General features: G+C 31.1%; 2 protein-coding genes across 3 annotated transcripts in view; one reads left to right on the top strand and one right to left on the bottom strand.

The window, feature by feature from the left end:
* LOC111707487 (tubulin beta chain) overlaps positions 1-5,985 on the top strand; it is a gene marked incomplete in the record, with an annotated part of 26,286 nt that extends 20,301 nt beyond the window's left edge. The window contains 5 exon segments of the mRNA XM_023480596.1: positions 3,814-3,888; positions 3,983-4,055; positions 4,487-4,543; positions 4,948-5,009; positions 5,784-5,985. Coding sequence (XP_023336364.1) covers positions 3,814-3,888; positions 3,983-4,055; positions 4,487-4,543; positions 4,948-5,009; positions 5,784-5,813 — 297 coding nt within the window.
* A 16,018-nt stretch (positions 5,986-22,003) lies between these two features.
* On the bottom strand, positions 22,004-52,807 carry LOC111707482 (tereporin-Ts1). 2 transcript variants are annotated; one of them, XM_023480589.1, is made up of 13 exons: positions 52,768-52,807; positions 51,284-51,394; positions 42,957-43,044; positions 41,328-41,376; positions 40,493-40,565; positions 37,371-37,408; positions 33,917-33,942; positions 33,114-33,211; positions 29,285-29,369; positions 26,314-26,359; positions 23,245-23,335; positions 22,593-22,641; positions 22,004-22,141 (listed from the first exon to the last, which is right to left on the bottom strand). In XM_023480589.1, the coding sequence occupies exons 2-13, from the start codon at positions 51,376-51,378 to the stop codon at positions 22,073-22,075; spliced, it is 807 nt and encodes a 268-aa protein (XP_023336357.1). In that variant the 5' UTR covers positions 51,379-51,394; positions 52,768-52,807; the 3' UTR covers positions 22,004-22,072. The 2 variants fall into 2 exon arrangements, with proteins under 2 accessions (XP_023336357.1, XP_023336358.1); XM_023480590.1 differs by lacking the exons at positions 51,284-51,394; positions 52,768-52,807 and adding an exon at positions 45,037-45,385.
* Positions 52,808-54,311: the final 1,504 nt, after the last annotated feature.

The following is a 54,311-nucleotide window of genomic DNA, read 5'->3' on the forward strand; positions in this document are numbered from 1 at the left end:
AGGTATAGAGTATATTCCTGATAATGTCAAGGTATAGGGTATATTCCTAATAATGTCAAGATATAGAGTATATTCCTAATAATGTCAAGGTATAGAGTATATTCCTGATAATGTCAAGGTATAGAGTGGATTCCTAATAATGTCAAGATATAGAGTATATTCCTGATAATGTCAAGGTATAGAGTATATTCCTGATGATGTCAAGGTATAGAGTATATTCCTAAGAATATCAAGGCATAGAGTGTATTCTTAATAATGTCAAGGTATAGAATGTATTACTAATAATATCAAGGTATTTATTGTATTTATAATAATGTCAAGATATAAAGTGTATTACTAATAGTGTCAAGGTATAGAATACATTCCTGATAGTGTCAAGGTATAGAGTATATACCTAATACTGTCAAGGTATAGAGTGTATTCTTAATTATGTCAAGGTATAGAATGTATTCCTAATAATGTCAAGGTATAGAGTATATACCTAATAGTGTCAAGGTTTAGATTATATACCTAATAGTGCCAAGGTATAGAGTATATACCTAATAGTGTCAAGGTATAGATTATATACCTAATAGTGTCAAGGTTTAGATTATATACCTAATAGTGGCAAGGTATAGAGTATATGCCTAATAGTGTCAAGGTATAGATTATATACCTAATAGTGGCAAGGTATAGAGTATATACCTAATAGTGTCAAGGTTTAGATTATATACCTAATACTGTATAGGTAAAGAGTATATTCCAATTTGGAAAAAAATGGTGCGTATTGGTCTGAAACAAATTTTTTTGATTGCTAAATGTCTTGAAATATTCATCCAAGGCGATACCCCATTAAATGCATAAACAACAGTTATAACCCCTAAATATCATTTTCCTAACCCAACCCTTAAATATCTTTTTCTTAACCCAACCCCTAAATATCATTTTCCTAACCCAACCCCTTAATATCTTTTCCTAACCCAACCCCTTAATATCTTTTCCTAACCCAACCCCTAAATATCATTTCCCAAACCCAACCCCTAAATATCATTTTCCAAACCCAACCCCTAAATATCTTTTTCAAATCATTTTTGTCTAGAAAGAGTCTAGAATAGAAATAAATAATACTTTGGAGTAAAGTTAAATAAAAAATCTTTATCCTAAATCTTTCCGATTATTTATCAATTCTCTACAGAAGTTCTAAAATGTTTCCGAAACGGCATAAAAAGGCGATTTTTTTATAAAAGAAACTCTGTAATTTTAGATTCTAAAAACTTTCTAAACTAAGAGAACAGATAGGATTAGAAATAATTGCTGAAGGATTAATTATTAGATCTTAAAATAACGTATAATACGATTATCAAAACGTCGAATAATACAAAACGCCTAAAAACAAAACAAGAAATTGTTTTTACCTAACCAAACCCAACATTGTGAAATAATTTGTAACGTTTTGCAGTATTTGACGTTTTCTTATTCGATGTTTTGTTGTAGTCAACTTTATGTATTATCGTCGTTTTCTTATTCGACATTTTAATAATCGACGTTTTGATCATCGATGTTTCGATATTCGACGTTTTAATGACCGATGTTTTGATAATCGACGTTTTAATCATCGATGTTTTGATAATCGACGTTTTAATAACCGATGTTTTGATAATCGACGTTTTTTACCCACTCCAAATACACGAAACAGTTTTTGATAAACATGTTCAAGATCCTATCCTATCTCCGCCCGTCTTAAAGGGTTTAAAAATAAAAACGGTTTAAAAATTGATTTTTTTACTACATATTGTGATTTAGCGGTTCGGCAGTGGTACAATATTCGAGCTATAGCATATACTAACTTGTAACATACATACATCCATATAAAAATATCACATCTCTTCATATATTAGCCCTATCCCTGCTGGGGTACTTGAAAAGCAGGATATGCTGGGGGGGGGGTCAATTTGACCCCCCTCCCCTCTAAATCCCATGTTTTATGTCCAAATATGACAAATGATACATCATTAGAAAGCTCTTGTGCTCTACTTTTAGAATCTGCAAAAAAATTTGCAAATTTGCAAAAATTAAATTTTTTATCGCAAAAATTATCCAAAAAATGAAAAATTATACGTTTTTGAAAAGCCCTTGACCATGCCATTTCAAATATGCAAAAATTTTTGCAAAATTTTAAATAACCTGATTTTTAATGAAGAAAAACTAAAAATGTGCAAATTTCCTTTGACAGGTTGTTTGCAAAAAATTTGCCATATTTTTCGCAAAACTTGTGCTATCCGTTTCCTTATGTCATAGGCTTTCCAAAAAGCTAAATTTTATCAAAATCTGACAAGTGAAAGTGGGTCAAAACAAAGATTTAGTTTGTTACAGGCAAAAGCAGTCATTCAGGCAGTGTACCTGAGGACTCAGGCAGTTAGTATTAAAGCCCGGTTTTAGGCCTAAAGGGAGGGCTTTGGGTATGTAAGAAAAGTCAGAAAATTTCAACATCCTCAGACCAATACTTTTTGAGTTATGTAAAAAAAAACTACAGGGGGGGGGTCAAATTGACCCCCCCCCCCCCAGCAGGAATAGGGTTAAGATAGAATTAAAACAGATGTATCCTCGTATTCAGAAATGTTGTAAAGAACGAAAACACAATGGAAAGAAATGTCGAGGTTTTTGTTGCAAAAACTTTCTTATATTCAGAGATTTGCATCAAACTTTTCCTAACTTTTCGTTGATCAATTTCTAACTAAACATTGGAATTCCTGACAAGTTAGAAAATTATTTGTTTTGAAAAGTGTTGATTAGATCAAATCATGTAGCTCCTTAAACAAATTACAATAAATAGCTATATGTGATGTAGCTCTTAAAGGATTACTAATGTAAAGGTAGCTGGATGTAATGTAGCTCTTAAAGGATTACTAATGTAAAGGTAGCTGTATGTAATGTAGCTCCTAGAGAATTAACAATGTATATGTAGCTGTATGTGTAGCTCCTAGAGGGTTACCAATGTAAAGGTAGCTGTATGTGTAGCTCCTAGAGGGTTACCAATGTAAAGGTAGCTGTATGTGATGAAGCTCCTAAAGGATTACCAATGTAAAGGTAGCTGTATGTGATGTAGCACCTAGAGGATTACCAATGTATATGTAGCTGTATGTGATGTAGCTCCTAAAGTATTACCAATGTATTGTAGCTGTATGTGTAGCTCCTAAAGGATTACCAATGTATATATAGCTGTATGTGTAGCTCCTAAAGTATTACCAATATGTAGGTAGGTGTTTGTATAGCTTCTGAAGGATTACCGATGTAAAGGTAGCTGTATGTGCATTGTGCAGCTCCTGAAGGATTACCAATGCATTGTATAAGTAGCTGTATGTGATGTAGCTCCAAGAGGATTACCAATGTATTGTATAGGTAGCTGTATGTGATGTATCTCCTAGAGGATTACCAATGTATTGTATAGGTAGCTGTATGTGCAGCTCCTGAACGATTACCAATGTATTGTATAGGTAGCTGTATGTGATGTAGCTCCTGAAGGATTACCAATGTAGTGTATAGGTAGCTGTATGCGATGTTGCTCCTAGAGGATTACCAATGTATTGTATAGGTTGCTGTATGTGCAGTTACTGAAGGATTACCAATGTATAGTATAGGTAGCTGTATGTGATGTAGCTCCTAGAGGATTATCAATGTATTGTATAGGTAGCTGTATGTGATGTAGCTCCTGAAGGATTACCAATGTATTGCATAGGTAGCTGTATGCGATGTAGCTCCTAGAGGATTACCAATGTATTGTATAGGTAGCTGTATGCGATGTAGCTCCTAGAGGATTACCAATGTATTGTATAGGTAGCTGTATGTGATGTAGCTCCTAGAGGATTACCAATGGCAGCAACATTTATCGGAAATTCGACTGCGATTCAGGTATAAATATGTTAAATCAGCAGTTTTTATTGAAAAATATACTTTTCAAAATTTAATTTTAAAAAAATTTAGAATTTAATTAAATCTCTTTAAGGAGATTTTTAAAAGAATATCCGAGCAGTTTACTGCTATGTTCAGGAGGAAAGCTTTCTTGCATTGGTATACAGGTAAGGTTAAGACGTCAACACGACAATCACCAACAGTCAGGGGCAGAAGGGCAGAAATGTCGTCATTATTGATTATTTTTTTGTCAAAAACCTTGAATATAAAAGGGTGTTATAAAATATAAAAAAAATCGCAACATTTTATCTTAGGCTTTTTTATATAAATTGGGTTAACAAAATCGCATTTTTTGTTGTTAGAAACTCCCCACAAAAATAATCAAAATAGTCAAATTACGTCATGAAAATAGTTATCAAAATTTCCGCCAAACAATTCCTAATTAAATCTTTTATAAAAATGAAAAACATTGGTTTTATTTCAAAAACTTTTTTTAGATTTTTCAGCTGATTCGAAATGTTTGATTTTTAGAGATAATAATCATATTATTTGTTGATTATTGTTTAATGTTTATGAATTTACATATTGACCATTTAAGGTGAAGGTATGGATGAGATGGAGTTTACTGAAGCTGAATCCAATATGAATGATTTAGGTAATTAAATCTTATTTTTTATATGGATAGCCTCGATGAATTTTTTAAACAGTTTAAATTTCTGGATTCTAATTAGTTGGCTCAATCTAAAAGTCACTGATTAGTTCCTTGTTTAATTGATCTGATTGGTAAATGAACTGATTGATTGATTTATTATTTGTCTGGGGTTGCTAAAAAGTTGATAGAGTGATTAATGGCTTAAATAAGATTTGATGGATCTGTTGTGGAATTGATTTTTGATTGATTAATTAATGTTTTGTGATAAATAAATAAATTGGTTTATTTATTTAGTGAATTTTCTGGATATTTTAGTTTTTAATCGATAATTGATTATTTGATAGATCGACTAATTAAGTAATTGATTAACTAATTGACTGATTAATCACTTGATTGATTGATTATAGTATCTGAGTACCAGCAGTACCAGGAGGCAGGTGCTGAAGATGAGTTCTACGATGAAGATCAGGTATTTGCTCAAAACTTTAGAATTGTGAATATCGAGATCAATGCTTTTTATTAATCTTCAGATTGATACAATCTTTATTTTGAAATCCACTCTTCTAAACGCTACTATATCCCCGGTCAGTGTACTGCAGCTAACGACAGTACTCACCGAAAGGCTGAAAGCTTAGTTGAGTGTGTCCAGGAAAGTGTCTTTAATTCTACCAATCAGAGTGTCTTGTACATAAACCAAACAGCCAATCAGAAACCGCAGGGATATCCAAAAGAGAGGATTTACTAGAAAATTACAAGTATCCACTTCTAAAGTTTTTAGCCCTAATCAAACAAGTCTAAACATTTAGAATTAAAAATGTTATAAAAAGATATTAATAAAATCAGTGTTTAGATGTACAATTTTTTTATTTTTGTATTAAAGGGACTTTAAGACGGAACCCAATTAAAAGAGTGGCATGTCCGATTCACAATGGTTCCCTTTCCATCTTTATCTACCATTGTGAATCGGACCTGTCACTCTATGAAAGGGGGGTCACTTTGAATAACGGCTAGAGTCCCTTTAAACTGTGAATTTATTTCTATTTGTTTGTCCAGCGTAAAGTCCTGATAATGAAAACGAATTATGAAAGGTTGTAATTTTTCCTCCAATCTACAAAATAACTTAAATTGTTATCTTTAATCGACGAATATAAAAAAATCATATATATATATATATATATTTATATAAAATATTATCTTTGTTTGTCCTTTATATAATTTCTAATTAATAACTTGCTAATTTTAGACTGGAGAGGAGGAACAAGATCCGGAGTAGACCGGAAGCAAGATCCGGAGTAAACCAAAAGCAAAGTTGTCTGGGAGGACAGACTAAAACTTGTATTTCACTTTAAAGAGATTGTGGGCATAATTTCAAGTGGGACATGCTCGATTCACAACTGTACTCTGTAAACCTTAGTCTTAGCAAATATATTCTCTAAAATTTGTAATTTTTATTTGATAATTTCCAATTCTAGTTTCTTTATTAAAGTTAATAGCGGATTGTGCAGCAGAGACAAATAACAAATTCAAACGTTTTAAAATTGAAAAACGATAATTTCCTAATTGAATCTAATTGAATTGTGCATACAACTCATAAATTGAAGGATCACATGAAATTACTTGACGTACAGTCCCTTTAATTCATTTATTGTGTTTTTATAATTGAATAGTTATAAGAATTAAATAAACATTTTGTTGTATATATTTACGGGTATTGAGCTAATAATTATAATTAATTAAATTTTTAGATTTGGAGGAGACGTTTCTTATAGAGAATAGACAACTCAGACAACTAGAATTTTAATATTTATTCATTATTTTCAAATTTTTCTCAAATATATTTTATGAAAATCTATTTTACAATATATTACATGTATTTTATTTATATATCTGAAGCAGTAATCCTTGTTTTTGTCTGTTTGTTTTAATGTCCGATCATAAATCTTGAACCCCTGGACCGATTTGCCTCTAATTTTGATTGGGAACTGGGTGGAACCACGGGAATGCTCGTAGTTTATACAAAAATTCTAAATGGATTTCCATTTTCAGCTTTACATTTTTATTTGACAAAGAAATCAACTATATATACATATATTCAAAGAAATCAACTATATATACATATATTCAAAGAAATCAACTGTATATACATATATTCAAAGAAATCAACTGTATATACATATATTCAAAGAAATCAACTGTATATACATATATTCAAAGAAACCAACTATATATACATATATTCAAAGAAATCAAATGTATATACATATATTCAAAGAAATCAACTTTCAAAGAAATCAACTGTATATATACATATATTCAACGAATTTTAACTACAGAGGATCGTCATGAGACGTGAAACATTATGTTTAGTATAATTCTTTTTTTATTACAAACCAAAACATTAGTATTAATTTTTTCAACAACTTTTTTTTAATTAAACCATTTCTCGATTAGGAGGCACACTGTCAATTTCAGTCTAAATTTAGATGAATGGATGCATGGATGAATGGATGAACAACCCAATGTATGATCACCTGAATATTCGTGGGCCCTGGAATTACTTTACTAAAATTATGAATATTCGTGGGCCCTGGAATTACTTTACTAAACCCCCCCCCACCCACCAGGGTAAATAGGGTTAAAATTTACTTACTGATTTATGAAGTTAAATGTCGAAAAAACTTTAGAAAACATTACATTCTTTTCTCTCGATAACAAAAATTTAAAAATTGAAATATAATATGTAAAAAACTTATCGTTTTGTTTTTGGTTTTTTAAAATTTTTTTCATTTTTTACATAAGAAAATTACAAGAAAGGACATTTCATATTTTGTACAATCAGAAATATAATTTGTTTTAAAGAAATAATATTTTAGTTAAAAGTTTAAAGCTAATATATTTAAAATATAAAACATTCAAAAATAGGGTTGTTAAAGAAATGACATTTCTTACAGATTGGACTTTTATAAGATATGGACATTTTTTCAGGAGACATTTTATAGAGAGGGCATTTCATAGATAGATATAACTTTTTATTTAGAACATTTCATAGAGAGGACATGTGCACAAATTTCATAGAGAGGACATGTGCACGAATTTCATTAAAATTTCTATCTTAAAATTTTCATGAAAATGTTTTTAATTTGTAGGATGTAAGGGCAATATTTAGATACAAAAAAAAAACATAATTTCATGTTGATATTTCAAAGTACTGGCATTTACTCATTTACAGGATAGTGGAATGTCAATGTAAACTTAAAAAGCCCCTTAAATTTAAAACTTTAAAACAAAAATACAATGTATTCCCCCTTTTGGTGGGGGGGGGGGGATTTAAATACCTGCCTTTCTACCAAAAAAAATAAAGAGTTCTATATTCTTTTCAAGAAAATCAATCCTGCATTTTATGCGATTGTAAAACAAAACTTATTAAACTAATACTTGCTGCAAGGCTATTGAATATTTCTATAATATCAAAATAAATATCAAACCAGAAAATCAATATTTCAATTTTGATTATTTATTTCTATCCCTTTATAAAGTTAATTCATAAAATCTTATTTCCACCCGGCAGTAGTTCAAATTTATTATTATCGGAACTTAAGTAGTTTAGTAGTGGTGGAGGGATTGTATCGGATGTGGGAGGGGTCGAGGGCCTCATATATTCCCGGGTTCACCGGGTCGTATTCAGGGAGTAAGGAATAGAAGGGATAACTGACGCGGTTCACCCTACCATAAGATTATACATGCTTTGCAGACGGTACTTCATTTGTATATGAAATATTTGTCTGATGTACATTTACCGCGTATACAATGACCTATTCTGAATTGTGAAGATTAGTTTTTTAAAGTTTTGAATCTTTCACTCTCGGACAGTGAAATTTTTTTCAAAATATGCTTTTCAAAATAATGAAACATCTATCAGTTTTGTTTCATAAAGTAATTGCTAAATTATCTAAACGTAAGTTCACAAAAAGTGAATATTATCAAAAATAATGAGTAATAATCAATCAAATATAAGTTAAATATTCCACATTTCTATCAATTTCAAAGATATACTCTATATTATTTGACTGATCATAAATCTCTCAGATTTTTGTTTGTTCACTTTAATATCCATCTGTTTATGACAGTTTAGGGAGGGGGGAAGGTCAACCACAACAATTTCTCGTTCGAGCCACTTTCTCCTCATTTTCTCGTCCGAGCCATCTCGAAATCCTCATCCTTTCAATCCTCCCAGATAAAATCATTTTTAAAGAATCGGCCCACGTTAGGGCATAAATGAAATAACAAATTAGTGTAAATCAAAAAGAAAAGTTTCAATTGAATTAAAGTTTTCTAGTTATTGTCTTTAAAAATGATTACCTTTTTCAAGCGCATTTTCAGATATTTCTGGTGTGGAATGCCGCAAATAATTCCGAGTTTATATAACTTCAATCTTTTTTGTTGACTAAAGTGAAAAACATTTTTCCGGGTGGTTCAATGGGGAAAATGATAGGAAGAGGTTTGCCAAATTATTTTGCTATTCATTTTATATGGCGAAGGTTAGCCATTACAGAGACAGAAGTCCATCCATATTTTATGCTTTTAAACTTTTAAACACAAAATAATCGAAGGACGAGGATTCCGAGGTGGCTCGGACGAGAAATTGTTGTGACTGGCCTTCCTCCCCTCGTGGAGGAGATCTAATTTACATTAACAGAAGCCAAATACATTAGAATAACTAATCATACAAACTTTAGTGAATTTACAACAGAATTCTGTGTACAGTGTTCAATGTTATGTTTCAGTGTTCAGTGTTCAGTGTTCAGTGTTCAGTGTTCAGTTTTCAGTCTGCAATTCAGTGTTCAAAGTTCAGTGTTCAGTGTTCGGTTTTCAGTGTTCAGTGTTCAGTGCTCAATGCTCAATATTCAGTGTTCAGAGTTCAGTGTTCAGTGTTCAGTCTTCAGTGTTTAGTATTCAGTGTTCAGTTTTCAGTGTTCAGTGTTCAGTATTCAATGTTCAGTGTTCAGTGTTCAGTGTTCAGTGTTCAGTGTTATTACCATTAAGTTTTTTATATATTTCACTTAAAGAAACAAAAATTTACCTTTGAATAAAAAGTGTTCTATACAATTCATAGCAGTTCCCTTTTAGCTTATAGCACCCTGACTCACAATGGGGAAGATATCTTCGGTTTTCAAAGCATTAAATAAGGCAAATTTATTTTACTGAAGAAATTTACAAAGGTCACTCATATCATGTTCACAGTCCTTATTTGGCAATTTTTAAATTTAAGATTTAAATATGTTACAGTTTAAGCATTTGTTCCAGAGCTCTCTGATTTTTTCTTATCTGAAATGTTCAAACATAAAAAGTAGTTTGTAAGTACTTAAAGTATAAGTGTTATAAGTTGAAGTAGAACAAACTTTTTATGGAAGACTTGATAATATAGAGAGAAACTATTTAAAGGTACTGTAGTCGTAATATAGAGAGAAACTATTTAAAGGGACTGTAGTCGTAATATAGAGAGAAACTATTTAAAGGGACTGTAGTCGTAATATAGAGAGAAACTATTTAAAGGGACTGTAGTCGTAATATAGAGAGAAACTATTTAAAAGGACTGTAGTCGTAATATAGAGAGAAACTATTTAAAGGGACTGTAGTCGTAATATAGAGAGAAACTATTTAAAGGGACTGTAGTCGTAATATAGAGCGAAACTATTTAAAGGGACTGTAGTCGTAATTTCAAATGACTCTCAATCTTTACAATAGCATTTCAAATATAACATTTTCCACTTATTTCTATCTATTTATCTATATATTTACAATTCAAATCCAATCTCTATATTTTCCCCATATCTTTCTATCTATTCTTATATTTTGCATCATATCTTTATCTATCTATTTCTATATCTACCATGATATCTCTACCTATCTATCTTTGTATTTTGCATCATATCTCTATCTATCTATTTCTGTATTTTGAATCATATCTCTATCTATCTATTTCTATATTTTCCATGATTTCTATATCTATCTATCTATGTATTTTCCATCATATCTCTATCCATATATTTTTATATTTTGCATCATATCTCTATCTATCTATCTCTGTATTTTGCATCACATCTCTACCTATATCTATCTATCTATATCCCGTATCCTCTATATTACCCAGTTTTTACCCTTGATGATAAATGTTAGTGCGGACACCTGAAAGATCGGATATATGTCACCCAGCCAACTAAGCAGACAACTAGACAACTAGACAACTAGACAACTAGACAAAGCGACAACTAGACACTTAAACCACTAGACAACTAGACAAAGCGACAACTAGACACTTAAACCACTAGACAACTAAACAATGAACAAGACAATTTGACAACAAAACCATTATACCACTAGACAACTAGGCAGCTAGACAACTAGACACCTATACAACTAGACAACTAGACAACTAGACAACTAGACAACTAGACAACTAGACAACTAGACAACTAGACAAATAGACAAATAGACAAATAGACAAATAGGCAATTAGACAGTTAGACAAGTAAACAATTAGACAATTAGACAACTAGACAACTAGACAACTAGACAACTAGACAACTAGACAACTAGAAAACTAGACAATTAGACAAATAGACAATTTTACAACTAGACAACTAGACAACTAGACACATGGACAACTAGAAACATAGCCAATTAGACAAATGGACAACAATAAGTTACTTGGACAACTAGACAACTAAACAACTAGACAACTAGGCAACCAACTAGGCAACTAGGCAACTAGACAACTAGAAAATTAGACAAATGGACAAATAGACAGCTAGACAACAAAACCATAATACAACTAGACAACTAGGCAGCAAGACAACTAGACACCTATACAACTAGATAACTAGACAACTAGACATCTAGACAACTAGACAACAAGACAAATGGACAAATAGCAAGCTAGACAACAAGACCATTATACAACTAGACAACTAGACAACAAGATAAATGATAACTAAACAACTTGATGACTAGACAACTTGAAAACTAGACAACTAGATAGCAATAGAAAAAATAGATTAAAAATCTAGAAGTTTATTGTCAAAAATAAAATCTATAAAGTTTTCCAAAATATAAAGTTCTTTACAAAATCCAGAAAACTCATAAAAAACTTTATCAATATGTGTCGCCTGATCCTTACACTTTAGGATCAGGTATACACCCCACATCCCCCCTCCCCTACCTCCCGCTTGCAAGCTGCACATACCCCTTGCTTCCACTCTAACCTATCATGTTTCCCTCCTTTTTTAAGTCACCCTGTATCTATCCATCTATCCATCTGTCTATGTTCTCAAGAATAATACCAATATCCATTGAAATGATAAATTGTTAAAACTCCTTTTATAGATCCGTCAGATTTAGACAGTCATTTATACAGATAGGATTGAGAATATTCGGAATAGAGTGTGTCCCAATATTCAGAATAGTTGTGACCCATATTCAGAATAGTGGTGTTTAAATATTCAGAATAGTGGTGTCTCAATATTCAGAATAGGGTTGTCTCAATATTCAGAATAGTAGTGTCCCAATATTCAGAATAGGGTTGTCTCAATATTCAGAATACAGGTGGCTCAATATTCAGAATAGGGTTGTCTCAATATTCAGAATACAGGTGGCTCAATATTCAGAATAGGGTTGTCTCAATATTCAGAATATTAGTCTCCCAATATTTAGAATAGGGTTGTCTCAATATTCAGAATGCAGGTGTCTCAATATTCAGAATAAGGTTGTCTCAATATTCAGAATACAGGTGGCTCAATTTTCAGAATACAGGTGTCTCAATATTCAGAATAGGGTTGTCTCAATATTCAGAATACAGGTGTCTCAATATTCAGAATACATGTGTCTCAATCTTCAGAATACAGGTGTCTCAATATTCAGAATAGAGTTGTCTCAATATTCAGAATACAGGTGGCTCAATATTCAGAATAGGGTTGTCTCTATATTCAGAATAGGGTTGTCTCAATATTTAGAATACAGAATATTTAGAATGGGGTATTCTCAATATTCAGTTTTATATCAGTTTTTCTTTACAGCAAGGACAGAAATGGGACTGGTGCCAATGAGGTATAAAAACCCCCCTTTAATTTTTCACTATCACTCCCTTTAAGGAAACTTTTCAACCAAAGATACTTGTTGTCAAACCGTTTAATTTAATACTTGGCTTTGGTTAGAAAATACAATACAACTTCCTACAATTAGGCAGACAAGTTTAATTAAGTTTTCAGGGTAGAATAAATACTAGAATACTAGAATACTAGAATACTAGAATACTAGAATACTAGAATACTTGAATATGTCTTAATTATTTTTCTAAAGCATTCAACCGCAAATAATTTTTATAGACACAGTACATCTGAAAATTAATGTTTAGTATCATTGATCATATAAAAATTTAAAGTGTATTGTTGTGAATTGGACATGCAAGGGTTACTTTAAATTACATCTCCAGTCCCATTACAAATACTAATCAACAACAGAAATGATTCTTTATTTTCTTTGTTACCTTCATCTCCTCTTCTCTTAAGCTTTCTTTTGTGTGAATTAAGGATTAAAAGTATGGTTGAGGGGGATTAGCGGGGATTATAAATGTTTCAAGGGGATTAGATTTAGTTTCTGTAGATTCTAGAAATTCTCAAGCAGGATGTAAGAATAAGAGGGATCTTCGGATCAAAACCTGACTTGGCATTATTTTACAATATTATAAATTAAATGCTGAGACAATGTTGTTGAATATATACAGGGTGTCCCAATAAACAATCATCTTTAATGTTCTTGATGTATACAATATATACAGGGTGTCCCAATAAACAATCATCTTTAATGTTCTTAATGTATACAATAAAGCTTGTATATGTATATGTATATATATATTGTGCCCTAAACTAAGCTTTTGGTGCCTAGCTTACTGCAAAAATTTGCAGTACATTGACCAAAGAAATATACGGTTATTTTTTTTAGGGAACCCATGGGTAGCTAAAATCATGACTAATAGTACCAACGGTGGGAGTTACTATGACTGAGAATTATACTATAAATCTGGCCAACGCCGGAAACTCCAGCTAGTTATTAATTTAAGTTGTTTAGCATCTTTATAGAAACACTCTGTATAATAGGATAGAATAAATACAGAAAACAAGGGTATGAGGGGTATTTGGACACTCTGTATAATAGGATAGAATAAATACAGAAAACAAGGGTATGAGGGGTATTTGGACACTCTGTATAATAGGATAGAATAAATACAGAAAACAAGGGTATGAGGGGTATTTGGACACTCTGTATAATAGGACAGAATAAAATACAGAAAACAAGGGTATGAGGGGTATTTGGACACTCTGTATAATAGGACAGAATAAAATACAGAAAACAAGGGTATGAGGGGTATTTGGACACTCTGTGTAATAGGACAGAAGGATAGAATAAATACAGAAAACAAGGGTATGAGGGGAATGAATGGATGTGAACTACAGTGGGGCACATAAAAGTTTGGAATAGGAAGACGAGATTTAGCATTCTTATGCGTATTTGATATTGTTAAAAAGAAAATAGGTTTACCAGCATCTTGAAAATCTTGATAAGGATTAATGTGTTTCAGTTTTAATAGGACTAGAGTCGTCGTCGAATATATCAATACAATAAAGTCGACTTTCCAATTAATTTTTTTACTTCTACAAAGCATTTAAACAGCATTGATTACCAGCTTCTCTTTATTTACTTGTTACTTGTATTATGAAAATAGCCTGTTAAAAATTTAAACTTGAATAAAAAGTCGTCTTCATTTTATTTATATAATGGCTGACCACTGTATGCAGATTCATTACTTCCAATTCCATTTCAGTTTGTTTTTAATCTTTGTGAAGAAACAATCTCAAGAACTGACGAGGGTCAACCCAGACCGAAATATATTTTCAATAAAGATTCATTACTTCCAATTCCACAGCTTGTTTGGTTCTCACTGTAGGCTAAACTAGGATGACAAGGACTGATGTGTATCCTAGAATAAACTCTTATACCTTGATATATTCTTGTTTAAACTTTATCTGCAACCTTCTATCCCTAGCTATATATACAATATAATACTAGGTTACTTTATCAGCAACCTTCTATCCCTAGCTATACAATATAATACTAGGTTACTTTATCTGCAACCTTCTATCCCTAGCTATATATACTATATGATACTAGGTTATTTTATCTTGGCCGGAATACCAAGGTGATTCGTTTATGGCACATATGACGAAAGAATAAATCTGCCGGTTTAAAGAAAATTATTAATTGTAAGTTGACATATTGGTTCAGGTTTTGATTTAAAAAAATGATTTATTTCTTTACTAGGTGTAAGAACAGAAATTGGAAAATCAATTTTATTGTCCAGACATGAAGGGACTGGACAGAATAAAAGCTCGTGGTTCAGGAGAAGAAAATCTGGAAATTATAACTTGGTTTTATTATCTCATGTGCTTCCAATGTTCAAAACTGTCCTAGTTTTTTGATAAATGAGTTGAACACTTGCCTCAAACTTTTTTTTTCTAATTTTTCCAATTAGATGATGATATTTCAGACTTTGAGTTATAAACCTACAGTGATAACCAGAAAACAATGGAATAGGATAACGACATTTAAGCAATACTTAATTTTTTTAAATGGGTGTGCTTATTGGACTTTTTAAAGTGATAACTTGGTTCTAACAGTCGTCTTCCTATTTAAGAGTTTTGTGGTTATCACAGTAGTAGAATTCAAAATTTGAGATATAAAAATTTGAACATGAGAGTTTGCGGTGGGTATTCAAATCCTGTAGTCAAGTCCGCTAGAAGTTAGTTTGTTTTTAATTATAAAACAGACACAATACTTGATTTAGTTTTTATATAAGTAAAGAATTGTCGTTTTACGACAAAATATAATTTAAAAAATTGTAAAAAAAAAATCTGCCGCCATATTTTCGTATATTTTTTATCTATTTATCTATCTATCCTACCCTGTGCATTAAAATTTACAAAAAATCCTTAAAATTTATATTAATTAAAAGTCACAAAATTTCACGGTGAAAGTATCAAAAATGAGAGTGCTAGGACAAAAAAAATTAGAGGAGGTGGGGGGGGCGTCAGCCTGTTGAGGGTGTAATTCTGACAAATTTGGGCCACATCGATTCAGCCATTTTCTATAAACGTACATTTGATTAACAGTAATATCAATTTACAAATGTTTATAGTTTTCAATGAATGGAACAATTTTTTTGGAAACTTTCAAACAAAGAAGAATCCTATTTGTATTGGTAACAAATAACTGATCTATTCAAATTCTAAATGTAGAAAAAAAACTTTATAGGTTTCTAACATTTAGCTCTGATCCAGTTGTGACATAAAACCAACTGAATAATAGGAGAATAAAGTTGAAAACCTGAATTTAGAACACATCTCCGTCCTGTTGGTTCTGCAAACAGAGGACTTTTTCAGGGGAATCATTTCTCTTTTTTCTTCTATTAAAGGGACTGTATAAGTAATTCCAAGTGAATCTTCATTTAAAGTGCGACAAGTCCAATTTACAACCGTACATTGTAAAATTTGTCTAAGCAGTTTTGCAAATATCCATATTTTTCAATTAAAAAAATTGTAAATATCTGATTATGGTTTTATGATAAAGTGATCTGCAGATTTATGCCAAAAAGAAAAAGAATGAAGTTGTCAGAATAAAACCCTTTTTAGTATAAAAAACGAAGATTTCTTCCACATTATCGATCAGATAAGATTTTGTGTGTACCATTGTGAATCAGACATGCTCCTGTTTTTAAAGTTGAGGGTCATGATAAAGTAATATAAAGAAAAATAAATACAATCTGAATAAAGGTTCCTAATATATCTGCCGTGCATGACACTAGAACATCCATTCAAAATAAAGAAGTAATGTACAGCTCAAATTGTACAACTTGTACAACTTGTACAACTTGTACAACTTGTACAACTTGTACAACTTGTACAACTTGTACAACTTGTACATCTTGTATAACCTGTACAACTTGTACATTGCTACTTGTCCATACTTGTACAACTTGTACATACTTAAGAACATTGTACATACTTGTACAACTTGTACATACTTGTACACCTTGTACATACTTGTACACCTTGTCCATACTTGTACACCTTGTACATACTTGTACACCTTGTACATACTCGTACAACTTGTACATATATATATATATATATATATACATGAGTACACGAAATGTTCAATTTGTAGATGAGGCTTAAGGTTTATTTTAGTGCTGTATATCTACTATATAGTGTTCTGGATATGCAACATTCTCACGAAACATTATTCTCAGAAAACAATCTCCATATACTATCCCTTTCTCTTACCATGTCCACCCTTCCCCCTCCCCACTTGAGAGCCTAAAACCTTTGATCTTGTTATATTATATACACACATAATACCGGAAGGTAGTGGTTACATAAATCATGAGTAACAAGTACATGTTAAATATGTACTGAGAGACCCATCAAATTGTGGAATGGAAAGACGACATTTTAAGAAATTTTATATTTGTTTATTAAGGAGCAAATAGTTTACCTGTAGCTTAAAAACTAACTTAATGAGTGAACTGAGTTAAGTGAACTACACAATTGCGGTGTTTTATTCATTTCACTTTTTAAACTCAAAACTTGAGCTTAACAGTCGTCTTCCTATTACAAAGGTTTATGGTTCTCACTGTGAATTTAGACATTCAAATTAGCGATGTATGTGCAGGTTTACCCTCAATGATACTTTAGAGACAACTATACGGAATTCATAATGATACTTTAGAGACAACTTTACGGAATTCACAATGATACATTAGAGACAACTTTACGGAATTCACAATGATACTTTAGAGACAACTATACGGAATTCACAATGATACTTTAGAGACACGCCTCAAAAGGAAAGGTATAACCTAGAAAACCATAATTTGGGAAGTTGCCGCTGAGGAATTAGACATTTGGGAAGTTGCCATTTGGGAAAATGCCTATGGGAAAATACCTCACACCTAGATTCTAATGCAGTACTATGCACTGTATACACGAGTGTGGAATGCTGTAACTACAACCTACTTAAGGTTTTTCTCCCGCTCCTTACAGTAGAATCTATCTCAGAGAATTAAGATAAGTTATGTAATAGTTAGGACTGGGCGTCGTTCTTGAAGAAGGAGCGTTCTCTCACAAGAACGAACGGAACTATCAAGAACTTTCCCATCGTTCCGAAAAAAGAACGGAACGCAAAGAACACGTTCTTTAAAATATTGGAACGGAACTGAACGGATATTAGTTTAAAAGAACGTTTAAAATCATGAACGCGTTCTTATTATCGAGAATGAGTTCTTAAAGTCAGGAACGCATTTTAATTCAGGAATGTGTTCTAAATCATCTATAAATAATTAAAAACAGGGAATGGCTATCTTCTTGACTAAGAACGGAACGGGGGAATGGAACTGTTCTTTGACTAAGAAAACCAAGAACGGAACGAAACGGAACTGAATGAGAACGGAGCGATTGGAAAAAAGGAACGAGAACAGAACGATCTAACTGAAGGCCCTTGTTCTAGAACAGAACAGAACGATGACAAAAAATTTGGAACGTGCCCTGCCCTAATTATAATTCATCTCTACTACACAAACTACATGGGAAATCTTTACACGAGTTAATGGGTATTTTCTCTATCTCTTTCTGCAATATTGATATATTTTTCTGCAATCTGTATATCCATAGAATCAGTTTATATTTCTATCTAACCACCTGTCTATCCGTCCATAAATCTGGCAATCCAAAAGTATATCCGTCGATTTTTCTATCAATCTCGTTGTCCATCTAAATGTTTGCCTTTAAACCTGTAACAATCTAGGTCCCGAGAATTCTTTAAATACTTGTCTCTAACTCTAATTCTTCCGTCAATCCTGACTATGCTCCTAGCCTACCAGGCTAATTCCGTCCGTATGAAACAACGATTAATATAGTACTAATTTATTGATAACAGGTAAAATAGATTGACCGGTCGGGCTGGTCAGGGTATAAACTAAACATCGATAATATAGATAGGTAGACTATATGCTTCTCCTGAATTTACTACAAACCAAATCGAGTTGTTTATTGATCTGCCTGTCTGTAAATACATCTGTCTATATTTATAACTGCCTATCTAAAATACATCTGTCTATATTTATAACTGCCTGTCTGTAAATACATCTGTCTATATTTATAACTGCCTAATCTGTAAATACATCAGTCTATATTTATAACTGCCTGTCTGTAAATACATCTGTCTAAATTTATAACTGCCTATGTCTGTAAATACATCTGTCTATATTTATAACTGCCTAATCTGTAAATACATCAGTCTATATTTATAACTGCCTGTCTGTAAATACATCTGTCTAAATTTATAACTGCCTATCTAAAATACATCTGTCTATATTCATAACTGCCTGTCTGTAAATACATCTGTCTATATTTATAACTGCCTGTCTGTAAATACATCTGTCTATTTTTATAACTGCCTAATCTGTTAATACATCTGTCTATATTTATAACTGCTTAATCTGTAAATACATCTGTCTATATTTATAACTGCCTGTCTGTTTACAGTGTGTATTTATCTAAATGGTCTACTTTGCTAACAATGGTATATCTGTCTAATTAGTCTATCTGACCAACTAGTCAATCTGTCCAACTAGTCTTACTTGTTTATCTGTCTAAATAATCTGCTTAGCTAACTTATCTGTCTACCTAGTCTATCTGTCTAAATAATCTGTTTAGCTAACTTGTCTGTCTAACTAGTCTATCTGTCTAACTAGTCTATCTGACTAACTACTCCATCTGTCTAGCTAGTCTATCTGTCTACCAAGTCTATCTGTCTAACTATTCCATCCGCCTGACTACTCCATATTTTTGTCTATCCTTCTGTCTGTCTCTCTGTAAACCTGTCAATCTGTCAATCTGTCTATCTGTCCATCTGTCTATCTGTCCATTTGTCTATCTATATATCTGTTTATCTTTCTATCTATCTGTCTATCTGTCTATCTGCCTATCTGTCTATCTTTCTATTTGTCTATCTGTCTATCTGTCCATCTGTTTACCTGTCTAACTAGTCTATCTGTCTCTCCTTAATTGAGTTGGTTTTTACGTTTTCCCTGAAACCCGCAACCTTTTCCCTGCATTAAATATATAAACATTCATATCCTACAAATCCTTCTTATGCAGTTCATCAGGAGCTGGGTCCTATCCTACATATCCTTCCTATACAGTTCATCAGTATCTGGGTCCTATCCTACATATCCTTCTTATACAGTTCATCAGGAGCTGGGTCCTATCCTACATATCCTTCTTATACAGTTCATCAGGAGCTGGGTCCTATCCTACATATCCTTCCTACATATCCTTCTTATACAGTTCATCAGGAGCTGCAGGTCCTATCCTACATATCCTTCCTATACAGTTCATCAGGAGCTGGGTCCTATCCTACATATCCTTCCTATACAGTTCATCAGGAGCTGGGTCCTATCCTACATATCCTTCCTATACAGTTCATCAGGAGCTGCAGGTCCTATCCTACATATCCTTCTTATACAGTTCATCAGGAGCTAGGTCCTATCCTACATATCCTTCTTATACAGTTCATCAGGAGCTGCAGGTCCTATCCTACATATCCTTCCTATACAGTTCATCAGGAGCTGGGTCCTATCCTTCATATCCTTCTTATGCACTTCATCAGGAGCTGCAGGTCCTATCCTACATATCCTTCCTATACAGTTCATCAGGAGCTGGGTCCTATCCTACATATCCTTCCTACATATCCTTCCTATACAGTTAATCAGGAGCTGGGTCATATCCTACATATCCTTCCTATACAGTTCATCAGGAGCTGGGTCCTATCCTACATATCCTTCCAATGCAGTTCATCAGGAGCTGGGTCCTATCCTACATATCCTTCTTATGCACGTCATCATGAGCTTCAGATACTATCCTACATATCCTTCCTATACAGTTCATCAGCAGCTGGGTCCTATCCTACATATCCTTCTTATGCACTTCATCAGGAGCTGCAGGTCCTATCCTACATATCCTTCCTTTACAGTTCATCAGGAGCTGGGTCCTATCCTACATATCCTTCCTATACAGTTCATCAGGAGCTGGGTCCTATCCTACATAGTCTTTCAATACAGTTCATCAGGATCTGGGTCAAAATACTAAAATCGTGTTTTAAAAGCTGATATTTAATCATACTCTTTTTTCTAGTGCTTATTTTTTCTTATAATTTTAATATCAGAAAAGACATAATTAGTTTATATTATTATTAAAAATATTTTTGTATTATGATTACTTTCTTGAAATATTCAATACATGGTCATTTAAAATTCATTTAAAAGGAATAAAAGTCGTTGTTCTTTAATATTTAAAATGTATGGCCCAACTTAAATATTTAAAAGGTATAGCCCAACTTAAATATTTCAAATGTATGGTCCTACTTAAATATTGAAAATGTATAGCCCAACTTAAATATTTAAAATGTATGGCCCAACTTAAATATTTAAATGTATAGCCCAAATTAAATATTTCAAATGTATGGCCCAACTTAAATATTTAAAATGTATAGCCCAACTTAAATATTTCAAATGTATGGCCCAACTTAAATATTGAAAATGTATGGCCCAACTTAAATATTTCAAATGTATGGCCCAACTTAAATATTTCAAATGTATGGCCCAACTTAAATATTTCAAATGTATAGCCCAACTTAAATATTTCAAATGTATGGCCCAACTTAAATATTTAAAATGTATGGCCCAACTTAAATATTTAAAGTGTATGGCCCAACTTAAATATTTAAAATGTATGGCCAACTTAAATATTTCAAATGTATGGCCCAACCTAAATATTGAAAATGTATAGCCCAACTTAAATATTTCAAATGTATGGCCCAACTTAAATATTTAAAATGTATGGCCCAACTTAAATATTTCAAATGTATGGCCCAACTTAAATATTTCAAATGTATGACCCAACTTAATTATTTAAAATGTATGGCCCAACTTAAATATTTAAAATGTATGGCCAACTTAAATATTTAAAATGTATTGCCCAACTTAAATATTTTAAATGTATGGCCCAACTTAAATATTTAAAATGTATGGCCCAACTTAAATATTTAAAATGTATGGCCCAACTTAAATATTTAAAATGTATAGGCCAACTTAAATATTTAAAATGTATAGCCCAACTTAAATATTTAAAATGTATGGCCCAACTTAAATATTTCAAATGTAAAACCCAAACCCAAAACTAAACCCAAACTAAAAAGTATATTTGATACTAAATGTAAAAATCTACATTATTGATTTTCAAGACAATTATTAATTGATGTGAGGATCAACGAAAGAACTATTTTAAGAATATTCCAATAGAATTTATTAAATTATTAAAGATTAGCAAGTATCAAAATAACATCATCACAACTCTTGCAATATCACAGAACAACAGCTATTAATAACACATTAATAATTAATATGAAAACAATGGCAGGACCGGACATCTCCTAAAATCATTGATATTAATTTGTATTTTCAATCTAGAAACCTAATTTTTATTGGAAATAAATTAAAGGGGGTTCTAACGTAATGTATAAGGACCGTTTACGAATTTCAAGTGATAATCAAGTTAAAGAGTTGCATGCCCCATGTACTCTGTTTGAGAGCAAAGAACAACTCAATAGTTTTTAATGTAGGTTTTCAAAAAAAGTAACTTACGGATTTATGCAGCAGAGACAGAGGTAAAATTGACAAAATTAATCTCTCTTTGATAAAACAAACAACGCCAAGAAGCGTCCTAACTCAGGCATGCAGGCTGCAGGGTTCTCTTATATATAACATAAACTACCGATAACATCGGGAATGGAAAAATCTTGAAAAAGTTTTTAAAAATTAAAAATATTTAATCTCACGTTTTTTGTTGAAAAAAATGTATTTTTGAATTTAAACAATGATTTCCTTTTCAGCTCCAGCAGTAACACTTGCAGCCTTTCCCTCGGCAACCTCCCTGTATAGTATCATTATTATTAATGATGATTACAGTAACAATTTAAATGATAATAATACACGACCGTAGGATTTAATTTGATCTTTTGCAATATATAATTAACTATTATTGCTAATAAAAGATATTAAAAGGATTTACTGAAGTGAATAAATCAATTTTATGAAAATAAATTCATAAAATTTATTTGTTTTTTTTTGTGGGTTAATTTTACAGTTTTGGACCAATAAGGTAAGTTTGTATGGTAAAAATGTTTAAAGATATTGTACATTTTTTATATTTCCACCCTAGATTATTTGCTCTAACAGAGTTCAAAGTTTTAAATCTTCTAAGATTGCAAAGACAAGGAAATAGAAAATTTTAGTTTGCGGCAGAATTTTTGACCAATTTTTTAAAGCTCTGTGAAAATTTGCTTTTAATCTTTGCGCAGAAATGCGCATTTTAACGGCGCACGAAATACCAAATGTATATACAAAAATAAACCTATAAAAATATATATATAAATACAAAAATAAATCAATAAAAAATACTTTTCAAATACAAAAATAAACCAATAAATGGATACATATATATAAATACAAAAATAAACCAATGCAGACGACTAACCTATAAAGACGACTAACAACTGAGGGAGCCAGGTTTGAATGCCGCTGAGGAACTACAGATATATTTAGGAGAGGATGATAGGTCCAGGATTCTAGAATATTCTTAGAATCAGATTATCTGGGTTTAAAGGGACTGTAATCGTTGTTTCAAGTAACTCTCCATTAGTAGAGTGTCTGATGCACAAAGGTACTGTTTTAATCTCCTCTGATCAAGGACGACGATGATATTCTTTTTTTTTAGCTAAAAGTTCTTTCGGGAACAATCTGACGTCATTCGCACGAATTTGCTTCGGCACTTAATTTTCAGGTAAAAATGTAATGGAAATTAAATGAGATTTGGTATCTTTCTGAAACGTTGAAAGAAGTCTGTCATATGATTTATTTTGTGCAGATTCTCGTCGTTAGACATCGCAATGCGACGAATTAGAAGGAGGATACGGTAAAAAGTTTCTATAAAAACAATAACTTATAATATACATAAAACATCCCCACCCGGCCACCCCTGGCCCCACATGCTACAGTAAAATAAGAGAATAATTAAAACCCTTTTATTTCGAAAGAAACCTATTTTCGACATTTTTCGCAATAAAGTATAAAGAAAATGAACATAGTGAGAAATTTTTCAGAATTTATCAAATCATGTATTACTGGGATGATAATAACACAAATTTTAGGCAATGGAAAAAATTCTGCATTTACCATGAAGATTTAAATTAAAATTATCATAAATAGAAAATTTTTGATTCTAGTTAACCCCAAATTTGGTTTATTCCGATCTAGACTGTAAACTTTAGAATAGTAAACTCTGGAATAGGAAGACCACTTTAAGGCTCAAGTTAGGACTATAAATAGCCCAATGAGTATGAGATGATGAGACACAGCAATTGTGCAATGTAAACAGACCCAATCAACTGTAGAAGGGGTTTAATAAGTAACTTGTAATATTTGTGTTGTAACAACATCAAATACACATAAATGTTGTTACAATGTTACATATGTCCTATTCGACCGTTTGTTGGTTCTCATTGTAGTAAACTGTATAGTGTATACATATAAATTTTCTGACAAATCTGTGAAACCATGAATTTCAAATTTGATAAAAATTTTATATTTGTTTTCAAATTCTTGAATTCTTTCATGCATCGAGGTTGCCAAGTTTCAGCATGTTTGTCATCTTTCAGACTTTTTTCTTGGTTTAAACTGATTGATGTAAACTTCCTATTGCAAGAGTTTGATTTATATGAGGCAAAGAAATCAAGTTTACAAAACCAAAATCCGGATTTTGTTTATTTTAATTTTTGTTTCTTCCTAAAACTTTTCAGATGAATTTAATGGATTGCTTGGTTGGAAAAAGAAAAGTGGTTACATCGAAAATATTGTTTTCATTGAAAAAATGTTTATATTTTATGCTTAAAATTCGCTAAAAAATTGCCGTGTAACGAGGGAATTTTTGTATTTAGGCATTCGTATATATTTTTTCTTTATCAAAATAAATCTTTTTTAATTAATATTCAATAAAATGTAAATAGCATTTCTTTGGCAACCAATATAGTTTCAAATACACATATTTACATTTGTCCCATTTGATCTTGCTTATACATGGATTACTCGCATTTTCTAAATATACAGTTAAAACTAGTGCCTGATAGTAGTTTTAGTGAACTTGGCTTTATATTACTCCCCCAAGGGCCAAGTTTAATTGTATAAACTAAAATTTTTGACCAAAATTTTGTCAGGATTTTGCTGTATACTCATTCAAAATTAAACATAAGGCGACACTTCAAAACCAAAATGTCAAATGTCAAATAATGCCTAAAAAAACGTTTTTTTTCAAACATTTCCAAGAAAAGATTTTGTTGATCGGCGAAAGATAAGATGTTTCTATAAAAATTTAATTCTGAAGAAATGCGCAAAAGTTGTCTTATTAAAACTGCTTCGTTTTGTAACTCCAACATAGTTTTGAACTGATATGCTAAACAAATTTTTATAGTTTTTTCATGCTATTTTGAAATAAATGAATATTTTAAAAAAATCATTTAATTTAAGAAATGCTGATCATTAGTAAATAAGATGAATGAATAAAATTTAGATTCGATTAATTTAACTAATTTTTAATAATTAAATATATTTTACAGGATTTAAAATCATTTATTTGTGGAATAACAATACCATTGTTGATTTTCATCAATTTCAAATTAAAAGATTTCAAATACAAAAGCATCAAAGTTTTCCAAATTAATAATCTCAGTATGAAAAATGAAATATCATAAATAAATGACTATTTCTATTGTAAAATTTGTATTATTATAGACTGATAACCCCCAGTATTTATACAGTTAGACTGATTTTATTGTAATATTTGTATTATTATAGACTGATAACCCCCAGTATTTATACAGTCAGACTGATTTTATTGTAATATTTGTATTATTATAGACGGATAACCTCCCAGTATTTATACAGTTAGACTGATTTTATTGTAATATTTGTATTATTATAGACTGATAACCCCCAGTATTTACAGTTAGACTGATTTTATTGTAATATTTGTATTATTAAAGACTGATAACCCTAATTATTTATACAGTTAGACTGATTTTATACTAATATTTGTATTATTATAGACTGATAACCCCCCAGTATTTATAAAGTTAGACTGATTTTATAGTAATATTTGTATTATTATAGACTGATAACCCCCCAGTATTTATACAGTTAAACTGATTTTATACTAATATTTGTATTATTAGAGACTAATAACCCCCCAGTATTTATATACAGTTAGACTGATTTTATAGTAATATTTGTAGTATGATAGACTGATAACCCCCCAGTATTTATACAGTTAGACTGATTTTATAGTAATATTTGTATTATTATGGGCTAATAACCCCCCAGTATTTATAAAGTTAGACTGATTTTATAGTAATATTTGTATTATTAGAGATTGATAACCCCCATTATTTATATATTTTGACTCATTATATGTTTATATTAATATACAGGGACTGATTTCTTATTAATATTTGTATTAATATACAGGGACTAATTTAATATTTATATTACTTACCAATATATCCGTAGATAACGAGATGTGAATTCTCGTACATCAAAACCTAAAATCAGAAAAATGTTAACGCAAAGGGATAATAATAGGATAGAACGTTTCTGATTTAGTAAATTTCAACGCGTTTTTTTGGAGTTTCTCTTACAACTGACTTCATTGTCTTTTTCCTTTAAATAGTTAAAAACCTTCAATAAAAAAATAAGTTATCAAACATCTAATGATGGACCTAATAAGAGTAGAAAGGATAAAATCCACCCACCCTTTTTGCGAAGCATGTTTTCTTAACTGTAGAAATATTGAAAACATCAAAAAATTATAATATTGCAATATTGAAAATGTTAAAAATTTCTTGTTGAAAATGAAATTTTATTCCTTTTTGAAGTTTTTTCTTATCAATGTGTTTACTCTGAACTCGTATACATTTTAAATTCTTTGAAAATATTTTATTCTTTAAAGGATTATAGAACTTTATGCACAAATTCTTTACAAAACATAAACATGATAAGCTTCAGTTTACTAATGCTAGTAAAAAAATTATCTGAAAGGGACTGTACACGTAATTTACGTTTTAAACTGTAAACTTTCAACCCTCATCTTATTATTAAATTTCATTCTGACGGTTTCCTTCTCTGCAGCATAAATGCGCGAGTCACTTCTATGAAGAAACCATAATAGAAAATGATAAATGTTAAGGTAGAACAACTAGAATATCTCATAATAGATGGGCACTTGAAATGTTGCCAACAGCCCTTTTGAATTAAAGCTATGTAGTTAGTTCGTTATGAAAGTCTTGCCAAATGTTGGTCACTTTCTTTATTTTATTAGACTAGGTTTAAGTCTTATTTGACTACTACATACATTATTACATAAAATTAAAATAAGATAATTGTTGGCATTGTGAAGCCCGTAAAACTGTGGAACAACATGAAGACGACATGTAAGCAATCTTATTTATATTTGATTTTGTTATAAAGGAGAAGTTTTAGAATTAACTTATTTCGTGAAATGGGTCGCTGTGGTTCATGTTTATTGGACTATTCAAAATAATAAAAATAATAATAATAATCGTTTTTTTTGATCCAATGCTCCACGGTGGATTAAGCCAGTGGGGTCGGTTAAATAGGCCTAGGATTAGGCCGGGTACTGTAAAGTCTGAACGCGCCATGGGAGTCATAGTTAGCCCTCCGACGGGACTATACCAAGAAAATTTTCCCCTGTCGTATGTTAGTCTGGTTATGGCGTAGTACTGTACCTATAGGATCGGGTCGGTACACGCCGTTATCTGGCAGGCCGGTACAAACTGGGGAGGTCCTGTTCGAATTCAAATTTTATACGGCCCAGAGTGGCTCGAGTCTATTTCACCAATAAAAGTTAAGTTAAGAAGTTAAGCTTTTTCTAGAGTAAAGGTTTTTTAGATTGACACTCAGAAATTTTGAATGTGATATTTGATTCAAAATCATGTTTTAGATTTGTTCCATCATGTAATGAAACATAGGTTTCACATCTGATAATTATTTTTAAATGTGCACAAGCAAAATGCTTCCCCCCCCCCTTTCGCCTAGTTTCACTGAAGCCTGAAATAATTAGTTTGATGAAAAGTAAAGCTTAAGTCCTAATTAAATACATAGGAAAGGAAAGGAGAGGGGAGGGGGGCATTCATCTTTATATGATATAACGGATTTATTTTGAATGCATATACATATTTAGAATTCCAACATAAACCTTTGAATTGAAAATTTCTGATTTAAAGATTTAACAAGGCTCTAAACATTCAAATAGAACCAGGAAAGTGAAAACAGAAAATATTATAATATGAAAAAAAATATGAACCATTAAATTTAAATATGAATATTTTTTATATAACTTCTCGTGCTTAAAACACGAAACAATTTGTACAGCAATAAAAATGAAAAAAAATGAATCTGTGTTTTAATAATTAGATATGAATAATTACATATATATAAATCAATTGACTTTTCGGTGTCGTTTCCACTACTCAAATATTAGGTTTTTCGGATTGTACGAAAAATCTGATCATTTATGCAAAAAAGCACATTACTTCAGTTTCTCCCATGGTCAGATTTAGAGCTTTCTAAAACATCAATGAATTTTCTTACAATCATGATAAACAGATTTGATATTTTTTTTATTAAATGGTTTTACTGGGTTTCTCTTAATTTTTACAAAATAATCCCATGATTGTGAAAATTATGGCTTTTTTGGGCTAAAAATAGGAAAAATCATTTTTTTTCTTTACTTCTTATTTAGAAACCCTTAAAGATATATGCTGTTTAAAATGGTGAACTTGTTTTTTCATGACTTCAAGATAATTTACATTTTGAAAGTGCTAGCACTAAAGCTGAAATGTGCTTTATGCGCATAACGCATAAAGCTATATAACTTTAAGCCAATTAAGCCAATTTTTGCTTTTGCATTTATTTTTCTTGGATTTACACATTAGATTTAGTTCTCAAATATTTGGTCAAGTAAAAATTAACAATGTACAGATTTTTTGTACAATTTGATAAATCCGAAAAAATTTGAGTAGTATTTAGAAAATTAAAAACTAACTTAATGTAAGGATGAATAAACGGATGAATGATCTAATGAATGAATAATGAAATAAATGAATAATGAACTAAAGATTGGTATGAATAATTAAATGAAACAATTAATAAAATGAAAAAATGGGAAAGGATGAATGAGAGAATGAATTTAAGAAAGAATGTAAAATGAATAAAGGATTTACAGCAAGGAAGGATGAAGAAATAAATGAATGAATATATTTTTCCTGCTCCCAATCCTCTAGAATGACTGAAGAATTGAACGCAACGATGAGTGAATAAAAGGATGGATAAATAAATAAATGAATATAGTTTTTCTGCTCCCAATCCTCTAGAATGACTGAATAATTGAATGCAAGGATGAGTAAATAAAAGGATGAATGAATAGATAAATGAATGAATATATTTACCCTGCCTCCCAGCCCTCTAGAATGAGGGCCCTGATCTGAATAATACATCTTATTGAACCAAAACTTCGATGTTTTAAAGACTCCACTAGACGACAAATATCTCAAGATCTATTTTAAAATATTTAATCTGGACCAAGATCTTACTTCATTTGCATAAAATTTTAGAATTAAATGTTGAATTATCAAAAATTAACATAGTTTCAAATTTCAATATAAGAAGAAAACCAGTCATTCATTTTAATCCTATCTTTTATGCAATCTTAAACCTAATCTACAGTAACTAAGTCATAGATATGGAAAGGGATACAAAAGAGATTAATGCGAATGTTTATAGGATTGAACGACGAGAGACAATAAATCGATAAACAAGAGAATTGAATTAAGTATAGATATGGGAAAGGATGAACGAATTGAGTAGACATTAGAGAATAGAATACACAAGTTATGAAAGACAAGATCGAATGGATATGGGATGAGATGAATGAGAGCAAAAAAAATAGATAAGGGATGGGATATATGAGAGGGTAGAATAGAATAGATATGAGATGAAAAATAAGATAAAAGAGTCTTTATTTCTTATCTATTAACTATTCAAGATCTATTAAATTCAACTTTTTCATCCATCTCAAGGATGTAAGGCAAGGAAAGTCATTTCAGAAGTGTACACATCTTTAGTACTGCATTGTACTGTCTCTGGGCGCTAATGTAAACACAAGACGGATGTCGAAGTCTGACATGGGATCCATCATTCACATAAAAAATCAATGAAATATTCTGGTCATAGGAAATTATTATGTGAATTATCAAAATTATCAAAATTTAATGCTTTTAACCTCCTCGGATACTAAACGAACACTGGTGCATCTATTCTTGTTTACAAATTCCGCCCTAGAGAACTGGTTTCAATATGTACACAGAGTATACACAACCGCAATTGACTTTCCTTGCCTTAGATTCTTGATCCATCTCGTATATTTTCTATTCATTTCTCTCCTTTATCTCATCCTATCTCCATCATATTCTATCCTCCGTTTCATCCCATCCCATTTGTATGCAATTTCTCATATCTTTCATAATCTCTTCTTCCCATACCACGGCATGTTTCTGTAATAATGTATTAGTTAAACTTTAGATAGAAATACTTCAATGAAGTTTAGGTAAAGTAATTACTTATTAACCAACATTCATAGACGTAGGGAGGTAAATAGGAAAACTGGAGGAATATAATAGTAGGAGAACAGGAGGAATAGGATAGAAGAAGAACAGGAGGAATAGGGTAGAAGAAGAACAGGAGGAATAGGATAGAAGAAGAACAGGAGGAATAGGATAGAAGGAGAACAGGAGGAATAGGATAGAAGGAGAACAGGAGGAATAGGATAGAAGGAGAACAGGAGAAATAGGATAGAAGGAGAACAGGAGGAAAATGATAGAATGAGAATAGGAGGAATGGATAGAAGGAGAACAAGAAGAATTTGGAAGAAGGAGAACAGGAGGAATGAAATAATTGGATAACACGAGGAATAGGATAGAAAGAGAACAGGAGGAATAAAATATAAGGAGAAGAGAAGGAATAGAATAATAAGAGAACAGGAGGAATAAAATATAAGGAGAAGAGAAGGAATAGAATAATAAGAGAAGAGAAGGAATAGAATAATAAGAGAACAGGAGGAATAAAATATAAGGAGAAGAGAAGGAATAGAATAATAAGAGAACAGGAGGAATAAAATATAAGGAGAAGAGAAAGAATAGAATAATAAGAGAACAGGAGGAATAAAATATAAGGAGTGTAGAAATCTAGAAATGGTCCTTGTTTATGATTTCTAAAGGTAAAGCTTCATCTAATATTGCTGACGTGGTATATAGTATTTCAAATTATTCTTAGCACTACCACACGCCATTTTAAAATATTCATAATTTCTTCGTATTCAATTCCATACTGTAGATCTACAGTTCATACAGTAAATACAGCTATCTTGTATCTAGATTAGCTTTAGATCTACCGACACCGTAGAAATGTATATCTACTGTCTATAAAACTAGCTAAATTCGTAATTTACGACCAAGTGCGGGTAAACGGTGGGAGTAACTATGAGTACCCTGGGTAATGCTGGGTTCTCAAACTAGTATTTAAAAGAAATGAGTCTTGGCAACAAAATCTTATTTTCTAATTTCTATATCTCCTTAACCAAATATCCTAGACCTTAGATATTTCAAACTGTGCATTCTGTTAGATCAAATAGTCTAAGTTTGAAATATCAAAGGATTACGCTATTAGGTTAAAATGATATAGAGGTTTAAAAATTGGAGTTTGTGGAAGAGACTCAATTCCTTTATAGAGGTACAAAATATCTAAAGTATATTTACTGTTCTATGTAGATCTACTTGTAAATGCACAAGTTCTTAAATATTTGAAGAAGAAGAAAGGGCAAAGTATGAATTCTAAGAACTTCTCCACATATAAGATAAAACTCTTGGAATATATTTGAATGGATTGAAATGGATTGAATTGTAACTATTCAACCATGCACTCATCTTTCAACACTAATATTTTCATTATTAAACATTCGTCGAGATATCAGTTCAGATGGGGGAAGAGGGGGGAGATGGAGAGGCTAAATTGGGATGGGGTGGGTGGATTTGGTAGAGGATACATGGAGAGATTTAGCTAGGGGCACAATTTAAAACAAAATCTGAGTTTGGGAAGGGGATTCAAGTTTTCGCCATTTTCAAACGATGATAGATATTTTTAACGTTGTTAAATTGTTTGGAGGACTCGTTAAAGGAACTGTAGAAGTTGTTTCAAGTAGATTGCCAAAGGTACATTTTAAAACGCTGTCTGAGCAAAAATGTCGGAAAGAGTTCTTCGCAAAATTCATGCAGCAGACTCTGACAAGAAAATTTACAGAATCTATCTGTGCTTAGATAGAAAAACGACAATATCTTCCTCATATAAAGACTGAAAGGTTTTGATACTGACGGGTATGTAACTTTTTAAATGAAAAACTACATATATTTGTGTTTCGCTACTTAGCGATTTCCCTAAAGACCTAATATATGTACCGTGTGGTATTTCTCAGGACCGGATCGTAAGACTCCCTTCTCTCAACGCTCTTCATAACAAAAGGATGATAATAAGGTTCCGAACGTTTATTTCTCTGAGTCTTCAATCTAAATAAGTTTAATAAACCCACAGAAAAAGCTTTGAGTGATAAATCATACAAATACAACAAATAATTCACTCAGGCATTAAAAAACTGTGGCTAGGAACCAACAAACACATATATAAATATAAATCATACTATAATCAAAACAATAAGCATAAGTATATATAAAAATAGTTACCACAGTGATCCCAGAATTCTGGACACGGTTAAAACTTGCAAGACGAATAAACATATACTGATATAAATTATTCACTACTCCGCGAGAAATCTTGCGCCTGCGTAGTCAGTCTGTAAACAGTTCCTAAAACTAGTTCTTTCACAATACATTCCGTACAGACCTTCAGGGAGAACTCAGAAATACACAGGGGTGACAAGCAGACTTTATACACGCAGCATGGCTCGCGTAACAATTTGCTTCTAATATAATGAAGATATATGTTTATATGTTCATTATCAAAAAATTAGCTTAGCCATTGAGAAAATGCACATTTATAGCTATACATGCTATGAGTTTTTGTGCAATGATGCCAGCTACAGTTTTTGCGCTATTATTGCGCATATTGCGAATTTCAACTCTACACATTTACACATTAATTTACGCAGGCAAAACTTTCTGTAAGATATGCGATTCTTAAATATTTGGATAAAATACATTGAGATCGTCCCTGTTGTACACCATAGCTATCCCTATGTACGTATCGTGGAGGTTGAGGTTGTACGGTACACTCCACATTACCACTAGGCGGACAGATAATCCAATAACCTTAAATATGGAACTAAAATTATGTACTTCAAAATAAAATCTAATTCAACTTTTTATAAATGAATGTTAACTATTTTAGGATTAATGAATTCAATGAGAGGAGATTTACAAAAGGGACGGGAAACGGAGTTTCAAAGGAACCTCCATGAGGGTAATTTCCGATTAACAACGGTACCCTTTAAACCTTTGACTGTCTATTGAGAACAGAGAGATCTCTGTGTGTAAATCTATTGATACCCTCCTGAATTGCTCTAAAACCTGGTGGTCAAAATTCGGAAGAAAATATTTATTTTCTTCCACGTCTAGAAAGGAAAGTGAATATTAACATTTGTTTAATATAAAACAGCTTGCAAACACAGTATTTAACAATTGAAAGTGTTTCTGTAGATTAATGAGGATAAAATACGACAATCTTGATCAATCAAAGGTTAAAAGGGTAATGTTGGAGATAGGACATGCCGCTCTACACTTGAAATTAGGCCTATAGTCCCTTTAAGAAGAGGTTAGTCAGATTTGTTTACAAATGACTCCGTAGGAACTAGTTTTATTATTAAATATTTACAACTGTTATTTGTTTACAATTAAAAACTAGTTTTCCTAAGCTGTCCTAATACGTCACAGTAAAATATAAACAAAAAATGAATGATAATATCTGAGAAACAAATGGAATAATATTTTATTAAAATTAAAAAGGTAGAATCTGACCTGCCACGAGATTGTACCGCAAGTTCCTAAATATAAAAACAAAAATTAAGCATTTTAAGACGAAGAAAAATATTTCAATTCAGACAAAAATAATTTTTTTTTTATAAATATCTTATATATGTTTGTATGAATTTAAATATTGAAATTAATTAATGAAAAAATTTTAAGAAATGTTTAGATTAAAAAGATAAAAGTTGAAAATAAATAGTTAAATATTTATTAAATCCAAACAATTTTCAGCATAAAAACAAAAAAGAAAAGAAAGCTTTTAACTTCTTTGTCCTTTGTTGCAGCATATCAAAGTGCAGACACAAGAACAAAACAATGAACAATTTCCTTCTTTTTCTTTAAAAAAACTTAGTTTTCATTCATGCATTAGTTTCTTTTAGAAATTTAACCACAAAATTCATAAACCTCTTGATGGAAAGGGGTAGAAGGAAAAGTACAATGGAACGGGATGGAAAGGAGTAGAAGGAAGAGTACAATGGAACGGGATGGAAAGGGGTAGAAGGTAAAGTACAATGGAACGGTATGGAACGGGGTAGAAGGAAAAATACAATGGAACGGGATGGAAAGGGGTAGAAGGAAAAGTACAATGGAACGGAATGGAAAGGGGTAGAAGGAAAAGAACAATGGAACGGGATGTAGAGAATGAAGAGTACAATGGAACGGGATGGAGAGGGGTAGAAGGAAGAGTACAAGGGAACGGGATGGAGAGGGGTAGAAGGAAGCGTACAATGGAACGGGATGGAAAGGGGTTATCAAGACTGGAGTGTAAGGAATTTTGACAGTTACATGACAGATAAAATTTAATAAAGGTCAAGGAAGGATATTTTAGAGAAAAAAATACAGTGGAATCCTACTAACATGATACATATAATACTTAAAAAGAACTTTGTAAGTGGCTTTATGATTTTTATGGAAAAAATCTCAAATTTTCTAATAAAACTAAGATTGAGCTGAGAAGACGTGGTGTCAACACAGGCTTTCAACTTAAAAATAAAAAGATGAAAGTATTTCAACCTTAATTGGATCTAAGTTGGCAGAAAGATAGATAGATATTTATAAGGAGATATCAAAACGTACAAGAAAATTAGATTTCATTTCATTTTTTCCACGCATTATGTCCAGGCAGATTTATGACTAAAGTATTGGTACGCAAAACCAGTTGACAATAAATACTGTTTTGCGCCCCTTCTTTCCTTGTTATTACGTTAGCTTTCATGCATTGTCACTTTTTAAATAATGTCCGTATTATACATTAGGAAACAGCAATGTCTGTTTTTATTAGGGGATTTTCAACAATTTTTGATTCGCATGTTTAGCTGTTTAGTCGTTTATCACATACAAACATACGAGGCAAATATGTAAATAGATGTCTATGATTACAGGTTTTCCCGCGATACATGACAGTTGGTGAAAAGTTTTTAATGTCTTCTTCCATATACTGTACAACTATGGGTCATTCTTTTTCAACTCAGCCATCACATTAAAGTCACCATCATATGTAACAAGTTTTGTAAAAGAACAAGAAAATAAAAAAAAAAATAAAGTTCTCTGTGACCTCTGGTTTGTGATTTATGAATGTTACTTTGTAACAATTTCTCTGTTAAAACTATAGAATAAAATGTTGACCTCGATGTTTAAAAAAATGTAGAACTTCGATTTCCGTAATTTTTTGTATATATGTTCATTTAGTGGTTATTTATAATTATCAAAAGAGTGAACTTTCTGTTTTTGCAAAGTAACAAGATTAAAACACCTTGTATTCGACTAAAAAATTAACAAATTTATGAAATTTATTATAGTTTTCACTGAAAACATCTGTTTCACAGCAAAAAAAAAGCATGCTTTTGATTCAGTAAATAGATTTTGCTGAAAAAAATCTCATTTTTTAAAGATTCTCATTTTTTAAAATAGCTGTTAAAGAATAAATACAAAACCCAAATAAACCAACTTTGATACTAAATTCAAGTTCACACAAATATTGTAAAGAAAAATAGAATTTAAATTTAAAAATAAAAAAATATTATAAATGGGAAATCCTAATCCTAAGTCCCCAATGTCATTTCATCTTATAAACTCACTAGGTCTCCATCAGAGACGAAGAAGTAAGAATTCTCCATGAAGCGTTGCATGTATTCTCGGTAAGAACAATTCTCCGATATTCTGCAGGTTGAGTTAAATAACCGATCCTGATATTCTCTGGGTCGAGTTAAATAACCGAACATGATATTCTCTGGGATGAGTTAAATAACCGAACCTGATATTCTCTGGGTTGAGTTAAATAACCGAACCTGATATTCTCTTGGTTGAGTTAAATAGGCGAACATGATATTCCCAGGGTTGAGTTAAATAACCGAACTTGATATTCTCTGGGTTGAGTTAAATAACCAAACATGATATTCTCCGGGTTGAATTAAATAACCGAACCTGATATTCTCCGGGTTGAGCTAAATAGCCGAACCTAATATTCTCCGGGTGGAGTTTAATAGTTGAACCTGATAATCTCTGATCTGGATTGATTGTTTAGACCTGATATTCTTCGGTTTGGTTTGAATAACAAAACCTGATATTCTCCTGATTGGGTTTACTGAATAAAACTGATATTCTTCGGGTCGGGTTGAATATCCAAACCTGACATTCTCTAGGTTGGTTTAAAGAAATAAACTAATATCCTGCGGATTAGAATGAACAGTTTTCTGCTCAGCTAACTCAGTTTTATGAAACATGTGACAAGTATTTATCATAGAAAACATTTTGTTTCTGGAGACCTTGATAGTTTCCACAGGTTTGTTCATATTTGACTTCAACACGAGGTGCTCTTTTACTTGCTACTTCGCAACAATAAAAATACATAAAGTAAACTCTTTTGATAATCATAACTGACTAGTCATTATTCAACGAACCTTCACACAAAAAATTACGAAAATCAAAGTACTTCCTTTTAAACCGGGGTCAAAGTTTTATTTTTAGTTTTATTTTTGACAGAGAAAAATTGATGCAAAACAACTATTTTTACTTTTTTAGATATAGTTATTTTTTTAGGTTTGCAGTTAAAATCATGCCGTTATCTTTAAAAGCAAAAACGTTATACAGCTTTGAAGTTTCCGAGGTCAGTCTGGAGGCTGAAACTTTGGAGGCCCACAACTTACACAGGTCACAACAGAAACCTTCGGATTCCGGAAATTTTTTATTTTGCAAATTCATTCAAAAATCGGAGAGAGTCACTTCCTCACTTCCTTAATTCATTATTTTAGGCTGACTTGAAAAAGAATGACCGCAAGATATTAAATAAAGACTTTTTGTCGTATATTTCGTTGAAACAAATCTTTTTCTCAAATAATTTAAATTTGAAATCAATTTTACTGTAATATGACTGCCGTTTGATATTTTATTATGAACCATTCACCATCCGTCATGTTTCGTGAGACACCCTGTAGATGAATCGAACCTGAGAAAACTCTTGAAGATGCTGCCACCATCACCTCTCTACAATATAAAAACAGGAATTAGTAATATTTCAGTCATTTTGTAGAACAATTTTTTGTCATACAACGAATATAATTTCAGATTGGCAAAATGTTTCTCAAAAAATTAAAAAATATCAGTCAGCGCGCATCAATTCAGAATTTCACACCAAACTAAACTGTCTATTGGAGTTGCAACCCCTTCAGACGTTAACTATTTTTTCCCTACGCTTATAAAAACAGAGAGTACGTATCAACTGATGTAAAGGAACTAAGTTTTTGCCACAAACTTAAAAAGTCTAATCCCTATATTTCTCCTATCTAAAGATGTTAACCTTTGATGTTTCAAACTATGATTATTTGATCTAACATAATTCATAGTTTGAAATATCAAAGGTCTACAGCATCGGGTTTCAAAGATATAGTGATTAGAAAATAAAAGTTTGTGGCAAAAACTCAATTCCTTTACATCAGTTGATACGAACTCTCTGTACTTATAAGCGTATAGAAAAAATAGCTAACGTCTGAAGGGGTCGCAACTCCAATAGACTTATTAGTCTAAACCTTTAATTGCACTGAAGCCTAATTAACCAAGGAACTATAATATACAGAAACTCAGATATACGCATATTATGTACTGTACACTGTGGGTGGAATGTAAACAAACCCAGTGCTCCCACATTAGTTGACGGAAATGGACTAAAGCTCTGATAAACATGTGATATTACAGTCCAAAAAACACACTAGTTAATATATCAAGCTAGTGTGGATACAAATGCTTTTTGGTTTCAGGTCAATATGGAAAATTTAGTTATGTCAAATGAGATAGTGCCTCTACAGAAGAGAAGCAAGGTAAGAAGATTCCCATTATTCCTTGTTTCCGAGGTTAAACTTTCGGTTCATGTTTTTAAACTATGTAAAAAAATGTTAATGCATACAGATTGTAAATATGTTTCTTTGGAAATAAATGTACAAAACGTCTAAAATAAATGTATAAGACGTCTAAAATAAATGTACAAAACGTCTAAAATAAATGTACAAAACGTCTAAAATAAATGTATTATAAAAGGTTAATGATTTTTCTTTTTTCTCAGATTTTATGTTACAAGGTTTTATTTACTTTTGAACGGTATATATACTTCATGAATGAAAGTGTATGCTCCCCCAAAAAGTACTGTTCGGAATCAGGCATACTTCTCTATATTTTTAAGGGGTAGCATACAGTCTCGATTGAATGTAATAATGAGGAAGTTTTTTTTGCATAGAATTTCATGAACCAATTTAATTTGAATCCCTTGCTGTCGATGTAATCTCCGTAAATAGACTAGTCACTTTACTATATAGAAAACGCCTTTCGTTTTATATGTAATTTTTCCTTTGTTTTATATTCAACATTTTTTGTCTTACATTTTGAATACAATCTTTGTTAATATAGTTTCCAACTCCTGCCTTGAAAGCATTTACTCACACGATTTTAAGTAACAGAGTGCGTTTCATAATCATAAATCTAGATGTTCATACCTACAATAGCAATATATTCTTATCCACCCCACCCCACCCCCTCCTCCTGCACAAATGATGCAGTGTCCCTGAATTCTATGTTTTGATCTCCTCCCACTGCAGTACACAGATTAGACGCATAAGATATAGCTGTTCCTGGATTATATATTTCTTATAATTTACCATTTATTGATATTTAAAAACATTCCCTTGATTTTAAAAATTGATTCTCTTATTTTTTAAAGAAAATATTAGTCTTTGTCTCTGAAGTCTCATTTTTACAGGGTCTCCCTGTATCCAAATATTAGAAGAATAATGTGCCCTGTTTCATATTACTGCACACTGCACAATGTGGAGTATATAATTTGAATAGTTAATTTCATATATTCAAACTAGAATAATTTAGCTCTAGCAGATAGACATATGGACAAATAGACAAATAGACAGATAGACAGTTAGACAGATAGACATACAGACAGATAGACAAATAGACAGATAGACAAATAGACAGATAGACAGATAGATGGATAGACAGATAGACAGGTAGACAGAAAAACATAGAGACAGATAGACAGATAGACAGATAGACAGATAGACAGATAGACACGTAGACAGATAGACAGATATACAGATAGATAGAGAGGTAGACAGATAGACAGATAGACAGATAGACAGATAGACAGATAGACAGATAGACAGATTGGAAGATATACAGATATATGCAGACAAAAAGATAGAGAGAATGATAAAAGAAATATATGCGGGAGCGAAAATATAAAATTTTTCTCAAACTTTTATACTTTTCAATTATATATATAAATTTATAAACTATATATTTTATATATATATATTTATAGATATATTTGAAAAGATTTAACAAGTTTTAACTAAACGTATCCACATTTATCCAGCTTTTACACCTTCCAAGATTCAACGGGTAAAGAAACATTGTTTTTAAACGGACTGGATACTGGTTGGATACTGGCTGGATACAGATTGGATACCGGCTGGATACTGGTTGAATACTGGTTGGATACTGGTTGGATACTGGTTGGATACCGGCTAGATACTGGTTGGATACTGGTTGGATACTTGTTTGGAACATATGACTACAATTAAATGTCAACATATAAGGAAGAAGTTTATTTTATGTGGAACCTTTCCAACCTTCTTTAGTTTTCAGTGAACACACAGGAGTAAAAAGATAAACTTGTTTTTTTTTAAATCAGGATTTGAACAGATCTTCAGAGAAAAAACTGGATTTGAAAACTTGAAAACATGCAAGACTTCGTGCAGGGGCGTACACAGGAATTCTTCCCCGAAGAGGGGGCTTAACCTTGTATAACTAGAAGAAGGGGTTAGGCGGCTCAAGTCCGATTGGGACCACCTTTCCTCCTAGGAGCTTATCTCTCGAAGCCCCCCCCCCCCTATTTTGGATACCTTGGGTACACATTATAGGCGCTGGGCTGGATATATGTATCCTAGATACACATAAGGATCTGGATACCTGTATCCTGAATACAAATAAGTATCTGGATACCTGTATCCTGGATACATATTAGGAGTTTGATACCTGTATCCTGGATACACATTAGGATCTGTATACCTGTATCCTGGATACACATTAGGAGCTGGATATATTGGAGTTATCTCTCCACAATGGGTATCAGTCTGAGCATCTATAATTTAAATAATTATAAAATATTAAAATTATGAATAAATGCGTTTATTATAATATTAAACTTTTGTAATATAATTCATTCATATTCTGTACTTTTATTTAAGATTTTTCATCTACTTCACATGAACTGGGATAAACAGAGATAAAATGTAAAAAAAAAGAATTACAGGTTGGATTCAAATTTAATTTTTTTTATATTTATTAGAATTTTGAAATATCAAAACCATCTGATTCTGATAATAAATAATTGAACGTATTAAGGAAAGGTTAATTAAAGTTAGCCGGCCATGTCAATTAGTATTTTAAACAGTTGAACAAATGTAGGATGAAATCATGAAATGTATTAGTTGACGCTTTGTACTAGTTGGCGAAATGTAAGGTAATAAAATGTAATTTAATCAGTTTTAAAAAGACGAACTGTAAATAGACGAACTGCAAATAGACGAACTGTAAATAGACAAACTGTAAATAGACGTAATGTTAAAGTCCAATAAAACAGTACACGAAAAGAAAGAAAAAAAAGATTGCACTATTTTCACTGCAAACCTAAAATAAATAATAATCTTATTAAAATGTGACTGACAACAAAATCGAATTCGATATCGAATTTAATTCGAAATTTTTTATTACAAAAATTAAAGGATCTCTTCGATACTAATCGAATGAGTAAAGTTTTAATATGAAATTATAATTCAACCTATACCCCATTTTATTTTTAGCGAACACTCCCTTTAAATTTGATCATTTTCAACTTGTTTACCTAGTAGAGGGTATCTGGACCAGTTCTCAACATTCAATATTGTGCGGACCTGAAAAAATGTCAAAAGAATTTTAGAAATGTCAAAAGATTTAAGAAAATGTCAAGAGATTTTTATAAAATGTCAAAAGATTTAAGAAAATGTCAAGAGATTTTTATAAAATATCAAAAGATTTAAGAAAATGTCAAGAGATTTAAGAAAATGTCAAGAGATTTTTATAAAATGTCAAAAGATTTAAGAAAATGTCAAGAGATTTTTAAAAAATGTCAAAAGATTCAATAAAATGCTAAAAGATTGAGAAAAAACTTTAACTCCTTTTTTTGTGTTACTGCTTTCAAAGTTGGCGGTAGGGGTTTTAATCTCCGACAGAAACAGGTTAATTTGAGACATTCTTGCTTTGAAATCCTATATGTCTAGGACAATGTATAAAAGGTACAGTTGAAATGTTGAGTTTGAAAAACAAACAAAAACACTTTTTATCCTATATTTTAGAAGCTTCAGAATTAAAAATGTTTCCGGAACCGTTACATTTTGTCCTGACATAATTCTTATGGGGCCTCTTACTCCGACAGCGGAGGTCTGAGTCAGTAAGTAATTAAGTAAGTAATTCTATGAAAATAAAAACTATGATAAATTTAAAAGTAATTTTCCAAGATTCCAAGATTAAAATAAAAATATTCATCTCCCGGTTTTTTATTTGTCTAGTTCATGTTATAACTTTTACCAATAAAAACTTGAAACTTTCAACATTCTTAATTTTGGCTTAAAATAACATTTAAAGGGACAGACCGGCTATGTAAGATAGTTAAATTGAGTGTGCAGTGTTGTGAACAAATTCTTTAAGATTTATTTGACACATATAAAACTTTTTCAAGATCTGTAAATCCTGAGTTTGAGCGCAAAGTCGACGTTCAAAATCGTACTTTTGGGTGGATACGTTTTCATAATTGTTTTTTTTTATTATTAAAAAACGACGACAAAAAATGTAAACAAAATTCTACAGTAAACTAATTAGCTGTTTAGGAACAGGCTTATAAAATAAAAATTAACTTTTATCATCGAAAATAAGTAATCTTGTGCAATTATTAGTTTCTATAATAAATCTTTATTCACAAAGATTTTCTGGAATTTTTATTAAAAAGACAACATTTGAAGAATTTTAAGAAATCTGCGAACAAATTCATAGAAAATAAGAAATTCAATATAATGATGAAAAAGGAAATAATTTATTCTTACTTCCATTTACTAACAAATTTATTTTGAGAAATATGTTCCTAAACATCTAATTAGTTTACTATAAAATTTTTACTATATTTTTCATCGTCGTTATTCGATATTTAAAAAAAAACTTTTTATGATTTTGAACGTTGACTTAGTAATTATACATCGTGGAATTGTTGTATATGTCTCAAATGAATCCTACAGAACTTGTCCACAACTCTGCATAGCTGGTGGCAAATAACTTGTGTTTTTACAACAAAAAGAACCAACTCTATGTTTTTCATTCTTCTAATAGTTTAAATGGGTACAAGGCTAGAGTTGAAACTTTAATGAATTTTAGGACGAACAACAAAAGGGAAAAATTCAGAGAAAAAAATGATTTTTAGGGAAATTGTAAAATATGAACTCACTTTATGAATTGATTTTCCATATCTGAGTTTGTGAAGACTTGTTCCATTCAAGGATAATCCATCACTCACAACTTGTCTGTTATTCATCCTATATTATGATAATTCTTGATCTATTCATCCTAGATTATGATAATTCTTGATCTATTCATCCTATATTATGATGATTCTTGATCTGTTCATCGTAGATTATGATAATTTTTGATCTATTCATCGTAGATTATGATAATTCTTGATCTATTTACCCTTTTATTATAATTCTTGATGTATTCATCCTATATTATGATAATTCTTGATCTATTCGTCGTAGATTATGATAATTCTTGATCTATTCATCCTATATTATGATAATTCTTGATCTATTCATCCTATATTATGATAATTCTTGATCTGTTCATCGTAGATTATGATAATTCTTGATCTATTCATCGTAGATTATTATAATTTTTGATCTAATCATCTTAGATTATTATAATTCTTGATTTTTCACAATCACTAAAGGTATTTTTATAATAGTACATTATTTCAATTCTAGATCTAAAGTTTCAATGAAATTACTGGGTTAAATGAACAGATGAAGTCTTTGTAACAAACTCATATGTTCTAATTCCTATATTTTTGCAACCTGATGGTATAGACCTTTAATATTTTAAACTTAAATTATTTCATCTAACAGAATTCATAGTTTGAAATATCCAAGGTCTAGGACACTGGGTTGCAAAGATTTTGGGATTAAAAAATCAAAGGTTGTGGCAAAAGCTCAATCCTTTGATAAGACTTTCAACTGTGTAAAATGCATGTTGGGACAAAAATAGTTTTTAACGCTTTATCACAGATTTCAATGAACCCAAATGATTAATGATAGATAAAACCAGAATTGTCGTCTCTGGAGTCTTATTCATTGTAATTAACCCTTCTTGTAAGTAAATCTTATCCATAATATTATCTTGATAATAAATATAATTATTAAATAATTATTTGTAACATGAACTTTTTTGTTATTTTCAATACTATTCATATCTAACGTTTAAAAAATATAATATTAATAAAGTATATTGAACAATCATTAATTTCTACCAATAAAATCAAATAAATTATTTGGCCCAAAATGTTTTTAATAATTTTATAAATTATTTAAAATTCCGTTTCGAAATAATTTTCACTTTTATGAATTTGCGCGAAATTATGCAGACTTGCGTGGATTTACTTGCGCGCAATTGCGAGCCCTAACTCTACCCTGGCTAGCAGACTCAGTGCTGTAAACCAGAGTTTGATACTCTAAAATAAAGAAGCGTGTCGTGACTTTAAATTAACCATATATGATGACCTTTACCCGGCCTAACTTATTTTTGATGAATACTCCTTTTAACTAACGTTGTTAAAATTAGCCTCATATTTCTTTTAAAATAAAACCGAATCCAAATGATTAAATTTTAAATATTAAATTTTTCATTTTTCTGGATTGAAAACATTTTGGTATTTCCCCTGGTGCTTCGCTGTTTATATTAATAGATAGATTTAAATATAGCTACATATATAGGTTAAAAGGATAGGTAGATAGATAGATACATAGATAGATAGATAGATAGATAGATAGATAGATAGATAGATAGATAGATAGATAGATAGATAGATAGATAGATAGATAGATAGATAGATAGATAGAAATATGCTGTTTCCTAATCCTGTTCTATTGCCTAATCCTATACCGTGTGTCCTAACTCCCATTTGTTTCCTAATCCTATTATACTGCCTAAAACAAAACCCACTTTCCTGTTTTTGAGTATAATCCACAATTCAAAACAAAACTAACTTTTATAACTTACAAAATAAATCACTAAAAACTAAAATTATCTTATGAAGCTAAATCAACTTCTGAATTATTTCTAGGATCTAAGTTTCCACATTTTATCTGTTAAATTAGAGAATATCGATGATTTATTTTCAAGCAATTTAAACAAACAGTTTCCCGCATTTCTACAGGGTATCCCAATATACATGGGAATTCAGTGACGAATTCGATATCGTCTTTTTTAATAAGGTTTTGATTTAGTATAGTGATACCTACTAAGAAAGTTGTAACCTGTAAGAGTTTCGTCTGCTATATGTTCACATTTTGTTTGTTTATGTTTTGACTGCATACGGTTGTCCCGGCTCCTATTTTGTTTCCTAATCCTGTTATACTGCCTAATTCTATATCCTGTGTCACTGCTCCTATTTTTTTCCTAATCCTGTTATACTGCCTAATCCTATATCTTGTGCTCCTGCTCCTATTTTGTTTCCTAATCCTGTTATACTGCCTAATTCTATATCCTGTGTCCTGGCTCCTATTTTGTGTCCTAATCCTGTTATACTCCCTAATCCTATACCCTGTGTCCCGGCTCCTATTTTGTGTCCTAATCCTGTTATACTGTCTAATCCTCTACTATCCTGTGTCCTGGCTCCTATTTTGTGTCCTAATCCTGTTATACTCCCTAATCCTATACCCTGTGTCCCGGCTCCTATTTTGTGTCCTAATCCTGTTATACTGTCTAATCCTCTACAACTGTGTTCCGGCTCCTATTTTGTGTCCTGATCCTGTTATACTGTCTAATCCTCGACACTGTGTTCCGGCTCCTATTTTGTGTCCTAATCCTGTTACACTGTCTCATCCTCTACCCTGTGTCCCGGCTCCTATTTTGTGTCCTAACACTGTTTTACTGCGTAATCCTATATCCTGTGTCCCGGCTCCTATTTCGTTTCCTAACACTGTTTTACTGCGTAATCCTCTACCCTGTGTCCCGGCTCCTATTTTGTGTCCTAATCCTGTAACACTGCCTAATCCTTTATCCTGTGTCCCGGCTCCTATTTCGTTTCCTAACACTGTTTTACTGCGTAATCCTATATCCTGTGTCCCGGCAACTATTTTGTTTCCTAACCGCTCCTCTCCCTTAGCTCCCCTCAGCTGAACTTTAGCCAGGTAAAGTTTAATATAAAACTTCAAACAACCCTGGCTCAAGAGAAAACAATATTGTCCACGTTTCAGAAAACAAACATTAAAAAACACTTGAAAAAAAATTTGGCATTTGAAAAATAAATTTGCCTTTGAAAATTAAATTTTGAATTTGAAAAAAAAGTTTTATTTAAAAAAATCGAATTTTGAAAAATAAAATCCAAAGGAATTGAGTCTTTGCCACAAACTCTGATTTCCTAATCCCTATATCTTCACAACACAATACAATGTCGTGGACCTTAGAATCTAAGTTGGAAATATAAAAATGTACACCATAAGGTTGCAAAGATATTAGGATAGTACTTTTGAGCCAATTTCTTTGTTTAACTCTATGTCACCCACCATGGCACCCATGGGTTCCCTCAAAAATGTTTAGCTAGTTTGGTTTAGCCGTTTGGCCAGTTATATCTAACATATATACAAATGTACATATATAAATTTATGAGCGAAGAGCTTTATTATATTTATTGAGAAAAATTGAAGACTTTATTTGTAAAATGACAAATATGTGTTGCTTATACTATTGCGAGAAACATGATTAAAGAAACTCATGTACTGGAAACTAAAATAAACATCTAGCAAAAATGCAGCACCGAATTATGTTCAGTATGAATTTTTAAATTTTAAATTAATATTTAAACATTGACAAAAAGTATTGTTTCGATGGATATCTTTAAAAATTGGGTTGACTAAAATATACAAAATATTTGTGACAATTAATGCATCGAATAAATTTTGCAAAATTAATTTCCAAATAGATTTTAACAACAAAGCTTTTGAAAGAAATGGAATAAAGATAAAAATGAATTTGTTTCTGATTAAATTTAAAAAATAATAGTTTAAACATGAACAGAAATAATATTGTTTAAGTTTAATTTAAATTAAATGCTTTGTATATTGTGGGTGCAGGTTTACGGGCCTAGTATAATATATATCGTTGATAAAATCTACGATTTACGAACCACAAAGGACTTTAAACCCGAGTTTATGATTGAGTTCGAAATGAATTATTTTAACAGTATTCTTTAATAACAAATATAGTGTAATACAAGCGGCGGAGGTTTTAAAGGTTTAAAGGATTGTTTAGATATTTGAGTATGGTCCTTAGGTAACAATGCAAAGGAAAGATATGAGGTTTTCACTCTACCAAGGGTTTAAAATCTAGCTTGGAGGTTAAGTAAAATGAAAATGCGCCAAGTTTTTACGAAAACCTCGCTATCCACGTCAAAAACTGCGTAAAATCAAAACTAGAGGTGCTACGAGGTCACAAACATCTAGAAGTAATGTTGCATAAATTTTAACTCCTTTATGTCTAGTTTTGTATTACGAATTCAATTTTATAAAGTTGTTACTAGGGGTAGATAATAAATATAACATCCCGCTATGGTAGTCAATTTGAATAACCAATAACCATGAATCTATAATGTTTGTTGACATTTTTTTTGAAGGAGGTTGTTTTTAACCATTTTTGGATTAGAATATTACTAAAGAATACTCAACAAAAAGTACGTAATATTTTAAGTCTTTTTGTTAGAATATTCTATTATTTAAGTAAATATTTGGCTTCAGTGACGTTAAAAAAATCGAAAACGTCACAGGCCTTTAAGAAGTCTAACAGTATAAGTGTTGCACATACCTAGCATATTTTGCAATATAAATACTATCATGAAGCATCTTTGAAATCTATTAATCTATTTTAATTATTTACAACTACTTTACAGGGAATTTTACTTTTCCATGGGTTCCCCATCCCAAGACCAATTTTGCCTGCAATGCATCCAGAGCGAAGCGAGGGATGTTTTGCAGACAAAATTGTTGGAAGGAACCCGTGGTTAGATACAAATTTTAATTTCCTGAAAAAGTAGTTGTACACAATTCACGAAAACTTTGCAGAGCGGTTGGTTATTTTACTTAATTGTCCCAAGGGACGTCCCTCTGATGGGGGAATCATAATTCGGTAATGTTAGTCAAAATATAAAATGAAACGATACAATAGATTCTTAATAATTTGTTGATAAATTCTTCATATAATATACAAATATGTACTTTCACCAATTCATTTGTAAACATTAAATTTACAACAAAAACTGTTCACTGCCCTCCCTGTAGGCCTGCAAAGTTTATTTGGTTCAGTTTGAAACCTTCATGTTTGTTTTATTAGCTGTGCATGATTTCCCACTTTTTATATTATCCAATTTTTATCTGAAAATTCCCTAGCGTAGTATACTATGTATCTCAGCTATAAAACCCAGCCCTGCTTAATAAGCTGTAACTTTCACATTAAACATGTGATTTTCATTTTTCCAGTTTCTAGATAAAAATTCAATATTAGATCGCATAGGTAGCTTCAATTAACAATTTGTATTTTGTTTTGCTTAATCTTTATAAAGGTGACATTTCTTAATGATTTAAATTTCCCATACACTAAAAATATCAATCAAGGTTGTATCTCTTTTCGGAATAAAAGTCTCTTTTTTAGCGACTAAAAACTTAAAATTAATGACTTTTATAGATTTTATTTTTATTATATATTGTAGCTATTTTTTCACGGGGTAAAAATTGCAGCTGAATAGCGACAAAAAACGCCAGGATTTGATACAAAAAGTAGCAGTTAACGCAATTTAAAAAACGCTAAATAACGGTTCAATTTCAAATAATTAAAGGAATTATGCATTAAAATATAAATTGCGGTTCAAACCTGCAACTGGTTAGAAAAAAAGGGTTCGAATATTATGTCTTACTTAGTATCAATAATATACTCGCATAACCTCATTTTATGATTGCAAAAATATAGATTTTCAATGTTAAATTCATTCATCAACCTACGACGTAAAAACATGTTTTTCTCAGAACTTAAAACATTACAAAACTTGTATCGTAGATTTTGTATTAAAAATATATGAATTCTGGTTTCTGAAAATTTAATCATTTTTAAATAATATATAAATATCCTTGTGTTTTTGAATTGTACAGTATATATATATATATACACAGGGTGAGTACAAAACAGGGATTTTTATTTTGTTATGATTTTAGGCGTAAAATAAATAAAATATGAAAAAAATAACAAATATTTTGAAACATAAAATAAAATCCGCGTAATCCATTTTTTGTTCAAAAAATGAATTTTTTAAAAAAAATATTGGATAATTGTTTCTTCTATTTTTTCCAAAATTAAAAAAAAATATCAAAAATTGAATGAGATATAACAAAAAATGTAAGCTAATCATTTGCATTATTGAAGTCATAATAGTGTTTCAGGGTTATAATTTGATAACATTTACTGCAATTTGTCAACAAATTTTTATTTTTTTAAAAATTTGGTTCTCAGAATTTTTTACTCACCCTGTATAAATATATTATGTGTATATATAATTTATAGTTTATTTTAACAATGGGCTTTTTGCACCTCTTTCCTAGTAGCTATTATAGCTTTTAACAGCTAGTTGCTTATCAAGTCACCAAAAATTTTCGCGGATATTTCATTTTGAATTGGTGGATTTAACCAGTAAAAGAAATGCTGACATTTTTTCCAGGCAAAAAATCATGGGCCTAATCGTTTATTGGACACAAACAGACAGACAGACAATTTTTATATATAGATAGCGCCCCACAATTCTGGTCAAAACTTTTCTTTCATGAATCTCGGGAATCTCTTGGATTTACTATGGTGATACCCTGCCATGCAGGGATACCTTTAATTGAGAGGTCAAGCACAAGTATACCTTAAAGCTAGAATACTGCCTTTATTTTTAGATCAAGTATTGTTGATTAACACTGTTTCACTTTGATCATTTTTAATCACACTGCCTGGTTATAAACATTTTTATCGTGAGTTTTACTTTTATTATATAAACATGGAAAATTTGGTTAATCTGTATCTTAACAATGTTATTTGAAGAGTGTGTAATGATTAAAAATGGTAAATGAATAAAATTATTATCTTTTATTATAGAATTATTTTTAATTGGTTCTAGAGAGATATAATTAACAAACATACGTTTATACATGAAGTATGCAATCCATTCACATTAATGGGTTCAAAATAAAATTCAATGGTTTTGATCTCTAAACATCAATGCAGTATTTAATTCATTCAATATGGCTTAATGACTTCAAATTTTTTATTTGAAGATGCTTATTTTAGAATGCTTTATTATTAATAATTATCTAATTTGAAGATGCTTATTTTAGAATGCTTCATTATTGATAATTATCTTATATTTGAAAATGCTTATTTTAGAATGCTTTATTATTGCTAATTATCTAATTTGAAGTTGGTTATTTTAGAATGCTTTATTATTGCTAATTATCTAATTTGAAGATGCACATTTTAAAATGCTTTATTATTGCGAATTATCTAATTTGAAGATGCTTATTTTAGAATGCTTTATTGTTGCTAATTTTCTAATTTAAAAACGCTTATTTTAGAATGCTTATTATTGCTAATTATCTAATTTGAAGATGCTTATTTTAGAATTCTTTATTATTGCTAATTATCTAATATTTGAAGATGCTTCTTTTAGAATGCTTTATTATTGCTAATTATCTTATATTTGAAGATGGTTATTTTAGAATGCTTTATTATTGCTATTTATCTAATTTGAAGATGCTTATTTTCGAATTCTTTATTATAGCTAATTATCTAATATTTGAAGATGCTTCTTTTAGAATGATTTATTATTGCTAATTATCTTATATTTGAAGATGCTTATTTTAGAATGCTTCATTATTGATAATTATCTGATTTGAAGATGCTTATTTTAGAATGCTTTATTATTGCTAATTATTTGATTTGAAGATGCTTATTTTAGAATGCTTTATTATTGCTAATCATCTAATTATGAAAAAATTTCGTGACTAATGTAACTCCATCTTTGTTTAAAAACTTTTTCATGATTTAATTATTTTTAAATTTACTTATCACTAACTTTTTATGTTTCAATTAATCAAAACATCCTGCTCTGGCTAGGCGGGCCTGAACTTCATAGTTTTGCTATTTTTCACTTTTATAATCTGAGCTGGGAATTTTTGAATGGTGGATATCGGGATTAATGCTTGATCCACTCTTTTTCTTAATCTCGAGATTAAATAATGCTTGTTCTCCTCTTGTTATTAATCTCAAGATTAATTAACTGATCGGGATTAAGGATATCCTATTCTAAAGTTTCCAGCTCTGATACTATTTCGTCTTCAAAAATGCAAATGAAATAACTTCACAAGCGAGAAAAAAGATAATAAAAAGACATATATTATGTTAATATTTTTTAAGATGATTCTAGTTCAAAATAAATTTTTAATTTTTATTTAATTTTTTGTTTTATTTACAAATACTTACAAGTTTTGCAGATATTGATCATCGTAAGCTAAAGTTGAAACAAAAACACAGAGAAGCTGCAGGATTATTTTCATCCAGATTAAACCAAACTCCATAGTTCTCCAGGTGTACCTAGATACAGGGATTTGATCTCCAGGTATACCAGGATACAATGATATATTCTCCAGATATACCTAGATACAAGGATATATTCTCCAGATATACCTAGAAACAAGGATATATTCTAAAGGTGTACCTAGATACAAGGATATATTCTCCAGGAATACCTAGATACAAGGATATATTCTTCAGGTGTACCTAGATACAAGGATATATTCTCCAGTTTTACCTAGATACAAGGATATATTCTCCAGGTATACCTAGATACAGAGATTTGATCTCCAGGTATACCAGGATACAAGGATATATTCTTCAGATACACCTAGATACAAGGATATATTCTTCAGGTGTACCTAGATACAAGGATATGTTCTCCAGGTATACGTAGATACAAGGATATATTCTTCAGGTGTACCTAGATACAAGGATATGTTCTCCAGGTATACCTAGATACAAGGATATATTCTCCAGGTATAAGATAAGATAAGATAAGATAAGATAAAGTTTATTGCTAAAATAAACATATCTGTATACAGATAGAGTTTACAATTACAAATTGATGATTACATTAACAGTACAAGTATAAAGCAATTAGGTGGAAAATAGCTCTTGGCTGTTTTGATTATTTTTTCCACCTAATTTTGGTAATATTAACAAAACATTTCAATTTATATACCTAGACACAAGAAATTTATTCTCTAGGAATACCTAGATACAAGGATATATTCTCATGGTATACCTAGATACAAGAAATTTATTATCCAGGCATACCTAGATACAAGGATACATTCTCCAGGCATACCTAGATACAAGGATATATTCTCCAGGTATAACTAGATACAAAAAATTTATTCTCTGGGAATACCTAGATACAAGAATATATTCTCCAGGTATACCTAGATACAAGAAATTTATTCTCCAGGCATACCTAGATACAAGGATATATTCTCCAGGTATACCTAGATACAAGAAATTTATTCTCTAGGAATACCTAGATACAAGGATATATTCTCCAGGCATACCTAGATACAAGGATATGTTCTCCAGGCATACCTAGATACAAGGATATATTCTCCAAGCATACCTAGATACAAGAATATATTCTCCAGGCATACTTAGATACAAGGATATATTCTCCAGGCAAACCTAAATACAAGGATATGTTCTCCAGGCACCTAGATACAAGGAATTTATTCTCTGGGAATACCTAGATACAAGAATATATTCTCCAGGCATACCTAGATACAAGGATATATTCTCCAGGTATACCTAGATACAAGTAATATATTCTTCAGGTATACCTAGATACAAGAATATATTCTCCAGGTATACTTAGAAACAAAGAAATATATTCTCCGGATGAAGAATGTATAGAATTATTCTACCTGTTTAATCTGTTAATATCTTTAAATCAGAAGTTCGCATTCAACAATATTCTGAAAAAAATCAATATTATCATTGGGATTTGTAGTAACAGACTATACTGAGGTACATTAACTACTGTACGTACAAGTACAAGAACTACTGTACAGGTACATGAAATTATGTACAGGAGCTACTGTTCAGGTAGGGAACAGCTGTACATGAGCTACTGTACAGGTACATGAACTGCTGTACATGAACTGTTGTATAGGTAAAGGATCCACAGTTCCTGTACGGGTACAGGAACTTCTGTACCCGTACAGGAACTACTGTACAGGTACAGAAACTACTGTACAGGTAAAGGAACTACTGTACAGGTACAGGAACTACTGTACAGGTACAGGAACTACTTTACAGGTACAGAAACTACTGTACAGGTACAGGAACTACTGTACAGGTAAATGAACTACTGTAAAGGTACAGGAACTACTGTACAGGTAAATGAACTACTGTAAAGGTACAGGAACTACTGTACAGGTACAAGTACTACAGTACAGGTACAGGAACTACTGTACAGGTACAGTAACTACTGTGCAGGTACAAGAACTACTGTACAGGTACAGGAACTACTGTACAGATACAGGAACTACTGTACAGGTACAGGAACTACTGTACATGTACAGGATCTACTATGCAGGTACAGGAATAACTGTACAGGTACATAAACTACTGTACAGGTACAGAAACTACTGTACAGGTACAGGAACTACTGTACAGGTACAGAAACTACTCACAGGTACAGAAACTACTTTACAGGTACAGGAACTAATGTACAGGTACAGGAACTACTGTACAGGTACAGAAACTACTGTACAGGTACATGAACTACTGTACAGGTACAGGAACTACTGTGCAGGTACAGGAACTACAGCACAGGTACAGAAACTACTATACTGGAAGAAATTGTTAAGTTTTAACTGCGCTTGACTGGACAAATTTAACAAGAAGATAGAACTTGGAGAAATCTTTTATTCTCAAACAAAGTTTTAAATCTTCAACATTTTCTTGGAAAATATATTTTATCATGATTAAATGGTGAGATATTTATCTGAAATATGTCATAATAGATCAGATCCTGCAGATTTTAATCGTTTTTGTAATTAACAAATTTATTTCGTTCAATTTATTCAGAAAATGATGAATATATTGTAGATTTATTGTGGTAAATAGCATATAAGAAGCATCCTGAATTCTTTATTCAACATGGGAATCCAATTTTTCAAAATATCTCACCCCGTTTAATAAATTATTAGTGTTCGTTATACAAGTTCAGCCTTCACTTGCTTATACATTATTCAATTTCAGAAGGTTGCGGGAGTAGGTGTACTAGAGTGCCTCTGTTTATTCATAAATGAGTTATTTTGTTAGCTCATTTTGACCCACAAAAAATACGGACTGGAAATATTCCGGTTAACGGAATGAAAACCGGAATTTATTCTGATTAAAAGATTGGTAAAAGAATTTTTCCGGTTCACAGAATTGAAATCTGAAACTTTCCGGTTAGAGG

This window comes from Eurytemora carolleeae, unplaced genomic scaffold, assembly GCF_000591075.1.
Source record: "Eurytemora carolleeae unplaced genomic scaffold, Eaff_2.0 scaffold804, whole genome shotgun sequence".
Taxonomy (NCBI): domain Eukaryota; kingdom Metazoa; phylum Arthropoda; class Copepoda; order Calanoida; family Temoridae; genus Eurytemora; species Eurytemora carolleeae.

Bases quoted from the DNA above. Each gene is read 5' to 3' on its own strand.
- LOC111707482 (XM_023480589.1), bottom strand. From the start codon at position 51,378: ATGGAGTTTGGTTTAATCTGGATGAAAATAATCCTGCAGCTTCTCTGT. The intron at 43,045-51,283 runs GTAAGTATTTGT...ATCATAATATAG, and splicing joins GATCAATATCTGCAAAACTT to GATGAATAACAGACAAGTTG. The intron at 29,370-33,113 runs GGACGATCTCAA...TTTGTCGTCTAG, and splicing joins ATAGCTATGGTGTACAACAG to TGGAGTCTTTAAAACATCGA.